This window comes from Oncorhynchus kisutch, linkage group LG5, assembly GCF_002021735.2.
Source record: "Oncorhynchus kisutch isolate 150728-3 linkage group LG5, Okis_V2, whole genome shotgun sequence".
Lineage (NCBI taxonomy): Eukaryota > Metazoa > Chordata > Actinopteri > Salmoniformes > Salmonidae > Oncorhynchus > Oncorhynchus kisutch.
Genome location: NC_034178.2, coordinates 20,675,328 through 20,738,413, shown reverse-complemented (window position 1 = coordinate 20,738,413; position 63,086 = coordinate 20,675,328). Strand labels below are relative to the sequence as shown.

The 63,086-nt window shown below is 40.2% G+C and overlaps 3 protein-coding genes across 3 annotated transcripts; 2 read left to right on the top strand and 1 right to left on the bottom strand.

Annotated features, from left to right (window-relative positions):
• Positions 1-11,199: 11,199 nt before the first annotated feature.
• Positions 11,200-15,695, top strand: asip1 (agouti signaling protein 1). The gene is made up of 3 exons (XM_020482085.2): positions 11,200-11,387; positions 11,700-11,746; positions 12,294-15,695. Exons 1-3 carry the CDS (start codon positions 11,231-11,233, stop codon positions 12,459-12,461), a joined length of 372 nt encoding a protein of 123 aa, XP_020337674.1. The 5' UTR covers positions 11,200-11,230; the 3' UTR covers positions 12,462-15,695.
• A 12,376-nt stretch (positions 15,696-28,071) lies between these two features.
• Positions 28,072-35,486, top strand: LOC109890129 (uncharacterized). The gene is made up of 2 exons (XM_020482084.2): positions 28,072-28,313; positions 33,886-35,486. The coding sequence occupies exon 2, from the start codon at positions 34,041-34,043 to the stop codon at positions 34,809-34,811; it is 771 nt and encodes a 256-aa protein (XP_020337673.1). The 5' UTR covers positions 28,072-28,313; positions 33,886-34,040; the 3' UTR covers positions 34,812-35,486.
• An 8,081-nt stretch (positions 35,487-43,567) lies between these two features.
• LOC109890753 (adenosylhomocysteinase B) lies at positions 43,568-62,854 on the bottom strand. Its single transcript, XM_020482763.2, has 10 exons — positions 61,443-62,854; positions 58,024-58,214; positions 53,547-53,622; positions 52,588-52,740; positions 48,130-48,242; positions 47,702-47,909; positions 47,000-47,087; positions 46,409-46,526; positions 46,107-46,301; positions 43,568-44,352 (listed from the first exon to the last, which is right to left on the bottom strand). Exons 1-10 carry the CDS (start codon positions 61,468-61,470, stop codon positions 44,221-44,223), a joined length of 1,302 nt encoding a protein of 433 aa, XP_020338352.1. The 5' UTR covers positions 61,471-62,854; the 3' UTR covers positions 43,568-44,220.
• Between the last annotated feature and the right edge of the window lie 232 nt (positions 62,855-63,086).

The following is a 63,086-nucleotide window of genomic DNA, read 5'->3' as shown; positions in this document are numbered from 1 at the left end:
TTATTCTACAATGTAGAAAATAGTAAAAATAAAGAAAAACCTTAAATGAGTAGGTATGTCAGCTTTAGACTAGTACTGTATATAAAGTGCAATATTGGGATGCAAACTCAAAATTGAATACATTTCAACTCTATATCTGATATGGTACTGTTGTCTTCTTTTTTAAAAGCCCATAACCACATGTGTGAGATGTATACTTTTGTTTCAAAGTAGATTTGTTTAAGACTACCAAGAATCACTGACCGTGATTTAGCCCACTGCAGTAAAAAGTTAAAGCTTCCCAGAGATACTATTAGTACATAGTGAATAAGTACTAAAAGGAAATGTAATAACTTCCATGGTATCTGTAACGACCGTTGGTGGAAGAAGGTGAGGACCAAGATGCAGCGTGGTAAGTGCTCATCATTATTTTAATAAACTGAACACTAAATACAACAAGGAACAAAAGAAACAACCGAAACAGCTCCGTCAGGTGCAAAACACACTAAACAGAAAATAACTACCCACAAAACCCATGTGGGCAAGAGCTACCTAAGTATGGTTCTCAATCAGAGACAACGACAGACAGCTGTCCCTGATTGAGAACCATACCTGGCCAAAAACAAAGAAATACAAAAACATAGAAAAAAGTACATAGAACTCTGGCAGCTCCGGGCTGGAGGGAGACTCTGGCAGCTCCGGGCTGGAGGGAGAGTCTGGAGGAAGGAGACGGAGAGACAGCCTGGTCCTTGGAGGAGGCACAGGATAGACCGGGCCGTGGAGGTGCACTGGAGGTCTCGAACTAAGGGCCTGCACAACCCATCCTGGCTGGATGGCGATTTTCACCCGGCACGTGCGGGGCACAGGTACAGGACGCACTGGGCTGTGCAGACACATGGGAGACACAGTGTGCAGCGCCGACGAGGAGACGCACTGGAGGTCTGGAGAGCAGGGCTGGCACCATCCGTCCTGGCTGGATCCTCACCCTAGCCCGGCAGTTGCGGGGAGCTGGGATGTAGCGCACCGGGCTAAGAACACGTACTGGAGACACCGTGTGCTCCACCGCATAACACGGTGCCTGACCAGTACGATTCCCGCCATGGTAAGTACGTCTTGGAGAACTGTAGCATCGAGCTGGCACAGGACATGCAGGGCTAGGGAGGCGCACAGGAGGCCTGGTGAATGGGGCTGGCACAGTCTTCACCAGACGGTTAGCACGCACCTCAGGACGAGTATGGAGAGCTGACTCAGGTGACATCAAATCCCAGACACGCTCCGTCGTGTGGATGTCGTGCCTCATGCACCAACACAGAAACTCCCTCATTACTCTCTCCTCCAATCTCCCCATGAACTCCTTCACTGTCTCTGCTTCGCTTCCGTCGCTCACCTCCAATTTCGCCCTGACCGGCTCTGGTTCCATCCTTGGCTCCTTACGATAAGTACGGGGAGTTGGCTCAGGTCTGACTCCTGACTGTCACACTCCCCGTGTGCCGCCCCCCAAAAAACTTTGGGGGCTGCCTCTTGGGCTTCCTTGCCAGCCGTGCCAACTCCTCGTAGTGTTTCCGCTCAGCCTTAGCTGCCTCCAGTTCCTCCTGTGGACGGAGATACTCCCCAGCCTGTGCCCAGGGTCCCTTGCCTTCCAGTATCTCCTCCCATGTCCATTTCTCCAGATAGCTCTGCTGCTCCTCACCACGCTGCTTGGTCCTTTGGAGGTGGGTGATTCTGTAACGAAATTTGTCTTGCTCTGACGAGGAGTATGACAGATCAGACCAATGTGCAGCGTGGTAAGTGTTCATCATTTTTTATGAAAAGAACACGAAAATACAAAAATAACAATGTGAAATAACGAAACGAAAACGAAACAGTTCTGTATGGTGAAGACACAGAAAACAGAAAACAATCACCCACAACTCAAGTGGGAAAAACAGGCTGCCTTAGTATGGTTCTCAATCAGAGACAACGAACGACACCTGACTCTGATTGAGAACCATACCAGGCCAAACACATAAACACAACATAGAAAAAAGAACATAGACTACCCACCCCAACTCACGCCCTGACCAAACTAACACAAAGACATAATAAACTAACTAAGGTCAGAACATGACAGTATCAGACATGTTCTCTATGTTATAAAATTGGCTTGCACATTGTAGAAACATAGTTTGATATTTTTCTTATTTATTTAACCTTTATTTAACTAGGCAAGTCAGTTAAAAACAAATTCTTATTTACAACGAAGGCCTACACCAGCCAAACCCTGACGACGCTGGGACGATTGGGAGTCCCATAGGGCGGCGCACAATCACGGCCAGTTGTAATTCAGCCTGGATTCAAACCAGGGTGTCTGTAGTGACGGCTCTAGCACTGAGATGTAGTGTCTTAGACCGCTGTGCCACTCGGGATTCTGCTACATTGACCTTCATCTAGATGCATCCATAAAAACGCTCTATCATAAAAACAGATCACAATTGGGCTGCCTGTGTAGACACAGCCAAATGTAGCCATATCTACCGTTCCTACTATGTGACGTGCTTCAAGTGACAATACCTCCGTCAATTTATCTGTAGACCACAGTGAGCTGTCAAGCTGCTCATCTGTTTCTACTTATGGTGCACAAACATGCATCGGCATACAGACTTTGAATTGTTTGTGCCTTGTCTCAAAGTAGGACATGGATGTCCGTGGGAATGTCCTTGAACCAAGATAACCAACTCTGATTTGCTCCAATGATTGATGCATGCAAACCAGAAAACAAGCTTTTTCTTTTGTGTACTGTGTTCTATTTGTCAAGGACAAATACGCAAAAGAAACAAATAAGTAATAGAAGCACATAGGCGTAACATTGAAAGGAACGATCCATTGCGATGAATATAATCTTTCTTGCTTACAGTATCTCTAAAGTAGGTTTGAAATCAATATTTCCAAAACTTTGGACTACATTTTTCCTCCCTTTATCTACAAAACTACATAATGGCCATCACCTATTACCTTAAAATGGAAACATATGCAACATGTATGAAAGTTTTTTGTCAGTTAATTTAAGGCAGCAGATATTTGCAACCCCTTGAGAGAACACATGTATATTTCAACCTCAACTGCTAGTATGCGTTCGGACAAGTAAACTATCTGGCAAAATGTGGTGGTGTCTTTCAAAAACACATATATAAAGTTCCATGTGCTTTATAGAATTTCTTTAAGCTGTGGATCATTATAAAGAAAACTGGAACCAGCTTTGCTGTCACAGGGCAATATTTCTATCTTATCTGAGGATCATCATCAAAGAACAGAGGTGTCATGAGGAAATAATTTGACTGTGAGACGACCTTTAGTTTGCTAGACGACTGATTGTCACTGCGGACTGCCATATAGTGAATTATAGTGTGTCAACACCACCATGTCATTAATGACACCATCAATGTTAAGATGTTAGCAGTACCATTAGACAACTGAATAAAATATGGAGCTTATATTTGATCAATTAAGAAAAGGCTCACTGAAATAATACACACTTTATGCAATATGTGTCTCCGTTTCAATGCAATTCTGTAAGTGCAAGACTTAAAGGGTAAGTTTGGTATTTTGCAGATAGATGGTTTCTTACCCTAAAAGTAATCTATGAGCCAAGATAAACTTTAAACCATGGTTTGTTAAACGGCCACTAATATACAAAATTCAGTTTTAGCCAATGTTAACTACAAATCAATGGGACTGATGGTGCAACTGTGCAATGTTCAAACTGTTTGACCAAATCACGTTCCTATAGGTAATGTCAAAGCCAGTTGTTGAGTTGATTTCAGCTGATTTGATATGTTCAAACTGTTTGACCAAATCACGTTCCTATAGGTAATGTCAAAGCCAGTTGTTGAGTTGATTTCAGTTGATGTGACATGTTCAAATCTGCACAGTTACTCCCATTGCTTTTTAGCTCGCGGTAGCTAAAGTTAGGTGAAGTTTGTAGTATTTGTTTAAAAGAAATCTAAACCATGGTTTACAGTTTCTCCTGGTGAATAGACTACATTCAGAGTAAGGAACCACCTCATATTTAAGTTATAAATGATGGAATTTATACTGCAAGAGTTGGGCAATAGTTGGGTTAATGGTAGATAAAGACAGTTCTATGCAGCTCTAACTTTCATTATATGTTTTTATTAACTGATTTGTTGATTGTTTGTTGTTGTTGTTGTTGTTACTTTTAACCCTTATTTTACCAGGTAAGTTGACTGAGAACACATTCTCATTTACAGCAACAACCTGGGGATTGATTGATTATGTTGATTGGTCCTTCAAGAGTAAATTCTTTCCATAGCTCACAAGTTATTTATTTTTTATTTGATTTATTTCACATTTATTTAACCAGGTAGGCAAGTTGAGAACAAGTTCTCATTTACAATTGCGACCTGGCCAAGATAAAGCAACGCAGTTTGACACATACAACAACACAGAGTTGCACATGGAGTAAAACAAACATACAGTCAATAATAGAGTAGAGAAATAAGTCTATAGACAATGTGAGCAAATGAGGTGAGAAGGGAGGTAAAGGCAAAAAAAAAGGGCCATGGTGGCGAAGTAAATACAATATAGCAAGTAAAACACTGGAATGGTACATTTGCAGTGGAAGAATGTGAAAAGTAGAGATATAAATAACGGGGTGCAAAGGAGCAAAATAAATAAAGTAGGGAAAGAGGTAGTTGTTTGGGCTAAATTATAGATGGGCTATGTACAGGTGCAGTAATCTGTAAACTGCTCTGACAGCTGGTGCTTAAAGCTAGTGAGGGATATAAGTGTTTCCAGTTTCAGAGATTTTTGTAGTTCATTTGGCCTACAAGGCCTACATAAACACAGCAAGAAACAAACAACATGAAATCAACACTCCATCCTACATTGATTGTTCAAAAACAGAGAAACCGGCAGGGAATTGATGGAAATATTTCAAAACTATTTCTTAATTTGATCCCCTCAATTAATCTGACAATTATCAAGGATTATGTTTTGCTATTGTCTATATTTCCAGGCTATAGTAGAGTCAATTGTCATTCTTCGAAATGGATCATTAGCTTTTCAAGAAGCACATTTTTTGTGGAAGAAAATAATCCAGCCCAGAGAGCAATGGTCTTCGAGCTCAAACAATTGCATATAAACTATCCTTAAAGACGCACTATGCAGAAATCTCTATGCAGAAATTGCTCCAGATTGCTAAAATTCGAATAGTTCGTAAATTCAGATGATGTGACAAAACAAGGAAGTATAGTGTAGAGAATCATTGTAGCATCTAAACCTCTGTGAAATATATTTTCCATAACCAAACATATTGTATTTTCAGCTGTTTGAAGGTGGTGTACAAAACTGAAAGTAAAGTAAAATTTTAGAACAGGAAGCACATAGAACATATCTAATGCCTCCTTGAATAGCGTTCAATGAGAATGAAAGATTGACAAGTCACACTTCTTTGTGAATTTGGTCAGGTTGCACAAAAAGTTACATATTGCAGATTAATAGAAAAGGCAGTGCAGGGTGACTTTAGAGAGCTAAGAAAATATGCCCCTGGAGTAAGCCTATTAGTAAGGTCTTTAATGTTCAAATGGTCTTTTCTTTTAACTACTGCATATATTATTTCCCTGAAACACACACGAGAGCACACAGAAACAGGCGCACATTCGCCAGGACAAAGGCATGCACAGATTACACTCACAGATTTATTTTGATTTTGAAAGCCTCGAAAAAAAAGTCAAAGGCAACTTAATTGGGCTTTTAAATTTACTGCCGGTTCTGGAATGGATTTAGGTCAATTTCACATTAACCAAATTGCAGCTGCTGGCCATGATGCTCAGAGCAGAGTTTGTGATGGTCTGTGAAGAACAGCATTTGGCATCTGTGCAAAAGAAACTTAAGAACACTTGTATGTTTACATAACAAGCCTTGGTGCCATTGTACATTGTCCTACTGCTGGCAACTCTGCTATTCATTCTTGTCCACTATGATGCCGATGCAGAGCACGTGGGTCTCCTTGATTGCTCGAGACAGCTCAAGTCAGTCATGTTCGACCATGGCAAGCCTTGACACAACTACAACAGAAAAGTGTTGCTTATTTCCTTGGTTAAATTCAATACTTTCACATAAGTTGTTATTGACGAGGAGGCTAAACCGGTGGAAAAGAGATGGGAAAACCAGAGTCAATCAATGCCTCATTGGCATTTTCCCTCATGACTTTATATCAGCATAAAACAATTTATCACTGCCCTTTGAGTGTGTGGGGTCCAACCTCAAAGTGATATCCTGTTGTTTACACCTCAGTGAGCATGTTTACAGAGTATTGGATTTTTACTTACAATCGTCTCTCGGAAAATGTTCAATACATGATCATTTATCACAATATGGCATTTTTTTTTTAAATATATTGACATATTTTTATATAATGGAGAGTGTCACACCTCTACTTCTGATGCATCATTCAATTACTTAACATGATACCTCTATGCCAGTTGTTTGAGCATGAAACTCTCCTTTTTCCATCAGTGGAGAGAAGAGGCAGGGGGTCTCCATTGATTTACCTGTACCACTCAGCTGTGTTAGTTAGGACACTGGATGGCCATTCAATTGACATTGTGTAAAGCTATAGCTAACTTAGCTTAGTTGTGGGCTTGGATCCGTAAAGTTATTAGGTTTCTCTGAGGTTAAAGCAGGGGTGAAACTCATTTTGCCCCTCATTGAGTATTTGGGGGCCGCATTCGGTATTCAACGAGGTCCGGAGGGCTGCACTGATATTTCCTCGCAGTCAAAATTTGCTTCTCTATCCATCGTTACTCCCTGACCGGGGCCAGACTACCACTGGGGCCCAGTGAGTTTTATATTTCTATTTACACTTTGTCATAAGGCTTAGATAAAATGTCGTAATTTTGAAGCTAATTTCCTGCTAATCTCAAGATTTTGTTCACATTTTGCCATGAGACTGAGGGGAAATGTTGCTGTTTTAAAGCTGTACTGAACAAAAATATAAAATAACATGTAGTTAACCAACAAGTGTTGGTCCCATGTTTCATGAGTTGAAATAAAATATCCCAGAAAGGTTCCATACGCACAAAAAGCATATTTCTCTCAACTTTATTGCACAAATTTGTTTACATCCCTGTTGTGAATATTTATCCTAAATCAAGATCAACCATCCACCTTACAGGCGTGGCATATCAAGAAGCTGATTAAACAGCATGATCATTACACGGTTGCACCTTGTCCTGGGGACAATAAAAAGCCACTCTAAAATTTGCAGTTTTGTCACACAACACAACGCCACATATGTCTCAGGTTTTGAGGGAGTGTGCAATTGGCATGCTGACTGCAGGAATGTACACCAGAACTGTTGTCAGATCATTTGAATGTTAATTTCTCTACCATAAGCCGCCTCCAATATTTAGAGAATTTGGTAGTACATCCAACCGGCCTCACAACCTCAGACCACGTATAACAACACCAGCCCAGAACTTCTACATTCGGCTTCTTTACCTGTAGGATCGACAGCTGATGAAACTGAGGAGCATTTATGTCTGTAATTAAGCCCTGTTGTGGGGAAAAACTCATTCTGATTGGCTGGACCTGGCTCCCAAGTAGGTGTGCCTATGCTGCGATACTGCCAGGTCATGTGAAATCTATAGATTAGGGCCTAATTCATTTATTTAAATTGACTGATTTCCATATATAAACTGTAACTCAGTAAAATCATTGAAATTCTTGCATGTAGCGTTTATATTGTTGTTCAGTATAATTTCCTGTGATTCTACAGATATTGCTATCATATGCTATCATATAATATTTTGGGGGTTTGGTGGCCTCATGGAGGTCGGGGACCTCGGGGCTTGTGCCCTGCGTACCCGTGTGCCCTGCGTACCCGTACCCGTGGTAAGCCGGCCTTGTCTCTGATTGTCTAGCTTAAATTTCAGTGATCATTAGCAAGTTGGACACATTCAATAAACTGTATAAATGTAGTAGGTCCATTATCATTTCTACACAGTTTCAATTTGGTTTTAGTCATTTTAAAATAAATTGAGGTTTACTCAAACCACACGTGGGCTGGATTTTGTAGGCCGTATATGTTTGACACCCTTGGGTTAAAGACTTCCTGATGCCAAAATACCCTCTGTAACTCTTTCAACCAGGATTTAGGACCTATTAAATAGGCTGGTACAAATAATTGACTGGATTGTGTGATACTCTGTTGCACACTTTACTTGGCTTAGCATTGTGAGGATGTCTAGAACTCATGGTGCTTTTTGCCAATGTTGATTATTTTAGGTACAGTATAGCAAATGTCTTTCTTTAGCAAAGGCTCTTGGCACCACCTTTTTTGCATCATCTGCAGGGTACAAGCAACATAAAACAATTCAAATTTTTGTAAATGAAAACCAAATGCAAGGTTTTTTCCATGCACTGTAGAATAGGATGCAGAATATGATGCATGTTCAATGTAAATAGCATGATTTTGAGGCCTATCAGTAACTTTACCATTTGTACCTCTGGGGGTACATTTAGTGGGTAAATACAGTTTGATCATATTATTATTTCACAGGAAAACATAGGATTAGCTCATTATGTTCATTATGTGACTCCTCACAAGGTTTTACATAATGAAGCCCAGGCGTCCCCCCATAAGGTCATAACCTGCAGTTGTAAACGTCAGATCCTGCAACTCCTCCGGCACATATGTAAAATCATGGTGTTGGCATGCATGGCTTGGCCCAGTATTCCCAAAGGTTCCTTCGAATGAGGACAATGGATTTTCACTGCTCTTCAGCGCGTAGCCATGCATCGTCCCAAAAGGGCTGGCCTGCTTGGTGGACTTCTTTTAGACTTTTTTCTAAAGATGTGGATCCGCCCCTGCCTGATTCCATATCTTAAACATTGCCCGACCACATGATCTGGTTGATATTTCTCTGTCGATTAGCAGGCAACAAGTGAGGAGCAGCTTTGAAGCTTGCAGGAAAAAGGGGGAGATAAACGTTGATCCTGACAATCAGAAACTACAGAGGGTAAGTAAGTCTGGAAGCTTTAATAGCTTTTCCATCTTTGAAGGCTGTGGAAGACAAATCAACCAGCAAAACCTTTTGGTGAAAACTGAAACTGCACAGTGTCTCTACTTTTTTTAGAGGCTGAAGATCAGTCTCTGAAAGAGAATTGACTTTATTTAGGTGGACATACAGAAGCAAAAACGTTCATATTTAATGGGACGAATAAAACTAGAGTGGATACTGACTGCGAAATGAGTAGATGTTGCATTGACATGTGACACCGAACCAATTCAGCACTTTTGTCAAGTTAATACTGCTCCATAAATAATGCTAATATATCTCTGAAATAAAGACATCTCTTCAAAAGTTTTCAACACATTATGAATGGATTAAAAGTTTTTTTTTTGTAGGGTGGAAGCCATCTACGCATTGGATTATTACACTTATACAAAGCAAAAGGCTTTGCATGTGTTACTTTCTTTAAAAAGTTACCCAAATCAATACATGCATTATAACAGTAGCAATAACATTACATTCAATTAAATCCTGATTGACTTAGTTTTGTTTAGCATATTTTTTAAGATCTGTCTCAGTAACCCAGCATATGCCTAGTTAAATAAAGGTTCAATTAAGAATTAAATAAAGAAAAAAATATGGTCAAACAATGAAAATTATTTGTGGAGTATAGATAATATCAATCAACCATCATCTTAAACATCTTAAATTGAGCACATTACTTACACTTGTCAATGCTATATTTTCTTAAAGTTAATGGCAATACAATTCATAGAAGGTATTTAAAAAGTACCTCCCTTTTAGATTAATTTATGTTAGATAGTCAGCTTTGTTTTGATTTATGTATAAGTATTACATTTCGGAATATACTTTGAATATTCCCTCCATAATATTAGACTGAAAATCCTACCCACACAGGGTGAAAATCCACCATGTCATCCTAACAAAAATGTGGTTATAGTTATTGTATTTGCAAACAAGCTGCCAGTATTAAATGTATTTCCATACATTTCCTGTAATGGTTAACCTCACATTCTTGTTGTAAATTTCATTATAACTAGGTATTACGATTTCACATTTTACACATTTTTAGAGACACTTTAAGGGGTGGTTTCCCGGACAGATTCTTCATTGAGTTGGATTTTCAGTCCAGGACTAGGCTTAGTCTGTGTCCAGGAAACAGCCCCTAGATGTCTATTTGAAGACTATTATGGAGACGACTTCCATGCGTACAGTTTTCATCTAATTTTACAAATAAGAAGCAGCTCTGCTTGACTAGGCAGAGGCTCCCACAGAAAGCTTCATCCAATCTGAAAGAAACCGTACAGTGTATGTTATGCTGAGGACATGCTGTACAGTCAAAACAATCAAAGACCTGAGATTGTTTTCAAAATGTTCCCGTTGTTGCACTGTTTTAGCAACTGCATGTTGGATACAATTACAGAGTAGGTCTAGATATCGATCTTTAAACATCAATGTAAAGCTTTATATAAGAAGTGGATATGTGCTGAGTGGAATAATAGCAAGAAAACTAAGTTGGTTTGACCATGACATTTGTTTGTAGGCTACATTCACACTTATTGACCGTTTTTGGCTGCTTTGTGTGATGTATTGTTGTTTCTACCTTCTTGCCCTTTGTGCTGTTGTCTGTGCCCAATAATGTTTGTACCATGTTTTGTGCTGCTACCATGTTGTGTTGCTACCATGCTGTGTTGTCATGTGCTGCTGCCTTGCTATGTTGTTGTCTTAGGTCTCTCTTTATGTAGTGGTGTGTTGCCTCTCTTGTCTTTTGTCCTATATTTATATTTTATTTTTAATCCCAGCCCCCTTCCCTGCAGGCCTTTTTCCATTTGGTAGGCCGTCATTGTAAATAATAATTTGTTCTTAACTGACTTGCCTAGTTAAATAAAGGTTCAATAAAAATAAATAAATCAAATCTCCTTATAAATTATTTTATTATTTTTTATAAATGTTTGTACTGGATATTATTAGATGTGAATCTTATTGCATGGATTTGCTGTGCATATGCTACTGTAGTCAGTTTTGTGCCAAGTATAGTTCAGTTTCTATACAATAACAATCTTGAACTGCTGTGTAAATTATGTGACATTCAAATTCCATATCTGTTATGACTATGTATGCAACCACAATACAGTCACAATGGGCTCTTATAGTCTTCTAACACTCTGTCCTCACTACAGTCCTCAGGCCCACCTTGCTGACAGAAAATCACTGTGATGAATTCCCTGTTTCTCCTGAGCTGTCTAAGCTCCACCTGGTTTCTTATAGTGTACTCACACATGATACTGGAGGAAAAGCTCTACACCAATACGTCTTCTTCCTCGGTTCTACAGCATGGGAGCCTGTCAGATGCACCACCCATCGTCATTGTAGGTCAGTTAATCCTTAGGTTTGGCATATAATCAGTATTTGGAATTTTAAAAAGGGTTGCTAGATGTTTTCTAGAAAAACTATCACTGCATTCCTTGATATGCGCTGCTATATTGTGTCATTTTGTTGTTGTTATTACAGGATACATTTTGCTCAGGTATATTTAAGTATTCCAAGGTTGACTTCAAAACCCAAACTGACAATATGACTGTAACGCCAATCTTGATAAGCTGCTAAATTATATACCAAATAAAAATATATGTAATAGACATATTTATATACCTTAAACACATGTCAAATCTATTTATTTTTCAGAGTTACCCAAAACCGCAAAGAAGAAAAAAAACAAGAAACCAAGAAAGGTAAACTATGCTGTGAAAATAAGTGTCTAGCCTACATTATTCATGTTTGTATCATATTGTTAAGTTAGTGGACATATTTAAAGTCTAAAATACACATAGCCAAGTGTAAAAAGGTTTATTGAGACATATTGAATGAAAAAAAAACATTTCAGCGCATATGCAGGCACCATGATGATAAGTATGAGAGTGAAGTGGTAACACTTTTATTAACATGTGGGTACTAGGGTACATTAATTAACATGAGTAAATGCAGGAGTTAACATGAATTCATGCATCATTAATTAATGCATTTACAAAGCAATTTATATTCTTATATTGACAAGATTATTACTAAAGGCATATTCATGATGACACATATAGAGGTGAAAATGGCTTCAAATGGCTTGTTTTGTTGGCAACATTTCTCCCTTTGCTAAGGAGTGCCCTTAGTAAGGCTTTATAAAGTGCTGTTTGTCATTCATAATTAGTTAACTATAGCATTTATTAATGTTAATTGGTGTACCCATAGTGTGCAGGCCGAGGCTAAATCGTAAACCTTCTTCCGCAGAACAAATTCAGCGTCAAAAACAAGCGTCCACCTCCTCCCCCCAACTGTGTGCCATTGTGGGGAAGCTGCAAAACCCCCGATAATGTGTGTTGTGAGCACTGCGCTTTCTGCCACTGCCGCCTCTTCAAGACTGTGTGCTATTGTCGAATGGGTAACCCGCAGTGTTGAAGACGGAGAGAAAATGTCACTTTTGTTATAAATAAGAATATAATATGTTTCTGAACACTTCTATATTCATGTGGATGCTACCATGATTATGGATAATTATGATTATGGATAATCATGAATGAATCATGAATAATGGGGAGTGTGAAAGTTTCAGAGGCATAAGTATCATACACGCCAAAAAATGCTAACCTCTGTTATTGATAATAGTGGGAGGTTAGCATGTTTTGGGGATATGATCTTTCTGCCTCTGTTACTTTCTCACTCATCATTGATCACGATTCATTCATGATTATCCGTAATCATGGTAGGATTCACAATAATGTTGAAGCAATGAGAAAAATATTATGTTCTTATTTACAATAAAAATGACTCCAAAATGGCACATTACATTATTTACCATTCATTTTTATTGGGCACAATATAATCCGAAACAAGTTTCTAGGGTCACAAGTGTGATGTAGTCATGGTGTTGGAATTTGGGACTAAATACTAAACTTTTGACTACTTTAATATACTATAAGTGAATTTGTCCAAATACTTATACTATGACACCTTCAAATGGGGGGACTAGATGCATAAAGTGCTTTCATTTCTAAATGGTAAAACAGATATCTATGAAAATAACCATAAAAAAGATAATATTCTGTACTGTCACCTCATATGAAACATTTGATCTCAAATCCAAAATGCTGGAGTATAGACCCAAATTAAAAGATTTCGCTTCACTGTCCAAATAAATACATAAGGGAGTGTGTGTACATGAAGCAGCACGCAAGTCTTTTCATGAAATGAGTGCTTTTTGCCTATTTTAAGTAGGAATTGTGCAAAAATATTGCATTTTAAAAGCCTGTTATATTAAATGATGTGCCATTTCATAGAGAACATGGAACATTTAATGAATCAACTTTTTTATATAAATAAAGAAGTGCCAAACTTCAGCATTTTGATATGTCCCTCTGTGCATCCTCTGTGAATTCTAGGAAGATTTTAACCCACTCAACGCCCTTTTCTCCAAGTGTTCACCATCATGGTAAAGCCTTTGTCAAAGCAACAAAGGCTTTACAATTAAAGTCATTTCTGTAGATTATTATTAATTTCATGTTATTAATTATTAATTTTAAGGAGAAAAAAAAAAACCTGTCCCTCATTTTAAGGTCAACCCAGTTAGGTGAACTGAACTCTTGTTTTAATATGGTGAAACTATTCCTATTGAAAAAAAAAATCTAAAGAGACATTAACCATCTAATATTCAAATCAAAGAGTAAAGGCAAAGGAGCTGGTTCGACTCTTTTTGGCCATTATCTGGTGTTTTGTGGTGGGAAACCGAGCGGGTTGAGCATAAAACGTCAACCCTGTTACCCATAGATCAAATCTAATTTTGCGCCGAATACAACAGGTAGACCTTACCGTGAAATGCTTACTTACAACCCCTTAACCAACAATGCAGTAAGAAAATAGTTACTAAATAAACTAGAGTAAAAAATAACACAATAAAATAACAATAATGAGGCTATATGCAGGGGGTACCGGTACCGAGTTAATGTGGCGGGGTACAGGTTAGTCGAGGTAATTTGTACATGTAGGTAGGGGTAAAGATGGACAGGCTAGAAATGTTTGAACTATTTCAATAATTTTGTGAAGCTTGCATTCAATTGCCCCTCGTAGCACACAATCCTGCCACAAGAGGATTTATGTTTGATTTAAGATTCAGTTGTCAACCCTTGTAGGGGTAACGCTGTTATGGTCAACCCTGTTACTTTCTTTGGCACTTACTATGGCCATTTTTTAAAATTTAACCTCTTGAGATGGGAATTTATTTTCATTAAGTTGAGCATGTCCTCTTTATGGAATAATGTTAAAATTAGGTTAAATAAAATGTTATTTCACCAAGTTACACTACTCAAAAGGCACCTAATTGGTGCAACGAACCACACCATGACAGTGCTGTACATGTGGCAGTGTGTAGGATTTACAGTCTTGAATAGTTTTCAAGTCCAGGGGCCCAATTGTCTGGTTCTTTGATAAAATGTGGCAAGCACTTTAAAAGAGGTACAAATTGTGTTCCCCTACCTGGTTTTCATATATTGATGCTGCTAGTGTTCACAAGCTCAGAATGATCAGCAGTTTAGTATTGCATGCATCTGATGGTTTTACCTACAGCACAAACAATTAAACTACCACTGGAGAAGTACAAATGTTTTATAGCTCTATATTAGTATGGCATGTGATTTACAGAAATACAAACTGCCAAAGGCACTCCAGGAGCCAAAATGTCTGTTTTTTTTATTTATTTTAACTGTACAATATTTACAGCGAGGTATTTTCTGTTGGCCAACAGTATTTTGTTTTCTATGGCAAAATGGCTTGTATTAACACTATTATTTTAACGATGTAATGAAAAATCGAAACACCGATTTTTTAATACATTTCTATATGTTAATTGTAGTTATCTTCACATTTAAACACATTTGAACTCTTGAGCTTGTTAAGATCATGGCTGTGAATCGTAACCCTGCAGCAGTACTGGACGCCTGGTTTCTATTGCACTTGTGTTGTGCCCACTAAGTCCACACGCTACAACAATTTTTCACTTCTCATCAGTTCATCATGTTTGTTTGATATTGTTCTGGATGTCACCTCGGATTAATTGTATAAGGACAATTGCAGAACACTTGCTTGCTTCTTTGACCCTGCAAAGTCTTGGTTACCAAAGGCACATTTATGTATAGCCTCTTTAAGGTATCGGTATGGGTCCTTGACTTTGGGGGGTGCAAAATCTTTGGGAGTGGGGGGGTTCTGGGTGAGCTCCCCCAGAAAATGTTTGGATATTTTTTTAAATGTTCATGCAATTCTACATTGTTTCTTAACAAGGGGGAATCCATATCTATTTTTGGGGGGCTTTGCCACAACAAATTATATTGAAAAGTGTTTTAATGACTAGATTACTAATCTACTTCCTTCCCTGAAAATAAATTATTTAAATAATTTATTGACAGGTCTGAAACCCTATCAACTCTGTGACTCTCGCAAATATATTGCTCCTCCTCTGACAAGCCCACTCACAGTTATAGATTGATAGGCCAAATTGTTAGGAATGTGTGCAGGATAACGCATAAAAATGAGAGGAATAATATGGTTTTACACAATAAGGATTTGAATGTTGTACTTGGTAGATTAAGAAAAAGCATTACATTTGTATTGTCTTTTTGTCACAAATAAAGTGATCACAACAATGTGGTACAATTGTGAACTTTGATTTATCTTTCTCAATAAAGCAGAGGCAGTGTAATATGTTAGGGCATTGAACAAGAACGGTTAACTTTCTCAATATGGTGGTGTTATCTGGTGTGGAATTGAACTCAAGAAGTGTCAAGTTGAAAATGCTGACTGGAGTTATGCACTGAAGTTTGGGCATTGATTATGTTCACGTAAAAACAAATATTTCAAACGTATTATGAATTTATCATTATCATTATCAAATTACATTTTTGGGGGAACTATACAGTGCCTTCGGAATGTATTCAGATCCCTTGACTTTTTCCACATTTTGTTACGTTACAGCCTTAATCTGAAACAGGTTTTTAGAAATGTTTGCAAATGTAAAAAAAAAAAAAAAAAAAACTGAAATACCTTATTTCCATAAGTATTCAGACCCTTTGCTATGAGACTGGATTGTGTCGAGGCACAAATCTGGGGAAGGGTACCAAAACATTTCTGCAGCATTGAAGGTCCCCAAGAACACAGTGGCCTCCATCATTCTTAAATGGAAGAAGTTTGGAACCACCAAGACTCTTCCTAGAGCTGGCCACTCGGCCAAACTGAGCAATTGGGGGAGAAGGGTCTTGGTCAGGGAGGTGACCAAGAACCCGATGGTCAGTTTGACAGAGCTCTACAGTTCCTCTGTGGAGATGGGAGAACCTTCCAGAACAACCATCTCTACAGCGCTCCACCAATCAGGCCTTTATGGTAGAGTGGCAAGACAGAAGCTACTCCTCAGTAAAAGGCACATGACTGCCCACTTGGAGTTTGCCAAAAGGCACCTAAAGACCCTCAGACCATGAGAAACAAGAATCTATGGTCTGATGAAACCAAGGTTGAAATTCCTGGAGGAAACCTGGCACCATCCCTACAGTGAAGCATTGTGGTGGCAGCATCATGCTGTGGGGATGTTTTTCATCGGCAGGTACTGGGAGACTAGTCAGGATCGAGGGAAAGATGAACGGAGCAAAGTACACAGGGATCCTTGATGAAAAACTGCTCCAGAGCGCTCAGGACCTCAGACTGGGGCAAAGGTTCACTTTCCAACAGGACAATGACCCTAAGCACATAGCCAAAACAATGCAGGAGTGGCTTCGGGACAAGTCTCGGAATGTCTTTGAGTGGCCCAGTCAGAGCCCGGACTAGAACCCGATCGAACATCTCTGGAGAGACCTGAAAATAGCTGTTCTGCGATGCTCCCCATCCAACCTGACAGAGCTTGAGAGGATCTGCAGAGAAGAGGTCTGATTACTTTCCAAAGGCACTGTATCCATAAATTGCAGCCCGAATCTGCAATAGAACCATTTTTAAGTAGCTCCGATAATATGGGTCATATTTGAACAGTTTGAGCTTGAGCAGCGGTCTCCAACCTTTTCTTTCATAAAGGCCCCTTCATACAAAAAATAAATAATTGCGAGCTACTTGTACGCAGTCTGCATATTTTGTTATTTTGTAGGCATAATTTGATGACTAGAAACGAAGAACAGCACTGCATACATAATTGAGTTTTGGATCTTAAAACCACACATTTTGAACAAAAATTATTCTACCGAAGGCCACTTTGAGAATCTTGTCTTTTTAAGATGAGAGAAAATAGAAGGGTTTTACATTTGAACAAATCTGTAGCCTGCTGAACTAGGCTACTATAAATTATTTTCCAATCATTTTTTGTTAGTAACTCTGTTTATTAGTGGCCTTTTGAACAACAACCAAAGTGAGTTGGCTACCTATTTGACAGCAAATCATGAAGGAACAGAATAATGATGAAAAGTATGAGGAATAACAAAAGTGAAGTGTCAGCATGCACAAATGACTGTTCCACTTTTTCTATGTTTGCCTCAGTAGTTTGAAGCGCTGTCACAATACATTTTGTTTTTAATGAATTTCTATCAGCAGCATACTGCCCTACACAGGCAAACGCAGTTACTGCGCTAACAGTGAAACTGAGAAAAGTGTCTTTAAAGTATTTTTGCTAGCCAGCCAGATATGTTGTAGGTAGATAAGTGATAATGCACTGATGAATCAGCTTATTATCAAGTCATTTATATGCATATCAACCTTGACCACTGATTTGACCTCTGACCACTTATATGCAAATACTGCACAGTGCCTTTGTATGAACTTAAAACAATTACATGTGTAATGCAAAGGCAAAGTACAGTATTTACAATCTAAATGTGTTAATCCAACTTTCTTGCATTAAATGCAAATTAATTACTTAAAAATCATACAATGTGATTTTCTGGATTTTTGTTTTAGATTCCGTCTCTCACAGTTGAAGTGTACCTATGATAGAAATTACAGACCTCTACATGCTTTGTAAGTAGGAAAACCTGCAAAATCAGCAGTGTATCAAATACTTGTTCTCCCCTCTGTAGTTATATTTTCATGTTTGGAATGTTTGGAATGTTGTATAAATAACCCTCAAGCATTTTTCACCAAAAAAATAACTTCATAGTAAGGAAATACATCAATGCATTATAATTTATCTACCTACAACACATTTTTCTCAGTTTCACTGTTTGTGTAGTTACTGCTCTTTGTATGGCAGAGCGGGAAACTGCAGTCAAAACAATGGTGGAACAACCCAAAGTGCAGTAACTTCACTTACTGCTGTTTGCATTGGTTTTTACTTGGATTTTGTGGTTACTGCGAATTTCACATGCCATTATCTCTGAAACAGAACATCATTGTTGACCAAAAGTGTAGGTACTGCGTTTTGCCTTTGTAGGGCAGCATACATATTTGAAAGATGGTAGAAATAGTTTATTTTGTAGATATTACTTACCAATCCAAGCAGAGGTGTTTATAAATATATTGTGCTTTTTCATTTGGCACATAGGCGCATACAGACACAGCTTGGCTACATAGTAACTACAAAGCAGCCACGCTGAGCTCACATACAGAATTGGGCTCATCCAAGACGTGTTTTGACATAGTCATAATTATTTCATAATATGTCATAACAGCTGACATAACCTGTCATAACACTGTAATGACACATATATTTAGACGTGTTGTGACATATATTGCACTATTTTATGGGTGGTTATGAAACCTACATAAGACTGTCAAAGTATGTATGTTATATAACATTTCCTAAAATTGGCCATTTTATTACAATTGTAATTGAACACACATTGATGTCAAACGTGCCAAGCCCAATGCTCCGTTGCTGATTACTGGGTTGAATGCAGGAGCAGGACAAAATACCCTCCTTTATGACTGACATATGGCCATGTAACCTGTCATAACATTGTCATAACACATATACAGTATTTAGACGTGTTATGGCATAGAGTATATTGCAATATTTTATGGCTGGTTATGACACCTACGTAAATAAGACTGTCAAAGCCAACAAATCCTACCACACAAGGCAAATCATTCCATTCTAATTGTAAATAGTATGTTATATAACACTGTGATAAATGCAGGAGCAGGACAAAACACCCTCTTTTATGACTGACATGTGGTCATGTACGTGATAGGCCTATCTGGCTTAGATTATTACCCTTATAACAAAACATTTCCTATGATAAAATATGGACATTTACAGAATCTGTTTGTTCAAACCATTATTATTGTAGTCCTCCCTGGTGTTGCTTTGATATACATGTATACTTAGCACTACCCCTAGGGGTAGATACTCAAACTGTTAGCTGCAGGCTGTTGGAAGAAGAGAAGCAGGATGAGAAGCCCAGTGGAAAATTTGTAATTGTCCGTGTCTCCTTATTCATCCTGTTTTCTGTGTCTCCTTCTTCATCCTGTTTTCAGGTTTGTATTTATAAGCATGGTATTGTTTTGGAAATCTAGAGACAATCTAGAGACATCTAAATTGTTGAGTTTTCTCGTCATTTTGATATATAATTTACATGTTTTGACTGAGTGATAAACTAGTGAGATGTTCCTTTTCATATGAGTGTTATGTTACATTAGCCAAGCTAAGCTAACTAGCTAACTTTGTATGTAAGTTAAAGTCATTGAGACAAGATGGCGTCTCAGATTAAATGTATTTCTGTTATAAATGTTTTGGATCTTAAATACTTCAATTTTTTCCAAAAACAATGGCTTGAATTAAGTGTATTGATATGAACCACACTAATTATATGTATTTCAGAAGGTTACTTTTTTATTAAAAGTGTATCTAACAGTTGCATGCTAACTGCTATTGTCAGCTAACTCAGCGCTAGACACTAGCTAGGCTACCATAGCTAGCTAGCGAGTTGTTGTTAGCTGTCCATCGGTTTTTGTTACTTTTAATACACAGACCGCTTCACTTTTTCCACAGGTTTTTTTTTTTTGAAATGTTTGCAAATGTATAAAAAGAACCTGAAATATCACATTTACTTAAGTATTCAGACAATAAGTACATTGTTGATGCACCTTTGGCAGCGATTACAGCCTAGAGTCTTCTTGGTTATGACACTACAAGCTTGGCACAACTGTATTTGGGGAGTTTCTCCCATTCCTCATTGCAGATCCTCTCAAGCTCTGTCAGGTTGGATAGGGAGCAAAAAAATCCAGAGATTTTCAATCGGCTTCAAGTCCGGGCTCTAGCTGGGCCTCTTAAGGACATGAAGAGACTAGTCCTGAAGCCACTCGTGCGTTGTCTTGGCTGTGTCAAGGATCTCTTTGTATTTTGCTCTGTTCATCTTTCCCTCGAGCCTGACTAGTCTCCCAGTCCCTGAAAAACATCCTCACCGCATGATGCTGCCAGTACCATGCTTCATCTGTCATAAAGGCCTGATTGGTGGAGTGCTGCAGAAATGGTTGTCCTTCTGGAAGTTTCTCCCATCTCCTCAGAGGAACTCTGGAGCTCTGTTAGAGTGGCCATCGGGTTCTTGGTCACCTCCCTGACCAAGGTCCTTCTCTTCCGATTGCTCATTTTGGCTGGGCAGCCAGCTCTAGGAAGAGTCTTGGTGGTTCCAATCTTCTTCCATTTACGAACGATGAAGACCACTGTGTTTTGGGGTACCTCCGATGGTGCAGAATCTTTTTGGTACCCTTCCCCAGATCTGTGCCTTGACACAATCCTGTCTTGGAGCTCTATGGACAATTCCTTTAACCTCATGGCTTGGTTTTTGCTCTGACATGCACTGTACACTGTGGGACCTTATATAGACAGGTGTGTGTCCTTCCAAATCATGTCCAATCAATTGAATTTAACAATCTCAAGTATGATCAATGGAAACAGGATGCACCTGAGCTCAATATTGAGTATCATAAAAGGGTCTGAATACTTATGTAAATAAGGTAATTTTGCTAACATTTCAAACAACCTGTTTTTGCTTTGTCATTATGGGGTATTGTGTGTAGATTGATGAGGAACATTTTTTATTTAATCCGTTTTAGAAGGCTGTAACGTAAGAAAATGTGAAAAAATGGAAGGGGTCTGAATACTTTCCGAATGCACTGTATAGAGTGAATCAGATGTACTGTTTTTGCCTCAACAATGTAGGTGTGTAATTTAGTTGTTTTGCACACCACCATCTTTAGTGATAGGATAGCTAACATTCAGCTGTAAAACTGACTAGGTATCCCCCTTTCCCTAACGTTAACTAAACAAACACAAACTAGATGGTAGCTACAGGAATAGTTGAGAGATATGTTATGAAAGCATTGCGAATACAGGATTATGTAGGTGTATTTGAGAATGTTTGAAAGTGTTTGCTATTGCCATAATATATGTGGTAGGAAGTTTTAGTTTTCTGCTTTCTTTAGCAGTATCACTGAATTGTAGCATACTCTATTCAGATTTCTGTTCTTTACTTATATTTTTCTGAGAAAGTAATGCATCTGCTGCATCCATGAGTGGAGGTGAAAACCTCGAGGGAGGCTACAGAAACTAACTTTCAAACAAAAGAAAACGTATTGGCAGGGACAAAATACATTGGAATAAATAATAGGATTAAGAGGTAAATCTGTTGTTGTTGGAATTAATTCTATACAGTCATGTTTAAAAGGAAGCATTATGACCATCCTGTGTCTCTTTACATGGACTAAGGAAATACACTTTCTAACACTGTCATGAAGCATTATGACTTTACTATGTCACTTTACTTGGACTGAGAAAATACACATTATGACACTGTCATGAAGCATTTTGACCATCATAATCATATAAGCCAGATAGGCCTATCACGTACATGGCCTTATGTCAGTCATCAATCATAAAGAGGGTGTCTTGTCCTGCTCCTGAAATCTGTCCCTGCATTCATCAGCAACAGGGTATTGGGGTAGGTACATGTCTGACATCATTGTTTGCGCAATTACAATAATAATTTAATGTGGTGAATTACAGAAAAAGTCATATATATGAATAAACATACTGTTTACAAGTAGGTTATGGTGTAATTGAATGGTTTGCCTTGTGTGGTAGGTTTTGACACTTATGTAGTTATCATAACCAGCCATAAAATATTGTAGTATACAGTGGGGCAAAAAAGTATTTAGTCAGCCACCAATTGTGCAAGTTCTCCCAATTAAAAAGATGAGAGAGGCCTGTAATTTTCATCATAGGTACACTTCAACTATGACAGACAAAATTAGAAAAAGAATCCAGAAAATCACATTGTAGGATTTTTAATGAATTTATTTGCAAATTATGGTGGAAAATAAGTATTTGGTCACCTACAAACAAGCAAGATTTCTGGCTCTCACAGACCTGTAACTTCTTCTTTAAGAGGCTCCTCTGTCCTCCACTCGTTACCTGTATTAATGGCACCTGTTTGAACTTGTTATCAGTATAAAAGACACCTGTCCACAACCTCAAACAGTCACACTCCAAACTCCACTATGGCCAAGACCAAAGAGCTGTCAAAGGACACCAGAAACAAAATTGTAGACCTGCACCAGGCTGGGAAGACTGAAGCTGCAATAGGTAAGCAGTCTGGTTTGAAGAAATCAACGGTGGGAGCAATTATTAGGAAATGGAAGACATACAAGACCACTGATAATCTCCCTCGATCTGGGGCTCCACGCAAGATCTCACCCCGTGGGGTCAAAATGATCACAAGAACAGTAAGCAAAAATCCCAGAACCACACGGGGGGCCTAGTGAATGACCTGCAGAGAGCTGGGACCAAAGTAACAAAGCCTACCATCAGTAACACACTACGCCGCCAGGGACTCAAATCCTGCAGTGCCAGACGTGTCCCCCTGCTTAAGCCAGTACATGTCCAGGCCCGTCTGAAGTTTGCTAGAGGCAATTTGGATGATCCAGAAGAAGAGTTGGGAGAATGTCATATGGTCAGATGAAACCAAAATATAACTTTTTGGTCAAATCTCAACTCATCTTGTTTGGAGGACAAAGAATGCTGAGTTGCATCCAAAGAACACCATACCTACTGTGAAGCATGGGGGTGGAAACATCATGCTTTGGGGCTGTCTTTCTACAAAGGGACCAGGACGACTGATCCGTGTAAAGGAAAGAATGAATGGGGCCATGTATCGTGAGATTTTGAGTGAAAACCTCCTTCCATCAGCAAGGGCATTGAAGATGAAACATGGCTGTGTCTTTCAGCATGACAATGATCCCAAACACACTGCCCGGGCAATGAAGGAGTGGCTTCGTAAGAAGCATTTCAAGGTCCTGGAGTGGCCTAGCCAGTCTCCAGATCTCAACCCCATAGAAAATCTTTGGAGGGAGTTGAAAGTCCGTGTTGCCCAGCAACAGCCCCAAAACATCACTGCTCTAGAGGAGATGTGCATGGAGGAATGTGCCAAAATACCAGCAACAGTGTGTGAAAACCTTGTGAAGACTTACAGAATACGTTTGACCTCTGTCATTGGCAACAAAGGGTATATAACAAAGTATTGAGATGAACATTTGTTATTGACCAAATACTTATTTTCCACCATCATTTGCAAATAAATTCATTACAAATCCTACAATGTGATTTTCTGGATTTTTTCTTCTCATTTTGTCTGTCATAGTTGAAGTGTACCTATGATGAAAATTACAGGCCTCTCTCATCTTTTTAAGTGGGAGAACTTGCACAATTGGTGGCTGACTAAATACTTTTTTGCCCCACTGTATGTCACAACAGGTCTAAATATATAGTATTATATAACGACACAAGACGAGACCCGGATGCAGACATAAGAGGCAGATGGTTTGAGTCTCTGATATATATTATAAAACAAGGGGCAGGCAAGAGGCAGGTCGAGGACAGGCAAGAGTTCATAACCAGGTCAGAATCCAAATGGTACAGGGCATTAGGCAGGCTCTAGTTTAGGGCAGGCAGAATGGTCAGGCAGACGGGCTCAGTGTCAGGGTAAGCAAAAGGTCAGAACTGGGAGGACTCGGGAAAACAGAGCTAGGGAAAAACATGCTGGTTGACTTGGAAAAACAGGACGAACTGGCAACAGACAAACTGAGAACACAGACCAAATACACAGGGGATAATGGGGTAGATGGGCGACACCTGGAGGTGGGTGGAGACAAGCACAAAGACAGGTGAAACAGATCAGGGTGTGCCAGTATTCATACCCCTTGACTTATTCCAAATGTTGTGTTACAGCCTGATTTCAAAATGGATTTTTTTTAAATTGTCTCACCCATCTACACACAATACCCCATAAGGACAAAGTGAAAACATGTTTTTAGACATTTCTGTACATTTTTGGAAAATGAAATACTGAAATATTTCATTTACATACAGTAAGTATTCACACCCCTTTGCTATGACACTCCAAATTGAGCTCAGGTGCATCCAATTTCCTTTGATCATACTTGAGCTGTAACTACAACTTGATTGGAGTCCACCTGTGGCTATGGTGTATTTGAAAGGTTTGCCTATTGTGGTAGGTTTTGTGGGTTTTGACACTTATGTAGGTGTCATAACCAGCCATAAAATAGTGTAATATGTCACAACAGGTATAAATATATAGTATTCATACTCCTTGACTTATTTCAAATGTTGTGTTACAGCCTTGAATTCAAAATGGATTTTAAAAAATTCTCACCAATCTACACACAATACCCCATAAAGACAAAGTAAATACATGTTTTTAGACATGTGTACATTTTCTGAAAATGAAATACTGAAATATTTTGTTGACATAAGTATTCACACCCCTTTGCGATCACACTCCAAATTGAGCTCAGGTGCATCAAATTTCCTTTGATCATCCCTAAGACTACAACTTGATTTAATTTAAATTTAAATGTATTAAATGTGGAATTATGGTAGATTTTTTAAAACAAATTTATAAAAAATGAAAAGCTGAAATGTCTTGAGTCAATAAGTATTCAACCCCTTTGTTATGGCAAGCTTAAATAGGTTTAGTAATAAACATTTGCTTAAAAGTCACATAATAAGTTGCATGGAATCTGTGTGCAATAACATTTAACATGATTTTTAATGACTACCTCATCTCTGTACCCCAAACATACTGGACAATTATCTGTGAAGTCCCTCAACTGAGCAGTGAATTTCAACCACAGATTAAACCACAAAGACCAGGTAGGTTTTCCAATGCACCGCAAAGAAGGGCACCATTGAATATCCCTTTTAGGCAAATCCAACAAAACCCATCACTGAGTACCACTCTCCATACTTTCAAGCATAGTGGTGGCTGTGTCATGTGATGGGTATGCTTGTAATCGTTATGTACTGGGGAGTTTTTCAGGATAAAAAAATAAACTGAATGAGGGCCTCCCGGGTGGCGCAGTGGTCTAAGGCTGTTCCACCAGAGATTCTGGGTTCGGGCCCAGGGTCTGTCGCAGCTGGCCGCGACCTGGAGGCCCATGGGGCGGCGCACAATTGGCCCAGCGTCGTCCGGGTTTGGCCGGCAGGGATATCCTTGTCTCATCGGTAGCCAGGTGTACAGTGTTTCCTCTGACAAATTGGTGCTTCTGGGTTGGATGTGCATTGCGTCAAGAAGCAGTGTGGCTTGGTTGGGTTGTGTTTCAGAGGACGCATGGCTCTCGACCTTTGCCTCTCCCGAGTCCGTACGGGAGTTGCAGCGATGAGACAGTAACTACTACCAATTGGATACCACGAAAAAGGGGGTAAAACATTTTTTTATTTTATTCAAATAAATAATGGAACTCAGCACAGGGAAAATCATAGGTTAAATTCTGGTTCAGTCTGCTATCCCGCCAGACACTGGGAGACCTTTCAATAGGAAAACAACCTAAAACACAAGGCCAAATCGACACTGGGGGTTGCTTCCCAAGAAGACTGCGAATGTTCCTGAGTGGCCGGGTTACAGTACAGTTTTGACTTAAATCTACTTAAAAAATCTATGGCAAGACCTGAAAATGGTTGTCTAGCATTGATCCACAACCAATTTTACTTGAAGAATTTAAAAAAGAATACTTTGTAGAATATGCTTCCACAAAGTATTGACAGGGGTATGAATACTTATGTAAATTAGATATTTATGCATTTAATTTTCAATAAATGCACTAACATTTCTAAAAACCTGTTTTTACATTGTCATCATGGTGTATTGTGTGTAGATGGGTGAGAAAGAATCTTTCAATAAATGTTTTTCAGGGATTTTGGTGGGAATTCAATTATCGGTAACACATTACTTGACACCCAGTGTCATAACACGTTATAACACGGCCATAACCATTTTATAATATGTCATAACAGCTTACAGAACTTGTCAGAACCATTTATTGATAGACCAATACATTTACCCTGTTGTGACATACAGTATATTGTGTTATTTTACAGCTGGCTATGACACCTACATAAGTGTGTCAAAACCCACATTTATTCAAATAATTGTTTTCCCTGCCAAGAAGTTTCCTTTCATTTTAAAGTTTGTTTCTTAAATCCTTTGTTGTCGTTGTAACGAATTCTTTACAGTCATGTTTTTTTCATCATATTTTAAATAACAGTGCCATGAAGCATTATGGCCTTCCTGTGTCACTATACTTGGACTGAGAAAATGCACTTTATGACAATGTCAAGAAGCATTATGACCATCATATTGATATAAGACAGACAGGCCTATCACATGCATTCCCTTATATCAGTCATCAGTCACAAAAGAGGTTGTCTTGTCCTGCTCCTGAAATCTGCTCCTGCATTCATCCCAGTCATCAGTCAAAAATTAGGCGTCTTGTCCTGCTCCTGAAATCTGCTCCTGCATTCATCCCAGTCATCAGTCAAAAAGAAGGCGTCTTGTCCTGCTCCTGAAATCTGCTCCTGCATTCATCCCAGTCATCAGTCAAAAAGAAGGCGTCTTGTCCTGCTCCTGAAATCTGCTCCTGCATTCATCCCAGTCATCAGTCAAAAAGAAGGGGTCTTGTCCTGCTCCTGAAATCTGCTCCTGAAATCTGCTCCTGCATTCATCCCAGTCATCAGTCAAAAACTAGGCATCTTGTCCTGCTCCTGAAATCTGCTCCTGCATTCATCCCAGTCATCAGTCAAAAAGAAGGCGTCTTGTCCTGCTCCTGATATCTGCTCCGGCATTCATCCATCATCAGCAACAGAGCATTGAGGTGGGTGCATGTCCGAAATCAATGTGTGCACAATTACAATGCTAATTTAATATTGTAAATGTAAAAAATATATCACATAAACATACTGTTGACATGTAGGCTATGGTGTAATGGAATGTTTTGCCTTGTGTGGTAGGTTGACACTTGTGTCATAACCAGCCATGAATAACTACTGTGGTAGGTTTTGTGTGTTTTGACACTCTTATGTAGGTGTCATAACCAGCCATAAAATAACACAATATAAGTCACAACAGGTCTAAATATATGTTTCATGACACTGTTATGAACATATTATAAAACGTTATGACAAGTTATGTCAGCTGTTATGACATATGAAATGGTTATGACCCTACACCGTCTAGACTGCCTCATTAATTACTGTTGTCACGTTCTGTTACATTATTCAATAAGTGTCAGTAGTAAGATACCCCAGGACAGAAATCAACACACTTGGCTCAACATTACACATAGCTATACATACTTTACATTGTTTGCGTGATCAGACATAATATCACTATAATCTGAGTGTTCATTTTCAGAAGTTGTTTTCATTTCAGCACATCTAATTTGTAAAATGTTTGACTGTATTAAATTATTACTTTTTAAAATTCCACAAAAAAAATGTACACACATCAAAATAAAGTTAATACATCTTTATTTTTCTTGTGATGCAAGAGTCGAGACGATAGGTTAAATCCCTGACGAATCTTTAGCGTTCTTATAGATGCAACGGAAAGACATTGCATTCCATTGAACCCATTTCAGCTGTCAATTGTTGTCCCTGATTGAGAATCATACTTAGGTAGCCTGGGTTTCACTTTTGGTTTGTGGGTATTTGTTTCCGTGTGAGTGTTTGGGCCACACGGTACTGTTTCGGTTTTGTAAATTCACGTCATCATTTATTGTTTTGATTCAGTGCTTTCTTTAATTAAAATCATCATGAACACTTACCACGCTGCACTTTGGCCCTCCACTCTTTCTCCCGAAGACAATCATTACAACAAGCAAGAGTATGAAAGAGTGGCAGGAGTAAACTGAAAGCAATCAATTCAGCAAGATTAAAGTGACAAGTGGATTTTGCACCCCTCAAAACACAGGAAATAGATGGCAAAAAAAGAAGATCCTCAGGTAGGTGGGACTAAGTTTATAGTAAGAGGATTCGCCTGACATTGTGCCACCTTTTAGTTGGCTTGAGCTTTGAGACATTGTGGTCATTTCTAACCAAAAGGAGAGAGACTATTCTTTATTATAAGATTAGCAAAAATTGAGAAGTTAACTATTCACTTCAACAGTTGCGCAGTTAAGGCCCAACGAAAAGTGTCGGGTCTCAGCTTTTAGAGAAGTACATCCTTTTTGAATACGTGGCAGTCAGCAGATAACAAACAGTATATTCATTTCATATTCCCAGCATGAACTATTCTCAACACTTGTGGTAATGACAGATTGGTGTCTCAATGCATTCTTTGTCCAGACATCCACAATCAACCTGATATACCAAATAAACATTGGTATTTACGGCACGGTTAACCACCCCCTCTTCCCCCGCACTCATCCTTCTGGCGTGTCTTCATGTTCTTCTTCAGATAGCGTCAGTTTGTCCTCCAATGGCACATGCCCAAAGTGGATGGCCCTTGATAATGTCTCTCACCACTATCATTTGTCTACCAGTACACCAGCGGCATGACAGGAGTTTGGACAGGAGCTCACTCCACGTGGACTCATGTCGCACTCCTGAGAGAAAATGGCATGAGAGAAGAAGGCAGTTTAAAAACTTCGACTGGATGCTGTGTACAGGCTGCTAGCTCGGACTCAGGTCTCACGGTAGAAGTGGTGCAGGACAAGGTCGTAGTGAACACGTGTCACCATTTCTTCAGCCAGTTGGGGGGGGTGTTCACACTGTGTTCATCGATTTATTCCTTCCATGCATCAAAATACCATCTGTAGTCACTATCGCCTAACTTGAGAGAGGACAGACCAAAACAACAGTTTAAGACATTTCTGATTCTGAAAATCCAGACCAGCTATTCACTCCTTAAAATTATGACATTCCCAATTGTTTACTACCAAAATGTCTAAGACACATGTCAAAGAGCCTAACAACACTTGTTGAAACCGTTCTACTTATACTCATCATACTGGCAACCTCGCAGAGTTACCCCTTAAGGAGAAATCTCGACCATGCAGCGGATCCAATCTGGTGAGATTTGTCAAACAAAACAACAATACACTATAAATTAGGTGTACATTACATTATAAATTCCTTTTGTAGGGCCCCGGTAATTAAAAACACTGCCTGCTAAATAAATAAAAAAATCTAATTAGAACAACAATTTAATTTAGAATTACAACTCTTGATAGTCCATAAGGAAATAATTGTATCCCATAAGGTAATGGTAAAAAAGACTAGAGACAGGTGTACCTCATTCTCTCTTCTTCTCATGTTCCAAATCACACATAGGACAATTGCTCAATTATAAGCTTCTTCATAATTATTAGTGTTTACATAGCCCATTTTAAATCTCACCCGATGTCTGCCGTCTTTCTAGTGAGGGTGATCAGGCTTCACCAGGAAGTCACAAAGGTCATTCAACCACATTAAGTGTTTTTCCCCCCCTTTTCTTTCCCTGTATCTCAGAAACCATTTAGAACCATTTCAAACATTTCCATCATTCTGTGTACCCAGTTTACAACTAAATAAATCAAACAGTATTAACACCACTTAACACATATTGATAACATTTGAGTTAAGGTGCTGGTGTGCGTGGTAAAACGTAGGGCAAAAACAAACAAAGAAATGGCCAGGACTTACTTATCTGGGAGCTCCCTATATGGCCAGGTCAGTACACCTTTATAAAACAACAGAATTTCATTAACTGCTCTCCCAGGCAACAACCTCGGGAAACATTTGAGAGGGAGAGAAAATAAACATTAAGTTCGTTTTCACTTCGCTAATCAGTCCAAACAATTAGAATTAAGAATTCTTACTTTCCTATTAATTTACTTCACCAGGTGAATAAAAAGTTTTAAATTACAGTCAAAACAAACATAATGACTTCTGTTCACAGGGAGGCCACTGTGCTCCCTTCAATAATGAACCGTTTTTGTCTTCTTGTGACCCCTCCTCCCTTTCGTCAATTCTATACATCTATTCAGGGTAAACCAAAATAAAATGTTTCACGAGATTAAATTTTCTGATTTTCCTGAGTCTGCGAGGAGTGTTTGGTCGTGCCAAAGAACGCATTGTTCCTACTCGGTCATGTGTAATGTGCTTCGTGACTTCCGAAATCCCCAAATATGTTCTCTTGCTTCGCTGATTGTACATTCCAATATGATGCTTTGTGACCCTGCTCTGCCAAATACTTTACTCATGTGGTGATGTCTGGCATATGAGTTTGTCTTTTTACGCAAATAACACATTTCCTACATACTGTACCAACACGGAACCCTCAAATTTACATCCTTAGCGATTGTTTCAACGAAGCATGATACAAAATTGGACTATTTGTAAACGTTGTTCATGCTCTCGTCAAAATCAGTTCCACACCAATCCCTATGTAAAATAACCAGGAATTGTTACTGGTCCCATTTTCAAAGATATGGGTAGTAGTCATATCGCTTTTCATTCTGTCCCCACTAAATATAACACTTTTTCTTTCGTACATTTAGCCAATTTCAAGCTCTATCGCCCCTACAATGACCAATGCCCCCACACACTACGCTTCGGTATAACAAGTTTCAAACCTGCCATCAAAGCAGACATACACATTCTATCAATGTACTCGCGTAGCCAGTGTTTTTGCAGCTGTGTTGGTAAAGTCAGACCAATCAGAGCGCACACTGCCCACTCTGTCCATGTAGCAGGGTGGGTCCCAAAAGTAGTCAAGCACCCAAGCTAACTGGCTAGTTTGCTAGCTGCTTCCAGACACAAATATGAGAACACCTCCCTCTGACCACTTTACTCACCCAAGCAGAGCTGGTTAGGCAGTTTTCATGTTATCCAGAGCATTAGTGACTAACTGTGTTGCTGGCAACAATTTAATTACGCTCTTTCCCTCCCAACGTTCACTGACACCAGAGTGTTGAGCGTTCCGTAAATTCAACAGTTATTTTGTGCTCTGGTACACTCAGTCGAAAGTGCTCTGAAATCAGAGTTAACCATGTCCATTGAGAACGCACTATGACTATACCCTTTAGCTAAGAATGACTGAACAATCAAGTCAATAACCGTTGGGTAGTTAGATAGCATATAGTTAATATAGTGTCAAGTTTGATGTATTAGTAGCCAACTAACATTAGGGTAGCTAACATACCAGTACATATTGCTGTAATTATATTCTATACAGCGTAAAAAATTGTCAGCCAACAATGTATTACGTAACTTATTTGAAGTCATTATTTTAATTTGTCATAATTAATTAAATCATTGAATTTCTATCTTAAGATACATTTACTTCACAAATAGTATGGTTAGTGCTGAGTACATCTACAAATCTTGGTTGTATCGATTTTTATTTTGGTTGATAGAACGCTAACATCAAAACGCTGGTGTATTGAGCTTTTGATTTCTTTCATTTCATTGTGCCAACTCTCAACAGCATCTCTGAATTCTTTATTAGATTGGAATTTTCCATCAGCAGGGAAAGGCTACCCAATAGCCCTTATGCACATTCCATGATCGAACGTTCTAAACACACTTCCTATCGGTCTGGCATTTTCCGGTCAGTCGAGTTGTTATCGACAATATAACGTTACTACCACTATGTCGCAGTTTTTTACTAGGTGTCTTCAGGACTTGCCTCAAATTAATATTAATGATGTATCATTAGCTAGCTGATTTAACTATTAACTGTAGCTAGCTAGTTACTTTGTAAAAGTATGTAACGTTAACAGAATCTACCTGAGAATGTGTGTATTTTCGTTAGCTTGGTTAAGTTATGCTTGCTAGCTATATTTGCTAGCAAAAAATAATTGTTATTCATGTCTTCTACACAGTATCTCACAAAGACACATTGACAGGGGAGATCACCGTGAGGGCTGCCTGTCACAGGTCCATGAGGAAGAGTGAAAAGCCATACAGCATGAGAGTAGGGAAAGGTTATAGATAGCTACTAGGGACCTTGTTAAAAACTTCTAATGGCTGCAATCCCGTTAACGGGAGCGATATGACAACAGCCAGTCAAAGTGTAGGGCGCCATTTTCAAAACATCAAATCTCATACCATTGTAAAGCTATTCTTGTTGTTAATCCCACAACAGTGTCCGATTTCAAATATGCTTTACAGCAAAAGCACCACAAACGATGTTAGGTCACCACATATGGCCACAGAAAAACACAGCCATTTTTTTCCCAGGCAAAGAGAGGAGTTTCAAAAAGCAGAAATAGAGAAAAATAATCACTAACCTTTGATCTTCATCAGATGACACTAATAGGTCTTCATGTTACACAATACATGTATGTTTTGTTTGATAAGGTTTACATTGGTGTGTTACATTCACTAGTTCCAAAAACATCCAGTGATTTTGCATAGCTACATCATTCAACATAAATACTCATCATAAATGTAGATGATAATACAAGTTATACACATGAAATTATAGATATACCTCTCCTTAATGCAACCGCTGTGTCTGATTTCAATTTTTTTTTTACAGAATAAGCCAGCCGTGCAATAATCTGAGACGGCGCTCAGAAACATTTGTCACAATAGCCACCATGTTGACGTCAACATAATCAAGAAATTACATGATAAATATTCCCTTACCTTTGATGATCTACATCAGAAAGCACTCCAGGAATCCCAGGTCAACAATAAATGTTTGTTTTGTTCGAAAATGTCCGTTATTTATGTCCAAATACCTTATTTTGTTAGTGCGTTTGGTATACATATCCAAACGCTCATTCTGGTCAGCGTTACATCGGCCAAAAACTTAAAGGTTATATTACAGGTCGAAGAAACATTTCAAACTATGTACAGAATCAATCATTAGGATGTTTTTAACATATACCTTCAATAAAGTTCCAACCGGACTATTCCTTCTTGTCTTTATGAGCCATGGAACGCAAGTGACGACCATGAGGAATAAGCATGATCAGAAAATGGCTGACTGCCAGACACCTGACTGATTCTGCTATCATTCACTCCCACAACACCATAGAAGTCTCATTATAATTTCTATTGATGGTTGACATCTAGTGGAACCCCTAGGCAGTGCAACATCATTAATATCTCAAGGGGATTTCATTGGACTCTGGTGAATACATTCAAAACTCAGATTTCTCACTTCCTGTTTAGATTTCTCCTCAGGATTTTGCTTGCCATATGAGTTCTGTTATACTCACAGACATCCTTCAAACAGTTTTAGAAACTTTAGAGTGTTTTCTATCCAATACTAATAATAATATACATATTAGCAACTGAGACTGAGGAGTAGGCAGTTTACTTTGGGCAACTTATTCATCCAAGCTACTCAATACTGCCCCTCAGCCATAAGAAGTCTAAACATCTCCTGTGGGACACTGTCATTATGGTGTGTTGGAGACAGTATCAACGTTTAATCTTATCAGTGATAGATATTAATGATGGGTCCCAATCCCAATTTCGAATTGCCCACTTAACAGGTTATTTGGTAAAGATCTGTTGATGCAGAGTTTGGAAATTCTTGTTTCTCACTTCAGTCTTTCATCCCATTTATCTTCACAGATGGTGTTAATAAAGCACTCCGTACCAGTGATAGTGGTCCAAAGCCACTGTTCCTGTGTTGCAGGAAGTGCTCTGTGCAATCATCTGGTGGCCCTTCTTTCCCAGACAGTGCACTACTCTCAACTAAACATTCCTGTTGCACCACCAGTGGATATATGCCTGATATGGACCTTCTCTGCATCTCAGAAATGTATGCCAACTTTTCTCCACTTACTGCCCCTCTTCTGATATTTCCATTGTCACCTGATGTGCCCCTGGTTGAGTCCACCTTTGGGCCAGTGCAATGCGGCAGTGTTCTGTCCTATCAGCTTCCACAGCCAAAGACCTGTGAAATTGTAAAGATTGCTGATGCCCCTTCTCCACCAATACTTCCATTAGATGGCTACAGGCTTCAGGCTTCCCAGTGTGCTTATGTCCTTAGCCATCAGGAGCAGTTCCACCTCAATGCATTAGAGACAACCTACAAGATATCACACAAAGTCGAGGTTGAACATCAGCTCAGGAAAATGAGAATAACATCCTCTCTTTTCCAAGAGGTTTGCCATGTCCTGGGAGAGACCTCAGCTGACCACCTAGCTGAGCGGATGTTCAAGGGATCTGGTATACAGACCATGGAGATGAAGAGGGGGCTAGCCATGGAGCCAGTGGCTGTACAGGAGTACTGCACACTGAAGATTGTTAACTTCTTTCCGTGTGGCTTCGTAGTGCACCAAGATGCTCCGTGGTTAGGATCCTCTCCAGATGGCATCATATTTGATTCCAGTGTTAGACCAGACTTTGGACTCTTAGAGGTGAAGTGCCCAAATGTACCAAGTTATGTTGACTGCTCTTACCTGAAGATACAGAATGGAGAGCTGAAGTTGAAGAGATCTCATGCTTACTACTGGCAGGTGCAAGGTGAAATCCTTCTCACAGGTTGTAGCTGATGTGACTTTGTCAGTTGTGTACAGGAGGACATCCTAGTCTACAGGTTTCAAAAACTATAAGAGAGAAGGTTGACCACTTTTATTTTTACCAGTACTTGCAGAAGTGTCTCTCGCACCTGACTGGATCCCCTGCATGGGTGGCAAGTTTAGTGGTTTTATGAAAAATAAGTATTGATGTTCTTGTGAAGAAATCTAGTGATTAGATTTGTTTTAAAAAATGTATTTCAGCAAATGTTCAACTGTTCAGTTAATCAATTACACATCTAACATTGTATTCAATCTTGCATTCTGGTTATTCTGTGTTTACTTGATTTCTTTCCCCCACCCCTGTCACTCATTGCCTAATTAAAGCCAATACAAGCTCCACACAAACTGATATTCACTACAACACAAATGATTGATACATGTCGTAGATAAACATATTATTTTGCTGCTAGCAAATAAACACATGTACATTTACACTGGCTTGCCCCATGCTCTGGACCGGATCAGAGACGGCACAGTCCACAGGCAGTGCACCTTGTTCTTCATCCCCCTCAGTCGGTGCAGGAGGTTTCAGTCTTCTTTCCCGAACACCAGGTCTCTTTTTGAATTTGCCAGTTCCACACGAATACAGTAGGAACAACATCTCTTTTTAGCTATTGTCGCACCCCAATTTTTCCCTCAACAAAGTCACTTTCGATGAAATGTGTACTACACACCTTTGTGTGTTTGGTGACAGTAAAGTTGTCACGACGTACTGCCACTAACCACCTTTTTCTGAGCTCTACATCGACTGGGAAACGATGGAAGCTCACAATACCATGACATTTGGAAGAAACTGAACAATGTTCATTAGCACCTCCTTCGCGGGGCTGTAATTGAAACGTAGTCATTGCGAAATATTTCAGTCAGAAATGCATCGACGATAGCTAGTTAGCTAATGATAAACAATAGCAGAACTCGCTCCGGAAGTCATCAACCCGGTCGGAAGTAAATTAGAATGTTGGAGGCGGAATAATGCAGAGCCTATTTTATCCAAGATTAGATTTTTTCCTATATTTGAGCCGAATTGGTAGAATGCCCTAGCGCTTCTTTTAGTTGCTCTATGGTTTTGCTCTAGTTTACCTCTTCTATGATGGTTATTTCTGCACCTCTCTCAAATGGTGTCCAGACTTCAGATTTCCTCTCAAGGTTTTAATATATGCCAATATTATCAATTTTCCAAGGTAGTGATACCCACTTCCCTGAAGAGTAGTTATGGTATTTGTACCTTTTAATTGGTAACTGTTTTGATACGCTGTATTAGAACCAATACTGAAGCGTCTGCAAAATTACTACTGGAGAATATGTGTGACCTAATGTCTTATACCAGTCTCACGATTCAATAAAGTATAAAAGCCAACAGTTCAATATTCTAACACTGCTATGCGGACGTGGACACATTGGACTCTGAAAGCCACTTTCGAGCGACAAAACCATGTGGAAACTGGGTTGCAAAGATCAAAGTTAGGCCAGTGGCCCTCATGATAGAGGACTGAGCAGCTCAGAGTAGTGTAATGAGCTGGGCTGTAAACATTGACCAGACCCAGACAGTACAAGTCATAAAAATGAGGAGCCAAAACACATCAATGGGAGGGAGTGACACTTGGGTACCACAGGCAGCAGCTGTTTCCCATTCACAGGAAGAAGAAAAAAATTATTAAATGCAAATTCTACAAATTTTGCAATAGGGAACAGAGAAACTGTTGCAATTTTATAAAACAGAAGGCCATCCTCATTTTGCAATGGGGCAGATTGCAGTTTTAAAGCAAGTTTTTTGCAGTTCTACACATTTTACTATAACTTCCCATGTTATGATAACTGGCTAGATTAACTACCAGTGTCTGACAAAAATAGAAAAAATGCAGGTGCACAATTAAATTTAGAACTTGCACCTTGTGTATTTTACTATTCTAACTTTTAAACACTAAGTTGACACCTCAATTGAGTTTCCCAAAATATTTAAAAAATGCATGTAGCCGGCCCTGAGTTACCCCATGCATTCCCATCAATACACCCCTGAAATGTGGCTGTCCATGGTTCTGATGTGTGTGTGTGTGTGTGTGTGTGTGTGCGTTCGTGCAAGTAGAAAAAACATGTTGACTCACCCTACTTGTAGAGAAACGCCAATGCCACGCTCTAATGTTGACAAAATGGTCTATCACTCTGTTAAACAGTACACGCTATTGTTTTTTTTTGTCCTAGGCTACCTGGCTAAAACACTTGCTTGCTAGACTAACTTCCATTCATATGCAACATTAGCTAGTATAAATGAGCCTTCTACATCTAGCTACACATTGAACTTCCATCCTCTCAGGCCAGGGGCACAACAATGGATGAATTAATGGTTGGATCAGTCACCATTATAATCATTTGCCAGCACAATTAAGTAAAACCACAATTTCAAACCTCTATCTCCATTCATGGTTAATTTAGGAAAGGGCCAATTTTAGCTAGCTTGCAACCAGAGGACAACACAACGAGGTGCAACAATTCACGTTGTTTCTGTCAATGATGTATGCTCTCAATAAGATTTGATTGAAGTGACGCCAAATCCAAGCTGGCTTCCATTGACACTTTTTTATGGTGCGCTTGGACCATTCAGTTGAGTTCACTCAGTTTAGCTCAACACTGATCAAGGGAGGCCAAATAATCACTGGCTTCCTTTGTTGCTGCCCGTAGCATTGAATGCAATGTCATACTTGTTTAGACCAGACAGCATCAGAGGGGCGCTGTTTCACTCGTTCGGATACTTTCTCCAGTGAGATGCATTCAGCACTTCCGAATCGTAGGAAAATTATGAAACGGAGAGACGAAAGAAATTTTACATGCATTTCAATTATTTTTCTCTGCAGTGTTTTTGGGAAGCCTGGCTTACCTTGGCATCCATTAATATATATAGACCAATATTATAAGTTTGCACATCATGTCCAAATCATCTAAAATTCTTTGTGAAGCTCAACAAAGTCACTTAGAGATGTTTTGAACATAATGCCCCAAAAATGTTAAATCAGTCCCATGACTTAAATGAGTTTTGAGCCACAAATGCTAAAACGTTAGCATGTGGAAACATGTCATTTGTGAACTATCCCTTTAAAGTAGTCTTTATAAAAGGGTTTATAATAAGGTAATTCATGTTAATGAATTTATTAAGAAAAAGTTAAAGCATTGGTGCGATACAGTGCATTCTGAGATTTTGCATACCCCTGGACTTAATTCACATTTTGTGTTAAAAGCCTGAATATACAAAATTGATTTAATCAATTTTACACACAACATTCCATAAGGACAAAGTGAAAACATGTTTTTACATTTTTAGAAAATGAAATATATAAATTTACGCAAGTACTCACATCCCTGAGTGAATACATATTAGAATCACCTTTGGCAGCGATTACAGCTGTGAGTCTTTCTGGGTAAGTCTATAAGAGCTTTATACACCGAAAAAGTACAATATTTGCACATTCTTTTTTAAATTCGTCAAGCTCTTTCAAGTTGGTTGTTGATCATTTGCTAGACAGACTTTTTCAAGTCTTGCCAGATTTAAGCCGATTTAAGTCTAAACTAACTCGGCCACTCAGGAACATTCAATGTCGTCTTGGTAAGCAACTCAAGTATTATTTGGCCTTGTGTTTAGAGTTATTGTCCTGGTTAAAGGTGAATTTTTCTCCCCTCCCATCTACCAATATGTGCCCTTCTTTGCGAGGCATTGGAAACCCTCCCTAGTCTTTGTGGTTGAATCTATGTTAGAAATCCACTGCTCGACTGAGGGACCTTACAGATAATGTGTTCCAAAGTCATATTAAAACACCATTATTGCACACGGTGAGTCCATGCAACTTGTGACATAAGAACATTTTTACTCCAGAACTTCAGGATTGCCATAACAAAGAGGGGTTGATTAATTGTTTCAGCTTTTCATGTATTATTTTGTTTAAAAAAAATCGAAATCTAAAAACGGACATTATGGGGCATTGTGTGTCTGCCAATGACAAAATCTCCATTTAATTCATTTTAAATTCAGGCTGTAACAAAATGTGGAAAAAGTGAAAACTTTCTGAAGGCACTGTAGCTGTTCAGTGCCTGGCAAAAGTGAACCAATATTAAATAAACGCAGTGACAAATGATTATAACATGAGCTGTGGTGATCGCTTAATGTGTGCTACTGAACACAGCAAGAGAAAGCTAGGTCAACATTGAATGTGAAGACTTCAAGTGACTTCGGTCCACAAAACAGCCCTAGGAGTACGCAAAAAGACAATTACACAATGCTTGCAGCGTGATTTCTCTTCTCACTATGTCCATGAGCATGTAGTATTCCCCCCCCCCCCCCCCCCCCCACTCTAGTTCAGCAAATAGGCTTTTTGTGCAGGTTTTCCTTTAAAGCCTTTTAAGGCTTTAAAGTAAACATGGCAAGCAGCAGTTAGCCAAACCATTTTAGATTATGGGGGTGCACATTGATTTGAAATGTTAGGGCCTGGAGAAAAATACAATGCATATTCATCCTATGTCCATAAAAAAATAAAGGTTTAACTCGACGTACAGAATGACTGACAAAGCTGCATAATTCAGAAAAACTCAGGGCTCAATCAGTTTGACAGTAAGATTGTCGGTGCAAACCTAATGTGCTTGCATCAAATGCATACTTTTCCACCCCACATCTAATGAATATATTTAAGACCTCAACTATAGGGCTGGGCGATTTGGTCAAAACATCATATGATGGTATTTTTCAAATTTGACAGTATTTTATGTTTTTGATTTTAAAAAGTTATAAATTTGCTTTGAGTAGTGCGTGACCCTAGGGTGGCAACACATATATTCTAAATGATTTCAAAGAGTCTTTCTCAATTCAGATTGAACAGTTTAAACCAGTTCAACATCAACCTAAAATAATTTCCTGCTTTTCCATCAATTTCTGCACTCATGTGAGAACTTCCACAATATGGGCAAAAATACTAGGCCTGATTAACTAAATGTTGCAATTGCGAATTAGATCAAAACACTTGGGTGAACTTTTGGAATAATGGAAAAAGAATATAAATCATAGTGGCCACTTTGAAGTGTTGTTTGACATGACAACGAATGAAAATGACATTGACGAGTTATTGTGACAGGGTAGGAAACACAGTGATGTTCCGTGTTTCCTAGGGGACCCTATAAACCTTTGGCTACATTAAAATCTTTATTCATATAATTAAAATTCTCATGCTTTGCCTATTCCTCTTGGATTTAGAAGATACTGTTACAGAAACACCATGCTGATTTAGGCCTCCACTAGCGCTGGTATCAGGCTGTATTAGCATTAGTGGCTATAAACGATTTAGCTTAACTCGCTAAGAAAATACAAAACTAGCTGTTTGCAAATGTAATAAACAAACTAATATTATAATTATAGAACGCTTGTGGAGTTATATTAAGATCAAAGTGGAAACACTGTCGTCATCAACATTGTTGCATGTGCTGCGTTGACCATGAAGACTGACCGAAAGCGTATCGTGGTCAAGCGACAAATGCGCTCCTTGAGTGACAGGTTGTGGGACTAGGTCTGTGTGGAGCGAGAGCGGGATGACTCAAGTAGCGGGGTTAACTATAAAAATGGACGTTACACATAACAAACCAAAAATTCAAATGCCGTTATAGGAGGTAAAGTAAAAACCCAAACCGGTCCGTGCATCAATACCGGTATATAGTCAAATTCGGTATACCGCCCTAACCTTTTCATTTGCAGCAATTATTGTGGGGAGATGGCTGATGTTGTTCTGAGCACTCCCATGGCGTATTATGCTCAGAGTAGCCACATTTACTGTGCCTTCGAACAGTATTCTGATCCCCTTTCCCACGTTACAGCCTTATTTTAAAATGGATTAATAAAAAATCCTCAGCAATCTACATACAATACCCCATAATGACAAAGCGAAAACAGGTTGGGATGTATTTAAAGTTATAACCTTATTTACCTAAGTATTCAGACCCTTTGCTATGAGACTCAAAATTGAGCTGGTGCATCCTGTTTCCATTGATCATCCTTGAGCTGTTACTACATGATTGAGTTCACCTGTGGTAACTTCAATTGATTTGGACATGATTTGAAAAAAGGCACACTTGTCTATAATAAGGTCCCACAGTTGACAGTGCATGGGGGGGGGGGGGGAGCCATGGAGATCAAAGGAATTGTCTGTAGAGCCCAAAACAGGATTGTGTTGAGGCTCAGATCTGGGGAATGGTACAAGTACATTTCTGCAGTACTGAAGATCAGTGGCCTCCATCATTCTTAAATGGAATAAGTTTGGAACCACCAAGACTCTTCCTAGAAATGGCCACCCAGCCAAACTTAGCAATCGGGGGAGACATTGCAAAAAAAATCAGAAACTTTCTGTCCAAAAATGATGCCGAAAAATTTATTCATGCTTTTGTCACTTCAGGATAAAGCACTAAATAAACTTCAGTTAGTGCTAAATACGGCTGCTAGAATCCTGACTAGAACCAAAAAATTTGATCATATTACTCCAGTGCTAGCCTCCCTACACTGGCTTCCTGTCAAGGCAAGGGCTGATTTCAAGGTTTTACTGCTAACCTATAAAGCATTACATGGGCTTGCTCCTACCCTATCTCTCTGATTTGGTCCTGCCGTACATACCTACACGTACGCTACGGTCACAAGACGTAGGCCTCCTAATTGTCCCTAGAATTTAAGCAAATAGCTGGAGGCAGGGCTTTCTCCTATAGAGCTCCATTTTTATGGAATGGTCTGCCTACCCATGTAAGAGACGCAAACTCGGTCTCAAACTTTAAGTCTTTACTGAAGACTCATCTCTTCAGTGGGTCATATGATTGAGTGTAGTCTGGCCCAGGAGTGGGAAGGTGAACGGAAAGGCTCTGGACCAACGAACCGCCCTTGCTGTCTCTGCCTGGCCAGTTCCCCTCTTTCCACTGGGATTCTCTGCCTCTAACCCTATTACAGGGGCTGAGTCACTGGCTTACTGGGGCTCTTTCATACCGTCCCTGGGAGGGGCGCGTCACTTGAGTGGGTTGAGTCACTGATGTGATCTTCCTGTCTGGGTTGGCGCCCCCCCTTGGGTTGTGCCGTGGCGGAGATCTTTGTGGGCTATACTCAGCCTTGTCTCAGGATGGTAAGTTGGTTGAAGATATCCCTCTAGTGGTGTGGGGGCTGTGCTTTGGCAAAGTGGGTGGAGTTATATCCTTCCTGTTTGGCCCTGTCCGGGGGTGTCCTCGGATGGGGCCACAGTGTCTGACTCCTGTCTCAGTCTCCAGTATTTATGCTGCAGTTGTTTGTGTCGGGGGGCTAGGGTCAGTTTGTTATATCTGGAGTACTTATCCTGTCCTATTCAGTGTCCTGTGTGAGTTTAAGTGTGCTCTCTCTTGGAGGACCTGAGCCCTAGGACCATGCCTCAGGACTACCTGACATAACTCCTTTCTGTCCCCAGTCCACCTGGCCGTGCTGCTGCTCCAGTTTCAACTGTTCTGCCTTATTATTATTGGACCATGCTGGTCATTTATGAACATTTGAACATCTTGGCCATGTTCTGTTATAATCTCCACAGCCAGAAGAGGACCGGCCACCCCATAGCCTGGTTCTTCTCTAGGTTTCGGCCTTTCTAGGGAGTTTTTCCCTAGCCACCGTGCTTCTACACCTGCATTGCTTGCCGTTTGGGGTTTTAGGCTGGGTTTCTGTACAGCACTTTGAGATATCAGCTGATGTACGAAGGGATATATAAATACATTTGAAAGCTTGCTTGGAGTTTGCAAAAGGCACCTAAAGACTCTGGTCTGATAAAACCAAGATTGAACTCTGCCTGAATGCCAAGCATCACATCTGGAAGAAACCTGGCTCCATCCCTACGGTGAAGCATGGTGGTGGCCTGTTTCAGCAGCAGGGACTGGGAGACCAGTCTGGATTGAGTAAAAGATTAAACAGAGAAAAGTAGAGAACCTTGATGAAAACATGCTCCAGGGCACTCAGGACCTCAGACTGGGGCGAACGGTCACTTTCCAACAAGACAACGACCCTAAGCACACAGCCAAGACAATGCAGGAGTGGCGTCGGGACAATTGTTAATTGCTGCCAAAGGTTCTTCAACAATGTACTGAATAAAGTCTCACATTTACATAAGTATTCCTTTTTTATTAAATGTACAATGTCTAAAAACCTTTTTGCTTTGTCATTATGGGGCATTGTGTGTAGATTGAGGGGAGAAAATAATGAAAGCTGTAACCTAACAAGTGTTAAAAAAAAATGTTTTATACTTACCGAAGGTAGTGTGTTTACCTTGGATCAATGTAGTTAAAGAATTCCAGACCGTAAGCAGACTGTAAGCCTTAATTGGCATTTATTTATTCACTTTTTCCTGACTGAGAACAGGTCAGTTTCAAACGTATACTGTAGAGTTGTTCAATGAGTGTTGGTGGGGACATGGAATAACTGAAAGAAACTGGTATTCAATTAGTCAAGTTAAATCAAAATGTTGATATTGCTGAGCAAATTTAGCTTAATTGATACTGTTCACATGCATAGCTTTGCACGGCTCCAGTTTGCCACGTGCAGATTAACTGCGGCAATGGTGTGCTGGCAATTGTTTCCAATTGAGGAGTCCGACAGGTCGAGTTGCCCTCCTTTGTTCTCTGCATTGCAGCATTATTTCAACTCCTGCGTTTGCCATACATCAATGGAACAAGTTCATTCTTTTTGAAAATAAGAGACGTTTACAACCCAGTAAAATTGTATCTTTATTGCATCACATTTCACAACAGTGCAAGTACTGTAGGAAATGCAACACTTGGGATTAACAATGTAACCGTTAAACATGGCAGTATATGTTCGACCAGACCACAGCCCATTCCGTCACAGCTCAGCTAAGAAAACAGAACAGGAAAGCACTTGGACGTTTCCTGTCCCTTCAGACAGAATCCTAGACTTACAAAATAAGCAAATGGAGAAACTGAGTGTGTTCTTTAAGCCAGGCTTTGGTGGTACGTCAGAGATTCTCCGTAAGACAATGATATGAAACCAGCACTTATTGCCATATTAGCTATGGTGTATATGTAAACTTGAATAGTATGGGGATTTTCAACTAAAAGCATCACGTTTTTTCCATGATCAAAGAGGGAATGCAATTTATAACAAGAATAGTGCCTTTAGAAGCCACTTAGCACTTGTTGCTGTAAAGGCGAAGGAGCTCTGGTTGGAATCTAAAAGGTATGTAGAATGGGCAAGACAGTTTAAAGGGTAGTTGAAGCAAAATGTCCTAACCTCAAAGACTTGTGGGAATCTTGGCCTACCCAAACCCACGTGTCCATGCGCCACCATACCACCATCAGACCCCCACCATGAGTCTGGGCCACTGCTTGGCCACCTTCCTGACATTTCTCAATAGCGGTAATGGTCAGGCTTGAAGGGTCCTTCGCGGGGCAGTCCCAGGTATTTGGCCTGCTTATCTGAAAGCTTGGTCAGCTTGACGCCGAGCTTGTCAAGATGGGCAGCAGCCACCTCCTCATCCAGCTGCAGACAAGAGAAAAGGATTTCACAAGTCAAATTCTGAATTAAAGTTTCCTTACACTGGGACAAAACACGTCGATTAGTTACGGGGTTCAATCACTCAAACCACATTTACCCCACCAAACAAAAAATAAACATGCTTTGTTGCTCCCAAGCAGTTGGGTCAAAATCACAGGAAAAATGTCAAAACTGGCCGCAATGCCAAGCGCAGACAGAATCCAATGGAGCTGTCAAAACAAGGCCGTCAAGACAAGGCTGAACATGATTTTTAGCAACAGAAGAATGATATATCACAGGGGTGGTTCTTCTATTTGACAGACCATGTACTCTTCAACAAAATAAATAAAAACATATTCTCTTATGGCAATAGGTTGTCCTCTTAGGGATGGGTTAAGTTAGCAGCTGGAATGTTTTTTATCATCACATAGGGTACGGTTCGTGATGCTATGGACAGAATTCCTGCTAGTCGGCAGACACTCAAGAGATCCTTCCCTGGCTTAGTTCCCAACTTCTCATGAGGATATCTCTTGCGCTCAGCTCTGAGCATATGGCTTCAGTTAAAGGCCTTAAGATGTTCACCACAACCCATGTGTCACTCAGTGCAAAATGACAATGCAATGCAACATTTCTGCCCCAAGTACAGAGAGCCTCATTTGGCTACCCATTTCAGGGTTAATCATTAATCCATTATGCACATTTAGCCTAATTTCCATTTCTTTGAATAGTCACAAGACATAATAACATGAAAAATTATGCCCAAAATTCTAAATGTACAGTGAAAGCAATAATGCCCAAATCCAATATTGGCTATTCACAATTCTGCCTTAAAAGGACACAATTTGATAGTGAAATTGCCAATTCCCAGTCAGATGGTAGGACTGTCAATTGTCAAGCATTATAGCAATTCCACTATTTTTCAACCTAATTTTCATAATTTCCAGCACAATATCAGTGTTTATATTTGTGACAGGGCACACCTACATTTTGTAGAAAAGAAAATTGAAAAGTTCAACCCAATCATTTTCAAACACTAAGATTCGTGGAGACATGCGGAGCAAGGAAACTCATTGCAGTTTTTGGGGGAATAATTTTTTTTTTTCTTCATTTGGATCCTACCCGGTGATGACAGAAGCATTTTTTAGGACCATCACACCAGATCAACAAAACACTATTTTCCCATACTGTATAGAGACACTGGTATAGTGCTGAGATAATGAATAGGTTGAAAGTGACAGAATTGGCCTTTAAGAACATCCACTCAAGTAGAGATCAATAAAATATGCATTACACAGTTCTGCAAACTGAATACAGGCTACTCTAATGTTAATGGAGCATATTTGATTACATATTACTAACTGCGAAAATGCATGTCTAATGCCGAGAACTGGAAAAATCTACTTGTGTCCACCTGGTATATTTCCAGTCTGAAACCAGTTCATTTCAACCAAGGGTTACAGCAGGGTCAACTTAGGATACAATGCTCGCTTTTTAGAGAATGATATCCACTCAATTTCTTCCAAATAAACTGTATACAGCTGCAGGCACTGAAAATATTGAACCCATTTTAAAACCCTGCACCATATACAGGTTGTGACAAACTATCGCTATAAGTTGCAAGACTAGAGCGCCATATTGCTCACGCATTGCAGCATTTATTCAGCAAAATTCAGTGCAAGCCAACTTTAGTGCCCGAAACGGCATAATACACATCAATCTTGTGGAAATTGGAAACGTTGTTTCTTCGCTCAGTGGCTCACCTTCTTGGGCAGGAAGTAAACTCCCAGGGGGTACTTGCTGGTGTTCTTCCACAGCTCAATCTGGGCCAACACCTGGTTGGTGAAGGAGTTGCTCATGACAAAGCTGGGGTGACCCATGGCACAGCCCAGATTAACCAATCTGCCCTCAGCCAGCACAATGATGTGGCGGCCATTCTTCATGCGGTAACGGTCCACCTGGCGGGAGGAGAACGTTGGTATAGGACAATGGCCGAAACTCAAGAGCCAAATTACTGTAGACTAACCACACACACACTAAATGTGCTCTGTATGTTATGTCTTACCTGTGGCTTGATGTTTATCTTCTCGGCTGCGTTGGCATTGAGCCAGTTCATGTCTATCTCACAGTCGAAGTGGCCGATGTTGCAAACGATGGAGTCGTCTTTCATGTGCTCAAAGTGTCTGGGGAACACACCAGTGTACACATTAATGGCCTGTTGTAGACACCGCAGCAGTTGCATTTCAGAGAAGGATGCTGTTGCCCCTAAACTCAAATGTCTACTGGTTATAGAAAGATGATCCTGAGTTTCCCCACTTGAAAGAATCAAAATCAACCAATAGGAATCTACTTAAATAACGTCATGTTAAAACTCAGATTCCCAGTTTGACAGCACGTGAATGCAGCATCAGGTCAGCTTTAAGTTTCCTCCACTAATGGGAAGGGTTATAGGCTAGTGGCGAATCTTCAAGAAGGATTGGGCGAGAATAAGCCGATCCGAGATCTGTACCGAGGTAACTTCTACTCAATGCATGCGTGTTAAATAGTGTCACTGAATTGAGGAATAATAACGAGGTAGGATTTAACGGTTCTTCTGATCAGACAGTGCTGAACACAAGTTGCATGGTGCTCTACAGGTCTCCAAAATTATACCTACTTGCCCAAAAGAATGTCCTCACAGCCAGTGGTGGTCACAAAGATGTTTCCCTCCTTGCAAGCTTCCTCCATGGTGGTGACTTCATATCCTACAACATTATCACAAAATACAATTAAATACTACACAATAAGGCCTCCCGAGTGGTGCAGTGGTCTCATCGCGCACTAGCGACTCCTGTGATGGGCCGGGCGCAGTGCACACTGACACGGTCGCCAGGTGTACCCTCCAACACATTGGTGCAGCTGGCTTCCGGGTTGGATGGGCATGGTGTGAAGAAGCAGTGAGGCTTGGTTGGGTTCCGGAGGACGCATGGCTCTCGACCTTCGCCTCTCCAGAGTCCGTACGGGAGTTGCAGCGATGAGAACCCACCACCAATTGGATACCACGAAATTGGGGAGAAAACCCCACACAATAACTAGTATGTACTGTAGCAATACTACACAAAAATGTAGAATTAGTAATCAATAACTTAAGCTCAAATGTAAAAGGTGAGCTCGCTGCTACAGTGAACAAATGAGATAGGGTAAAGCAGAAATTGTTGGCATGTCAACAGTTCTCTCAATTATATTTGCTAGGCACCCGAGATAAAAGGAACACAAACCTATAACCTGTTGAATCTCCAAGAACATTCTGGGATAATGTAAATTAAATCCAAACAATAGAGTTGTCATATAACTAAACTTAAGAAAAAAAGGTACAGACCTTCCATGGCAGCCTGCAGGGCATTGATGGGGTCAACCTCTGTGACGATGACACGGGCACCAAACCCACGGAGGGCCTGAACACAGCCCTTGCCAACATCACCGTAACCGGCAACAACCGCCACCTTCCCGGCGATCATCACGTCTGTGGCCCGTTTGATCCCATCAATCAGAGACTCTCTGCAGCCGTACAGGTTGTCAAACTTGCTCTAGAGGGGGGGGGGGGGGGGGTATTAAGAGGGAGTTACTGTATTGGAACAGTACCGCTGCCTACTCAAGAGGATGCAACATTACAAAATGCACAAGTATAAATGTATTTTATGCCAACCAACGATGGTTGTATCAGTTCTATTAATGACCCATTTAATGGCAGCATTAAGAGCGGAGGATGTATGCATGGCTCTACTATGGGAGGACGAGTGGGTCTACCTTGGTGACTGAGTCATTGACGTTGATGGCTGGGATCTTGAGGTCGCCATTCTTCAACATCTTGTACAGGTTGTGCACCCCGGTGGTGGTCTCCTCAGACACCCCCTTGATTCCTGAGGGGAGACAATTAACATTGTTTTGGCAATATTAAATTAAGAACATTTTTCATGGCATCCACATCTGGTAGGTGGCACCAAAAATAATGGCGGAAAATTATCAGCACGATGGCCGTATATCTCCTCTGAGTTAACTACTATGAATGGCAAGTTAACATTCCAAACAGCAATACAGTCTTCAATCCAAAGTAGCATTCCCCCAGGGACTGCATTTAAGTTAATGGTCACTGTTCGAGTGCCTGCTGCATGTTGCTTGCCAAATCCCTTTAGTTGTGAGGTTCTCAGTATTGGCTTTGTGGAGTAATGCTGCCACCTAGTGTACAAGACTCAAACCAACAGCCCTGGAGACAATTATAGCAGTACCACCTTTGCAAAAATACATTGCAAAACTTGACTCGAAATTGGGATCCCACTTGAAGATCAGGGATTTTACACCTTAATATGCTCGAGCGGATCCTCGCCAACAGATTTGGAAGTTGTAGCTGAAAATAGGTCAATTAGGGGCAGTTAAAGGGGAGAGTCAATGAAACCAATCATGGAAGTACAGTATATTGTAGCAATTTCGGGGGGTAGCCCCGACCAGGATACAAACCCAGGCCCAGCAACTGTCTTGACAACACCTTAACGGATAAACCAAGAGGGTTGAACCTCTTGACAGGCTCAGACTTTTGGTCATGGTTGCTACACCACCCCCGTTGTTCGGGAGAGAGTGCCCCCTCCCCCCAACAACCCACTTTTGACACCAATGTTGCGAATTCATGGGGGGGGGGGGGGGGGGTTATCACAGACCAAGATTAAAATGAAGAGGGCCAACCGCAATTTGATTTACGCTTTTTCCCAAACCCCCCCGAAAGACAAAAGTACAGCAGGAAAATATTTAGACCTCTTAGCTTTCCACATTTTGTTAAATTAGCCTTATTCTAAAACGGATTAAATTATTTCTCAATCTACACAAAATACCCCATAATGACAAAGAAAAAAAAACAGGTTTAGAAATGTTTGCAAATTAATAAAAAATTAAAATCTGAAATACCTTTAATACAAAAGTATCCAGACTCAAATTAAGTTTGGGTGCATTGATCATCCTAGAGATGTTTTTTTCAACGTGGGGTCCACCTGTGGTATAGATAATTGCTTGGACATTATTTGGAAAGGCAGTTGGCAGTGCATTTCAGAGCAAAAAAAACATCCTCAAAAATCCAAAGGAATGGTCCGTAAGAGCTCAGAAAAGGAATGTGTCGAAGGCACCGATCTAGGGAAGGGTACCAAAAAATATTTGCAACATTGAAGGTCCAAGAACAGTGGCCTCCATTCTTAAATGGAAGACGTTTGGAACCATCAAGACTCTCCCTAGAGCTGGCCATCCAGACAAACTGAGCAATCAGGGGAGAATGTCACCTCCCTGACCAAGTACCCAAAGGTCACTGACAGCTCTAGAGTCCTCTGTGGAAATGATCTTCCTTCTGGAAGGTTCTCCCATCTCTGCAGTACTCCACCAATCAGGCATTTATGGTAGAGTGGTCAGATGGAAGCCATTCCTCAGTAAAAAAGGCACATAAAAGCCCACTTGGAGTGTGCCAAAACATACCTAAAGGACTCAGACCATGAGGAACAAGATTCTCTGGTCTGATGAAACGAAGGTTGATCTGAGCTGAATGCCAAGCAACACGTCTGAAGGAACCCTGGCACCATCCCTACGGTGAAGCATGGTGGTGGCAGCATCATGCTGTGGGGATGTTTTTCAGTGACAGGGACTGGGAGACTAGTCAGGGTCGAGGGAAAGATGAAAGGAGCAAAGTACAGAGTGCTCCTTGATGAAAACCCGCTCCAGAGCAGGACCTCAGACTGGGGCGAAGGTTCACCTTCCAACAGGACAACGACCCTAAGCACACAGCCAAGACAGAGCAGGAGTGGTTTTGGGACAAGTCTTGAGGGGCCAAGCCAGAGCCCGGTCTTGAACCTGATCGAACATCCCTGGAGAGACCTGAAAATAGCTGTGCAGCGACATTCCCCATCCAACATGACAAAGCGTGAGAGGATCCGCAGAAAATAAATGGGACACCCCGCAAATACGGGTGTGTCAAGTTTGTAGCGTCATACCCAAGAAGACTCGAAGCTGTAATCACAGCCAAAGGTGCTTCAACCAAATACTGAATAAAAGGTCTGAATATTTATGTAATGTCTTTTTTTTTATACAAACCTGCTTTTGCTTTGTCATTATGGGGTATTGTGTGTAGATTGAGGGGGGGGGGGGGGGGGGGAAAGATTTAATCCATTTTAGAATAAAGTAACAAAATGTAGAAAGAGTGAAGGAGAATACTTTCCAAATACAATGTACAAGTTTGAGAGGTGCAGGGGCTGCCACACTGGGTGCCCAGGGAGCTGTTGTTATGGGGGGTTTAAGTCTCATGCTCAAGGGGACACCGGCATCTAGGATTTGATCCCAACAACCCACTGGTTACCAGCTCACTTCCAACCAGATTATTCCCCAAATTCACTACAATATATTTTTATGATTGATTTAATTGACTCTCCCCTAATTTACTTATTTTTAGCTACACTTTAAGTCCTTTTGAAGGTTCAGCTTGAGAAAATCAAGGTGTAAAATCACTGATTCTACAGTTCATTTCCATTAAGACAACCCACATTAGTGGGCAGCCAGTGTTATGTTAATGTAGGGTTGAGTGTTTCGCTCAGGACTGTGACAATGACTTGTGGTGAGCAGAATCAAACTCAGAGACTGTTGCTTTGTGAGAATGTTTTAAAAAGATCAAAACTGGTGAGGGACAAAGGTCACTATTTTTGCACCGAAACATGAAAACATCCCTGCTAGGGGGAAATGCAGGTTTTAACTAATTAAACAAATACCATCTACATGATCAGTCTCTGTGTAAAAAAGTGGTTTATGTGAACCTAACTCACAGCAAAACAAAATGTAAAGACAGCAATGTTATTTGTTGCCTAGACTTTACCGCAAACGACACGCAAGTCTTGAGAATAATACACTAATATCGCAGTTAGCCGTGATAGCCTTTATAATAGAACGCTTGTGACCAAACACCTAAATATTGCACTTGTGAAAAAAACTGTCAAGTGAAACAGGCATTCTATTGTTGCTCTATTATATAGTGGCCACTATTGTTGACATGCACAAGGCTACATGTGTGGAAAAATAAACACTCACCAAGTATATTATATATATTTATAATCCCCCTCACTCACATGTTACTGTCAAATTCAACACAATAAAAGCGTTTACACTTTCTGCTTATGGACATCTATTCTAGTATGTGCCAGCTGAGCATAATACCCTTTGTTGGCATAATTGATCTCTTTCAGGCAGAGTAGACCAGGGATACCCCTTTTAATCCACTGTATTGAAAAAGTGAGAAGGGGGAAAGTGTGTGGTGTTCCATTGTGGCTTCCAGTTTAAGCCAGGCCCAGGAGGGACACAAATAAAACATGCTTTCTGCTACTAAGATCAGTGAAATGTAGGCTAAACTGACAACGGAGAGAAGAGCAGAAATCTCAACAAGCAAGCAAGTCGCAGCAATGAAGAATTGCACATCGCATTCCAGCAACTTCAGACAAAATGACTTAGTTGTACCTGTTCACTCGCTCGTATCTGACCTCTCATTGGCTAGAAGGGTCTCATCTGATCTCACCTTTCATCTTTGAGGACATGCATTTCCATTGTTAGAGCAGTCACTACTACCATGTCAAAATAATAGATCTTTAATATTTCCTACCTGCAGCAAAACTAGTGGACAACGTAGGAAATACCAGTGAAAGCACAGTGCCTCAACTCCTGGCCCCACCCATAAGCCAAGGCAAGTCCCAACGAACCCTCAGACATGTTACAGATCTGTAAACATCAGTCCAAAACATGTATGCACAGCAGTGTCCTAGAATATTGGACCAGTTGGTTGTCATACTTCTGGTATTCTCAGTACTGCTCGGGCCACTTCTCCAACCGTCACCACATTAAAATGAATAGACGTGTACTCCACGTACTCAGTCCCCAGCCTGTTGGTTGGGGATTTTGGGATGTGCATCCCCATGGACCGTGGTCTCAGAGCAGCCTAGCGATGTCACAATGGGATGCCGGACTAGTGAGTCTGCGGACTCAATTACGCTGAAAGCAAAATGGCCGCTGAACCACTACACTACTTTATTAAACCTACCCTGATCTGGTGGAACAAATTGGGAGCAGTAAATCCTGTTCCTCCCTATACCTTTAATGTTTACAGATCTGTAAGGAGTAACAATACAGTGCCTGGTTTAATTAAGCTGTCCCATCTGTGAGGCCCTGACGGTTGTCAGAGGTAGCTAGCTCCCGTACCTGAAAGCAGCTTGGGGTACTTCTTGTGGACCATGTTGGTGAGGTCACCGCCATCATCCAGGATCATGTTGAGGGGCTGGCCATCCTTCCAGTAGATGGTCTGCTCAATGCACCACACATACTCCTCATCGGTCATGCCCTTCCAAGCATACACTGCAATGTGAAAGAGGCTTGAGAATCAGGATTGAGGAGAGACTGCTTTGCAATGGCAGAGACAAGGATTGTGGTCTATAAGCATGAAGCAGAAGAAAACATTTTAAAAAAAAGGCACTAACAATTGGATCTTTCATTTTATCTATTAGGTGAAGTTATTTTTTGTGAAAAAAGTTATACATTTTTGGCTTATGATTAAATTCCTTGACAAATCCAACTGTCATTAACTGAAGTGTGAAGAGCTTTCCAAAACTCATTTGACACATAATGGCTGCATTCCAGGTCCCACCCCCCACAGTCAAACTGGGCTACGGATCACACCTGGAAAAGTGTTACTCAGGAATCACGTCAACCTATGCCATTCGAGGCTTTGAACAGCAAGTGGCTGAAACATGCCTATAGCTCAAACCAATTAAGCACCCCACTGATGCAGACACTGATACTCCTCTGCCTCGTAACTTCTCACCCAGAACACCACTCAAGTGTTGTCATTACACGAGGAAATTCAGATTGACATGACTGCAAGGGTAATGTGACATTCTAGGATGAATGTTAGGCAAGGAATATAGGAAAAATGTTCTAGTTTATCGAGAATGACATATCTATATATTGACATATGACATGATACCAGGCTATAGAAGGTGAACAGGCTTATTTAGCAGAACACTCTGCCCCTTAGGCCTTAAAAGATCAATTGAGGTCTGCCTTATCTCTTACTGTTGCACAAGGGCCAAGTGAGAGCTGGCAGGAACCAGTGCTAAACACAGAGCAGGTCTTGAGGCATATAAACAAACAGTTGTGTGTACCTGGAACCCCAGTTTTGGCAATGGCTGAAGCGGCGTGGTCCTGAGTGGAGAAGATATTGCAGCTGGACCATTGAACCTACAAACGAGAAAAACAGTCACAGGTTGACTAGGACACTCTCACTCAGTACGCACTCGCACACAAGTCCTTTTGTAATTCTCAGAACATTGCTTATTGACAGATAACGGGTCCATTTAAATTGTGCTCACTTGGTGCAGTGAGTGGGGGAGGAGGTTGCTACAGATAACAGGCTAAACGTCTGTTTTAGATATACATACACGGTCAAAAGTTAAAGAACATATACACATTCAAGGGTTTGTTCATTTAATTTGTACTATTTTCTACATTGTAGAATAGTGAAGACAACAAAAATATGAAACACATGGAATCATGTAGTAACCAAAACAGTGTTAAACAAATCAATTTTATATTTGAGACACTTCAAATAGCCAACCTTTGCTAAGATTGTGGAATGCTGTCAAAGCATTCTCACCCAGCTTCACCTGGAATGCTTTTCCAACAGTTCCCACATATGCTGAGCACTCGTTGGCTGCTTTTCCTTCACTCTGCTGCCCAACTCATCCCAAACCATCTCAATTTGGTTGAGGTCAGGGGATTGTGGAGGCCAGGTAATCTAATGCAGCACTCCATCACTCTCCTTTTTGGTAAAATAGCCCTTCCACAGCCTAGAGGGGTATTGGGTCATTGTCCTGCTAAAAACAAATGATAGTGGGACTAAGCACAAATCAGATGTGATCTCGTGTTGCTGCAGAATGCTGCGGTACCCATGCTGGTTAGAATCAAAGACTGTTTCACCAGCAAAGCACCCACACACCATAACCTCCATGCTTTATGGTGGGAAATACACATGCAGAGATCAGTTCACCCAGACCACGTCTCACAAAGACAACGGTTGGGACCGAAAAACTAGAATTTGGACTCCAGACCAAAGGACAAAATTCCAATGGTCTCATGTTCATTGCATGTGTTTCTTGGCCCAAGCAAGTGTCTTCTTATTGATGTCCTTTAGTAGTGGTTTCTTTGCAGAAATTCAACTACGGAGGCCTGTTCCATGCAGTCTCCTCTGAACAGTTGATGTTGAGAAGTCTTACTTGAACACTGAAGAATTTATTTGGGCTGCAATTCTGAGGCTGGTAACTAATGAACTTTTCCTTTGCAGCAGAGGTAACTGAGTCTTCCATTCCTCGAGAGGTTCATCATAGCACCTGATGGTCTTTGCGAGTGCACTTCAAGAAACTGAAAGTTCTTGAAACCTTCATGTCTTAAAGTATTTGAGCTGTTCTCACCCTTTTAATGTTGACTTGGTCTTTTGGTCCAAATAGAAAGAGGGGGGGGGGGGGGGGGGGGGGTAATACAGAAGATTGACCATCTTGTCACAACACAACCGATTGGCTCAAATGAGTTAAGGAAAGTTCCACAAATTAACTTAACGCACACCAGTTAATTGAAATGCATTCCAAGTAACTACCTGATGAAACTGGTTGAGAGAATGCCAAAAGTGCACAAAGCTGTCAAGGCAACGTTTGGCTACTTTGAAGAATCTAAAATATATTTTGATTTGTTTAACACTTTTAGTTACTACATGATTCCATGTGTTATTTCATAGTCTTCACTATTATTCTTCAATGTAGAAAATAGTACAAATAAATAAATAACCCTCGAATGAGTATGTGTTCTAAAACATTTGACCAGTAGGGAGTGCATGCATATATAGTGCATTTGAAAAAAAAAAAATGGACAAAAAAAAAGGCCCGGTCCCCATTATAGCCTTATTAGAAAATGAAGTACTTTGTCCTCAATCTACACACAATGACAAAGAATACAGGTTGACATTTTTGCAGATCTATAAAAAAACAAAACTCAGGTGAATCCTGTTTCCATTGACCATCCTTGAGATGTTTCCACAACTTGCAGTCCTGGTAAATGCAATTGACCGGACATGATTTGGAAAGGCACACCTGTCTATTTAAAGGTCCCACAGTTGACAGTGCATGTCAAAGCAGAAACGAAGCCATGCGGTCAAAGGAATTGTCAGTAGACCTCCGAGAGAGGATTGTGTCGGGGCACAGATCTGGGGGAAGGGTACAAAAAATTAAAAAATTTAAAAAAAAGTGTATGCAGCATTGAAGGTCCCCAATAACAGTGGACACTATCATTCTTAAATGGAAGTTTGGAACTCTTCCCAGAGCTGGCCACCCAGAGAAACTGAGCAATCGGGGGAGAAGGGCCTTGATCAGGGAGATGACCAAGAACCTAAAATGGTCACTGACAGAGCTCTAGAGTTCCTCTGTGTTAAACTTATCTTATAAAATACAATCAATCTTAACAATCACTAGTTAACGACACATGGTTGATGATATTTCTAGTTTATCTAGCGTGTCCTGCGTTGCATATAATCGATGCGGTATCTGTTAATTTCATTGAAATCACAGCCTACTTCACCAAACGGGTGATGATTTAACGAGCGCATCCGCGAAAAAAGCACCGTCGTTGCACCAATGTGTACCTAACCATAAACATCAATGCCTTTCTTTAAAATCAATACACAAGTATATATTTTTTAAACCTGCATATTTAGTTAATATTGCCTGCTAACATTACTTTCTTTTAACTAGGGAAATTGTGTCACTTCTTGCGTTCCGTGCAAGCAGTCAGGGTATATGCAGCAGTTTGGCTCGCCTGGCTCATTGCCAACTGTGTGAAGACCATTTCTTCCTAACAAAGATGGTAATTCATTTGCCAGAATTTTACATAATTATGACATAACATTGAAGGTTGTGTAATGTCACAGAAATATTTAGACTAAGGGATGCCACCCGTTAGATAATACAGAACGGTTCTGTATTTCACTGAAATAATAATGATCGTTTCCAGATTTGACCACATTAATGACCTAATGCTCGTATTTCTGTGTGTTATGTTATAATTAAGCCTATGATTTGATATTTGATAGAGCAGTCTGAGCGATGGTAGGCAGCAGCAGGCTCATAAGCATTCATTCAAACAGCACATTCGTGCGTTTGCCAGCAGCTCTTCGTTGTGCTTCCAGCATTGGGCTGTTTATGACTTCAAGCCTATCAACTCCTGAGATTAGGCTGGTGTAACCGATGTGGAATGGCAAGCTAGTTAGCGGGGGTCCGCGCTAATAGCGTTTCAAATCGGTGACGGCACTCGCTTTGAGACTTGGAGTGGTTGTTCCCCTTGCTCTGCAAGGGCCGCGGCATTTGTGGAGCAATGGATAACGATGCTTCAAAGGTGGCTGTTTTCGATGTGTTCCTGTTTTGAGCCCAGTTAGGGGCGAGGAGAGGGATGGAAGCTATACGGGTACACTGGCAATACTAAAGTGCCTATAAGAACATCCAATAGTCAAAGGTTAATGAAATACAAATGGTATAGAGGGAAATAGTCCTATAATAACTACAACCTAAAACTTCTTACCTGAGAATATCGAATACTCGTGTTAAAAGGAACCGCCAGCTTTCATATGTTCTCATGTTCTGGGAGGAACTTAAACGTTAGCTTTTTTACATGGCACTTTTACTTTCTTCTCCAACACTTTGTTTTTGGATTAATTTAAACCAAATTGAACATGTTTCATTATTTATTGGAGGCTAAATTAAAAAGTGTCTTACCCTGTAATGACAAAGCAAAAATGGGTTATTGTGTGCAGATTGAGGAAAACTATTTAATCCATTTTAGAATAAGGCTGTAACGTAACAAAATGTGGAATAGGGGTCTGAATACTTTCTGAATGCACTGTAGGCCTGGACATTTTCATACGCGACTCAATCGATGACACTTGACAGTTGCGGCAATAAAAAAAAAATGGAAATGTAATGTACACCATCAAGGTTCAACTAACAATTCACATTTATTGAGATCAAATTAGCATCTGCTTAATACAAGTGAATGAGTTGGACTTTGGGCTGACCAATGTTGTGGTGGATGGCTACCACAGGGGCAAATCAGTGACTTACATATTTAGAGTACACGGTCAACCGAAACCCTTGTGGACTTCTCCATTCCCACGGTCATGATGCCGTAGCTTGTTTTTACTAAGGTTTAGCCTGGTCTTTGCCAAAAGAGGGTCTTATTAAAATATGTTTTTCATTGCCCTTCTTGCAGTGGTTTTCAAACCTGCAAGATTGAGACCCGCTTTCCAATTCTAATATGACCAATGCAAATAATCTGTTTGAGACAACTCTCAGAACCCAGGATGAAATAGTTACACCTGACCAGAGTCCTGACCCAATACAAGATGTTCCAGCACAGTGCTCAATCACAAAGTTGAACTTTTATTTGAAATAGAACAGTCCTTTGTCAGATAATGTGATTAAGGTCAACAGACCAAGATGTTAGCATTTAAAGTACACAAGTGACACTTGATGCTACATGCAGTGTGCAGGAAAGTATCTAGTCAAACCTTAGAGGAAGACTGCATGGAAGTGTGTCTCTCACCTCGGCTCCGAGGGCAGTGAGGGTCTCAATCAACACGGCGGTCTGAAGGGTCATGTGGAGGCAGCCTGCAATGCGGGCGCCCTTCAAGGGCTTGGACTGGCCGTACATCTCCCTCATCTTCATCAGGCCAGGCATCTCATTCTCTGCAATGTCAATAGCTTTGCGGCCCCACTCCGCCAGGCTGATGTCAGCTACGGAGGGGGGAAAAAAAGACAAACTGCTACTTAATAAACCGGTTCTACATGTTGAGTAAGTAATAGTTCAAAGTGTCAGAGGTTCCCAGATCTCAAAATGTTAGTTCGAAAAGGGTATGGACCTTCTAAAGTGCTCAAATAAGCCAGAGTTTATCCTTCTCAATTATTTGGGGTTCTGAACTTTTATTTTTGAGTAAACTATCACTTTAAGTCCAAATTACACTACTTCTAAATAAATTAGGTAATGTATATTGAACAAAAATCTAAATGCAAAACATAAAGTGCTGGTCCCATGTTTCATGAGCTGAAAGAAGATCACAGAAAGGTTCCATACTCGCAAAAGTCTATTTTCTCTCAAATGTTGTGCACAGAACAGTGCACATCCCTGCTAGTAAACACTTTACCCTTTGTCAAGATAATCTATTCACCTGACAGGTGTGACATATCAAGTAGATGATTAAACAGCATGCTCATTACATAGGTGCACCTTGTGCCGGGGACAAATAGGCCACTAAAATGTGCTGTTGTCAACACAATGCCACATGTCAAGTTTGGGGAGCGTGCAATTGGCAAGTAAAGTCCACTCTAGCTGTTGCCAGAGAACTTAATGTTAATTTCTCTACCATAAGCCACCTCCAACAGTTTTAGAGAATTTGGCAGTAGTCTAACCGGCCTCCCAACCGCAGAGCACATGTAACACCAGCCCAGGACTTCCACATCTGACTTCTTCACTTGTGGGATCGTAAGAGGATCAGGGATAAGACTGCGCCCCTGCCCAGTCATGTGAAATCCATACATTAGGTTCTAATTTTCTTTCTTTCATTGGACTGATTTCCTTATATGAACTAACTCAGCCAAAACTTTGAAATTGTTGCAACTAATTTTTTTTCAGTGTAGGTTGATCAAGTCTAAACCGTCCATGATAATCTCCATCCCTTAGCATCTCCTTCAGTTCATGGCCATTGATTTGAAAGAATTTGCAATTTGTCCAAAACTTTCATTGCGAGTGGTCATCTCATGATCTATTGAGATCAAGCTGTGGTTTAGGAGAGCAGGCTGGCAGTGAGAGTAGTTTGTCTTAAAGTTAGACATTGACAGCTGCCTTGCACTGGCTGAACTTGCTTGGGAGTCAACATCAGTTGCAGCTTCCACCAACTACTGGGTCTTAACAGCTGCAATCCAACACTGCGCTCTTCAGAGGTCTCCTAACGGAACAAAGCCCATTCAAATGGACGGTTAATTTTAAACATTACTGTATATTCACAAATCACTGAGCCGCCACAAGGGATTAATAGACTGTCTCTGCCTAAACGCTCGGTATAAAAACGCAAATATGCCTCGCACATGATTTGGACACATTTGGAATTTTACTTTCATATAAGCAAGAAATAATTGTTCAAATACAAGACACTTACTGTACCCAGATTAGAAATGTTGCACCTGGCTGTATTTTGAGAAAGAGGAAATTAGTGGTCCAATAGAAAATTGAGCGCTAGCTAATAAGATGTCACATAGTAAGTGTATCTAAACTGCACAACAAATGTATATTTTGTATTTGAAAGATTCTCGCTTATGAAAGTTAAGTTCCAAAGGTTTCCAAAACCGTATCGCAAGACAAAGCGCTGGGATTAAACAAAGAATCTGGATTTATTGTTCACGGGGGAGCCAGCTGTGATCAGTACAATCAACTGAGAATCCATGGGGTGCCAGCTGTAAACTGGGTATACACCACTAGGTTCGAGAGTTAAACTGAACCTTACTCCTCCTGTACGCCAGTCAGATGCGGTGAGCCAGAATATGTGCCAACTGCAAACAACCACCCTGAACTGGAGTAGTCCAGCTTGCGTCAAGTGTCCAAAATATGTCCACAACCTGCAAAACTATCAAGACTGAGGCAAAACATAGACTGCTCAAAAGTAGCCATGGATATTATTCCAGGATGTTTGAGATTTTTTTTTTTTAAGTGGAATAAAAAAATATATGCCTAGTTCACCCAAACACATTGAGTGAATGATACAATGCTAAAAGTATCTTTGGGCAACTCTGACCCAGAAGCTTGTGGAACAAAGTCTAAGGCAGGACTCTACCATCAAGCCATTTTCCTTGCTACCTTGGACCCCCCCAATTGAATTTTACATTTAAAGTAGTCATGCAGGGGTTATGGTTAGAGCACTAACCATCAAGCCATTGATCAACTATCCCTCATCTATTCCCGATTTTTTTTCTCCAAAAAATAAAGTTGTCAGGGTGACAAGTGAGGACTGAAAAATACTAGGTGAGGCATTTTAAAATGTTATGTAACCAAGTAAGACAGACTGGTAGAAAGGTGAAATACTAAACAGTTATCAAACCCTTCCAAGCAAGTGTGAAGATTTCTCTTCATACATGGGTACTTTCAAACAAATTTAGTCATTGTCACCAAAGTCAGAAGCTTATAATTGTTTTATCTTACCTTTAATTAGGAAAGTCAGTTAAGAACACATTCTTATTTACAATGACGGGCATTTTTTATCTCAACAAATCTTAACTTGTACCCAACTCCCTCCAAAGTTGAACCATAAAAAAAAACACCGTATGGATTTAGTGCAGAAACAATAGCACACTGTTATAGTACCCTGCTTTGCCTGCTGTGCCAGACTGCCTGTCAATCAATGAAAACTGGCGGCTCAACAGACATTTAGGTAATGTAGTCTTACTACCAAGTTCCGAATACGAACGATAGCACCAAGCTCGACTAAACGGACTACAACTACCAATAACTTAGAAATAAGTATTCTGAATGAAACCATGCTTGCGGGCCAGTGTTATGTTCGTTATGCCGACTATTAGTTCTATAACCAAATGTAACAAAACTTGCATTTTAACAAATTATGTGATTTACATGCTGCAATTTCTGTTAGTGGTGATGCATGGGTAAAGCGTTGTAAAAAGAAATGAGAATAACACAAGGCAGCAGGAAAATTGACCATGTGTCCCACCTCAACCTGATTGTACACGTTTATAAATACCAGTGCAAATGTTTTGCTAAATGTCCAAAGATAAAGTGTTTACTAACTAAGTTATTTTAGAGTCAGACAAATTACCCACTAGCTAGCCAACTGAAGGCTAAAATCAATGCTACGCGACAGCATTAGCTGGCTAGCCACCCGGTAATCCACAATCAATGAAGGACTTGAAGCTCGCGTGTATGATAAAGAATATAAATAAGTGTAAATTCATACTGACCAACTTTGAAGGGCAGTTTCTCGGACATGATTGTCTTCTTTTGGATCGTTCAGTCGTGATCGCTGTATGGTTGTTACTGCCTGGCTTTGGACAGAAAAGAAGGGAACGATAGGTGTGAACTTGAATTTAAGTAGCCGTCATTTGCCCTCTTGTAATATTCATGAGGTCCCATGCCAATCTTCCACCTTGCGGTTCCAATTGGCTGAGAATGTTCCTGCCCCGTATGAGAGGAAACCCATAGGCTCTCACAGCCACCGGGAGTGGCAGCCAATAAGAACCCGAATCTCAAGATGGGTGTGTTGCTCAACAGAGCGAGGAAGAGCCAAAAGCTGCAGCCCAATATGGCAACCAAAGCGCTCTGCTATAAGAAGACGGTTTTTGATTGAGCTGGGGGTTTTTCTTCTTCCGTTTTTAAACCATAGGACGAGTCGTATTTCAGTTATACTTTTACACAAATAATTTTACATTTCAGCTATAAAACTGCTGATAGTTTATTTTTGATTAAAATTATTGATGATAGGTGCAGGCTACTGTTGCGTCATAGGTTGTATGCGTGTGTTTACTGTCACCCTGATATTGGCTAGTTATCTACTTCCTATGTAGTTATAACGTGTTTGTCAAGCAGGAGTGAAGGGCACTGTGTCCCGATTGTTGCCGTAGTTGGTTTAATTAAGCAATAAGGCTTGAGGGGGTGTGATATATGGCCAATATACCACGACTAAGGGCTGTTCGTGGCCATATACCACAAACCCATGAGGTGCTTTATTGCTATTATAAACTGGTTACTAAAGTAATTAGAGCTGTAAAACATTTTTTTTTTGTCATACCCATAATATAGTGTCATATACCACGGCTGTCAGCCAATCAGCATTCAGGGATGGAATCACCCAGTTTATAATATGAATTTGTGACATCTAGATGGTTAATAATATGAATTAATGTGACATCTAGATGGGTAATAATATGAGTTAGTTATGTAGACTGTTATCATACTTTAAATAAAATCATGTGAGAAAATGGTCATAGATACCACCGGCGACATGACCATGATACCCAAGTTGGAAGCACTTCAAGTTGGTTGGCAGAACACCGGAGTAGTGAGCACCTATCGCCGCCTTATCGACTCGTAGTGTAGCCCAATCTGCCACGCAAAATGGCCTTGGTTTGGGGGGCTAAAAATCGTCCCAATGAGCTGATTCGCTTTCCCATACACCCACTCGCCATATTGGAACGCAGATACCCCCCTTCTCGAAGCGAGAGGGATAATCCTAGTGGGGGCGAAGTTTATCTATTCCCGTCGATGGAGGACCATATTTGTTGTATGCGACAGTAAAACATCCTTATGATGACTATAACATTTCTTGGCACCTTCAATTATTGCACATTTTCTCATAAAAAGTATATTTGAACACTCTGCACAGGCAACTTGGAACCAATCAAAACTCCCGTACATACCCCTCGTGATGAAGGCAGCCAATGGACTGTTTCTATCTACAATGTAAAACAGCCTCTTGTGAAAACGTGACCTGCTGTCTGATGGAGGGGAATAGATTTGGTTTATAATTTTTTAAGACTGAAATAAGATCCATATGGGTTCGAGTGCGCACTTGAAATATGCAGCATGCAATACGAATAGTCTTGATC

Coding starts and splice junctions, on each gene's coding strand:
- LOC109890129 (XM_020482084.2), top strand. CDS start 34,041: ATGCCTGATATGGACCTTCTCTGCATCTCAGAAATGTATGCCAACTTT.
- asip1 (XM_020482085.2), top strand. CDS start 11,231: ATGAATTCCCTGTTTCTCCTGAGCTGTCTAAGCTCCACCTGGTTTCTT. Junction 11,388..11,699: donor ACCACCCATCGTCATTGTAG/GTCAGTTAATCC, acceptor TTTATTTTTCAG/AGTTACCCAAAACCGCAAAG. Junction 11,747..12,293: donor AAAACAAGAAACCAAGAAAG/GTAAACTATGCT, acceptor CTTCTTCCGCAG/AACAAATTCAGCGTCAAAAA.
- LOC109890753 (XM_020482763.2), bottom strand. CDS start 61,470: ATGTCCGAGAAACTGCCCTTCAAAGTTG. Junction 52,741..53,546: donor TGCCAAAACTGGGGTTCCAG/GTACACACAACT, acceptor TTCACATTGCAG/TGTATGCTTGGAAGGGCATG. Junction 46,527..46,999: donor GAGGACATTCTTTTGGGCAA/GTAGGTATAATT, acceptor TGTGTTCCCCAG/ACACTTTGAGCACATGAAAG.